The sequence below is a fragment of the Gossypium arboreum genome, chromosome 5 (genome assembly GCF_025698485.1).
Source record: "Gossypium arboreum isolate Shixiya-1 chromosome 5, ASM2569848v2, whole genome shotgun sequence".
Lineage (NCBI taxonomy): Eukaryota > Viridiplantae > Streptophyta > Magnoliopsida > Malvales > Malvaceae > Gossypium > Gossypium arboreum.
The window spans coordinates 8,773,880-8,842,516 of NC_069074.1; the positions used below are offsets into that span (position 1 = coordinate 8,773,880).

At 32.0% G+C, this 68,637-nt stretch overlaps 7 protein-coding genes and 1 pseudogene across 11 annotated transcripts; 4 read left to right on the plus strand and 4 right to left on the minus strand.

Moving 5' to 3' along the window:
- Positions 1 to 8,532: 8,532 nt before the first annotated feature.
- LOC108452606 (gamma-soluble NSF attachment protein-like) lies at positions 8,533 to 11,678 on the minus strand. Its single transcript, XM_017750405.2, has 7 exons — positions 11,534 to 11,678; positions 11,276 to 11,343; positions 11,065 to 11,149; positions 10,710 to 10,868; positions 9,873 to 10,010; positions 9,276 to 9,354; positions 8,533 to 8,853 (listed from the first exon to the last, which is right to left on the minus strand). Exons 1-7 carry the CDS (start codon positions 11,578 to 11,580, stop codon positions 8,770 to 8,772), a joined length of 660 nt encoding a protein of 219 aa, XP_017605894.2. The 5' UTR covers positions 11,581 to 11,678; the 3' UTR covers positions 8,533 to 8,769.
- Positions 11,679 to 12,474: 796 nt separating this feature from the next.
- LOC108453015 (uncharacterized) lies at positions 12,475 to 18,279 on the plus strand. The gene is made up of 7 exons (XM_017750884.2): positions 12,475 to 13,086; positions 13,174 to 13,391; positions 13,736 to 14,393; positions 14,901 to 15,243; positions 16,035 to 16,126; positions 16,401 to 16,595; positions 17,486 to 18,279. The coding sequence occupies exons 1-7, from the start codon at positions 12,913 to 12,915 to the stop codon at positions 18,038 to 18,040; spliced, it is 2,235 nt and encodes a 744-aa protein (XP_017606373.1). The 5' UTR covers positions 12,475 to 12,912; the 3' UTR covers positions 18,041 to 18,279.
- Positions 18,280 to 18,472: 193 nt separating this feature from the next.
- Positions 18,473 to 25,416, minus strand: LOC108453014 (subtilisin-like protease SBT2.2). The gene is made up of 10 exons (XM_017750883.2): positions 24,707 to 25,416; positions 23,941 to 24,094; positions 23,259 to 23,656; positions 22,260 to 22,355; positions 21,861 to 21,933; positions 21,139 to 21,421; positions 19,994 to 20,325; positions 19,530 to 19,800; positions 19,163 to 19,444; positions 18,473 to 19,064 (listed from the first exon to the last, which is right to left on the minus strand). The coding sequence occupies exons 1-10, from the start codon at positions 24,949 to 24,951 to the stop codon at positions 18,655 to 18,657; spliced, it is 2,544 nt and encodes an 847-aa protein (XP_017606372.1). The 5' UTR covers positions 24,952 to 25,416; the 3' UTR covers positions 18,473 to 18,654.
- Positions 25,417 to 32,666: 7,250 nt separating this feature from the next.
- LOC108453857 (coatomer subunit epsilon-1) lies at positions 32,667 to 37,476 on the plus strand. Of its 2 annotated transcripts, none has more exons than XR_001866650.2 (7): positions 32,667 to 32,965; positions 33,039 to 33,128; positions 33,239 to 33,390; positions 34,987 to 35,122; positions 35,198 to 35,353; positions 35,683 to 35,769; positions 37,113 to 37,476. XR_001866650.2 is itself a non-coding variant. In XM_017752206.2 (7 exons), the coding sequence occupies exons 1-7, from the start codon at positions 32,801 to 32,803 to the stop codon at positions 37,204 to 37,206; spliced, it is 873 nt and encodes a 290-aa protein (XP_017607695.1). In that variant the 5' UTR covers positions 32,667 to 32,800; the 3' UTR covers positions 37,207 to 37,476. The 2 variants fall into 2 exon arrangements, 1 of the variants encoding a protein (XP_017607695.1); XM_017752206.2 differs by having other exon boundaries at positions 35,690 to 35,769.
- A 3,934-nt stretch (positions 37,477 to 41,410) lies between these two features.
- LOC108449988 (protein LIGHT-DEPENDENT SHORT HYPOCOTYLS 4-like) lies at positions 41,411 to 42,406 on the plus strand. The gene has a single exon (XM_017747398.2). It carries the CDS (start codon positions 41,658 to 41,660, stop codon positions 42,192 to 42,194), a length of 537 nt encoding a protein of 178 aa, XP_017602887.1. The 5' UTR covers positions 41,411 to 41,657; the 3' UTR covers positions 42,195 to 42,406.
- A 5,417-nt stretch (positions 42,407 to 47,823) lies between these two features.
- On the minus strand, positions 47,824 to 51,626 carry LOC108449987 (probable WRKY transcription factor 35). Of its 4 annotated transcripts, none has more exons than XR_008283092.1 (4): positions 50,669 to 51,626; positions 49,809 to 49,949; positions 48,597 to 49,275; positions 47,824 to 48,510 (listed from the first exon to the last, which is right to left on the minus strand). XR_008283092.1 is itself a non-coding variant. In XM_017747397.2 (3 exons), exons 1-3 carry the CDS (start codon positions 51,301 to 51,303, stop codon positions 48,672 to 48,674), a joined length of 1,380 nt encoding a protein of 459 aa, XP_017602886.1. In that variant the 5' UTR covers positions 51,304 to 51,626; the 3' UTR covers positions 47,824 to 48,671. The 4 variants fall into 4 exon arrangements, 2 of the variants coding, with proteins under 2 accessions (XP_017602886.1, XP_017602885.1); XR_008283091.1 differs by having other exon boundaries at positions 50,663 to 51,626; XM_017747397.2 differs by having other exon boundaries at positions 47,824 to 49,275.
- Positions 51,627 to 60,238: 8,612 nt separating this feature from the next.
- Positions 60,239 to 60,980, minus strand: LOC108452437 (non-specific lipid-transfer protein C, cotyledon-specific isoform-like). Its single transcript, XM_017750227.2, has 2 exons — positions 60,563 to 60,980; positions 60,239 to 60,419 (listed from the first exon to the last, which is right to left on the minus strand). The coding sequence occupies exons 1-2, from the start codon at positions 60,901 to 60,903 to the stop codon at positions 60,410 to 60,412; spliced, it is 351 nt and encodes a 116-aa protein (XP_017605716.1). The 5' UTR covers positions 60,904 to 60,980; the 3' UTR covers positions 60,239 to 60,409.
- Positions 60,981 to 61,902: 922 nt separating this feature from the next.
- On the plus strand, positions 61,903 to 62,529 carry LOC108452391 (non-specific lipid-transfer protein C, cotyledon-specific isoform-like; annotated as a pseudogene).
- The last annotated feature ends 6,108 nt before the right edge of the window (positions 62,530 to 68,637 follow it).

The following is a 68,637-nucleotide window of genomic DNA, read 5'->3' on the forward strand; positions in this document are numbered from 1 at the left end:
AGTGTGCCCGTTTAAGACCATAGCTGGGCTATGGCATCGGTGCAATGTGATAATGTGACTCCGTATAAGACCATAGCTGGGCTATGGCATCGGTATAATGTGATAATGTGATTCCGTATAAGACCATGTCTGGATATGGCTTCGGTATGATATGTGAACCGTGTAAGACCATGGCAAGGCTATGGCTTCGGTGTGTGATGCGTATCAATGTGAAAGTCCATAGTTTACTATGGCAATGTGATAATGAAGCACTCAATTTCCTTATTGTTCCCTAATTTGACAATGAAGTAAATGAGAAATGGGCCTAAGGGAGTTAAATTGTGAGTTGCCATATGGAAATTATTCCAATGAGTTATTAATGAAATTGTGATTTGGAGGATGAAATAGTTAAACTAATAGATATATGATTGTGTACGATATTTGATATGATTTGTGTTTATATGCCTATGAGCTTACTAAGCTTCAATAAGCTTACTTGTGTGTGTTTAATATTTTTATGTAGATTGACTTGAAGTGAAGTGGGTAGATCGGATCAACACAACAGGCACACTATTCAGATCAATTCGGTAGTTTTTGTTTTATGTTTAAAGATTTATATGGCATGTATAGAGTTTGAATGAATTGAAGTAAAGATGTTATAAACTAGTTAACAATATTTGTACTAAAACAGTTTTCGGTAAGTAGCAGTAGTTTGACTTTGAAAAATCACTAAAAATAGTATAAATGGAATTAAATAATTAATAAATTATGGAATCGAATCTTGATGAGTCTATTTTCATATGGAAGAAGCAAAACAGGTATATGAGCTATATTTTATGAGATGTTTAAATTTTTGTGAAACAGGGCCAGAGCGATTTTTGGATCCCCTGTTCTGACTTTGGAAATTCACCATAAATTTTACAAAGATAATTAGAAGTCATACTTTATACGTACAGATTCCTTATTGAGTCTAGTTTTATTAGAGACAAACGGCATAGTCATTGAAGCTCTGTACAGAGAAATATCTGATTCGTAATACACAAAGGTCAGAGTAGTCAAACCCTGAAACAGGGAGATTTTAAATAATAAACTGTACTAATTGGCTTGACCAAAATTCTAGAAAAAATTGGTAAGTAGATATATGAGTATAAATTCAGAAAAATTTACAGATTTGGATTTCGAGTTTTATAACTCGAGATATGAATTATTTAGCAACTATGACACAGTTGGACAGCTTGTCTGAAAAGTATTATATAAATTATCTAAATTTGGTTAAGTGCTCAAATAAGTTTAGTAGTGCCTTGTGCTCGACTCCAGCAACGGTCTCGGTAAGGGCGTTACATTTATTGGTATCGAGCTTGGTTTAGCGATTCTCGGAATATGTATGATGTGAAAAGTGTCTAGAATTACATGCCATATAAATCTGTGATAGTGTCTTGTGTATGATCCGATCTAATCCTTGTTTTTATTATAGATTATCTTCGATTTGAAAAGATGTCGATAGACCAGAACAAACCGAGCAAGAAGAAGTTAATAGCAGTACAAATCTACGAACAAGGAACAAGTAGTGAAGCTCGATTTCATTGATACGAGAACAAGAACTCAAAAATATGATTTATGGATTCATAAATCGGTGGTATAATGAGAATGTGCGAGAAAGAAATCGACTCATAACCTCCTCCCCTATCTCAACATCTGTAGTACCCCGGTTGCTCCTCCACCTCCTCCGACAACCGAATCGCAAACGTTCTCCATTTGAAAAGCTCGAAAACATGGGGTGAAGAATTTCGGGAAGAACAGACGATGACCCGTTAAAGTTGAATATTGGTTACAAAGTATAATGAGGGTTTTAAGCAAATGGCGTGCTCACCGGATGATTACTTAATATGTGCCGTGTCATTATTGAAAGAAGAAGCTTATAACGGTGGAAAACAATAGAAGGCATTATCTAAATTTGAGAAGATCACTTGGGAATTTTTCAAAATGAATTTAAGAAGAAATATGTCGGTAGAAGATATCCGGATAAGAAGAAAAGAGAATTTCTCGACTTGCGACGGAAATAAGTCAGTGGCTGAATATGAAAGAGAATTTGTTTATCTGAGCAAATATGCTCGAGATATAGTACTCATTGAAGAAGTAATGTATCGATTTGAAGAAGGGCTTAATGATGAGATTAAAATGATGATAGGGGCATTGAGATACGAGAATTTGTTGTTCTATCGGATCGTGCTCGAAGCTTGAAGAAGTATATAATAAAAAGATGCAACGAGATAGAAGAAGTAAAGAATCTTTCAAAAGAAGTGCATCTAAGTCATTTTCGGCTTTACCGGTGAAGAAATCTAAAGAGGAATTCAATCGAGCCACTTGATTACCGAAAAGATCGGAAAAAAGTAGGCCAAGACAATCGATTACAAAGCATCCGACAGACCTACTTTGTTAGTGTGGGTAGTGTACAAAATACCCAAAGGCCCAAGTGTCAACATTGTGGAAGAAGTCACCCGGTGAATGTAGAAGTAAATTAGGGCTTGTTATAAATGTGGGGCCACCGATCACTTTATTCGTGATTGTCCCCAATTACAAGTAGAAGAAGTGGAACAGGAGAAACCGAAAATTCTTCCTCAAAAAGAAGACGCCCGTCGGAGCGATTACTACGAGGGCTACTCGTTCGGGTATGAAAGATACTGCTAGCCGATCAGAAGTTAGGGCTCTGCTCCGTACTTATGCCATTCGAGCGAGAGAAGAAGCAACACTCCGGATGTAATTGCTGGTACTTTCTATCTTTATGATGTTCCTGTATGCTTTAATAGACCACGGTCTACTCATTCATATATTTGCACTATGTTAGCATCCGAAAAGAACTTATTTGTTGAGCCTCATGATTATGATGTACAAGTTACAAATCCGTTAGGTCAAAGTGTGGTAGTTAATTTAATATGTCATAACTGCTCACCGAAAGTTAAGGGTGTGATTTCCCATGATTTGATCTTGCTACCCTTTCGGAATTTGATGTTATCTTGGGCATGGATGGTTAATGAAACATGACGCAATAGTGAATTGTCGAGAAAAAGCGAATTAGTTTGAAATGTCAAGCAGAGACATTATTTTGGTTGAGTCTGAAATTTGGATGACATGGTTAGAATGATTTCCTTTATGTCCGCTTTCGAAATTGTTGCGTAAAGGAAATGAGGCTTATTTAGCCTATATTCTTGATACTCAAGTTCGAATCAAAGTTAGAGCAACTATCTATTGTAAATGAATTCATGGATGTATTTCTGAAGAATTACCAGGTTACCACCGATAGAGAAGTTGAGTTCGTGATAGATGTGCTTCCGGAACAGCTCCCATATCGGTGACACCGTATAGAATGGCTCCAGCAAATTAAGAGAGTTAAAACGCAGCTTGCAAGAGTTGTTAGACAAAGGGTTTATCGAATCGAGTATGTCGCCGTGGGTGCACTGTCTTATTTGTGAAAAGAATGATGGTTCATTGAGGTCGTGCATAGATTACGAAAAAATGAATAAGGTAACAATTAAAATAAATATCCTTTGCCTCGTATTGATGATTTATTCGATCACTTAAGGATCCTACAATGTTTTCAAAAATAGATCTCGATCCGGTATTATCGATTAAAGGTAAAGGAATGTGATGTACCGAAATGACTTTTAGAACTCGGTATGGTCATTATGAGTTCTTAGTTATGCCATTCGGTTTGACAAATGCTCCTGCTGCTTTTATGGATTTAATGAATCGAATTTTCCGATCTTACCTAGATAGATTTGTGGTTGTGTTTATTGATGATATCTTGATCTATTCAAAGACGTAATCCGAGCATGCTCAAGACTTGAGAATTGTACTACGATATTAAGGAAAAACAGTTATATGCAAAATTTAGTAAATGTGAATTTTGGCTTCATGAAATGGGATTCTTGGGTCACATTGTGTCAGTTGATGGTATACTGGTAGATCCGAGTAAGGTGTCACGGTGATTAATTGGAAAACTCCAAAGAATGTTACTAAGTGCGAAGTTTCCTTGGATTAGCTGGTTACTATCGTCGATTTGTGAAAGATTTTTCACCGATTGCTTCACCGATAACTAAATTATTACGAGAAGAATGTTGAGTTTGTATGGTCCGATGAGTGCCAACAAAGTTTTGATCAATTAAAGAAAATGTTGACAGAGGCTCGGTGTTAACTCACTTGAATCGGTGTGCCATATGTAGTATATAGTGATGCGTCTCGAATGGTTTAGGTTGTGTATTGATGCGTCAGAAAAGTTGTAGCATATGCTTCTCGACAGTTGAAACCACATGAGAGGAACTACCCTACACATGATCTTGAGTTAGCTGCCATAGTATTTGCTTTAAAATTTGGAGACACTACCTATATGGAGAGAAATGTTATGTGTATACACCATAAAAGTTTGAAATATTTAATGTCTCGAAAAGAGCTGAATTTGAGACAGGCGATGGTTAGAGTCATTGAAAGATTACGATCTTATCATTGATTATCATCCGGTAAGGCAAATGTAGTGGCGATGCACTTAGTGAAATCATCATTATTTGCGCTTCGGGCGTTAAATGCTCATTTGTCTGTTAATGAAAATGGTTCTATATTAGTTGAATTAAAGACAAAACCAATATTCTTTCAACGAATTCGGGAATTGCAAGATGAAGATCCGAAGTTGGTGTTGAAACGACAAATGGTTCGGGATAATTTGAACTTAGATTACTCTATTGATAATAGTGGTATGTTATACCATCGTAATAGAATTTGTGTCCCGAATAATCTAGAATTGAAGAAGGATATCTTATCAGAGGCTCATAGTAGTATGTACTCGATTCATCCGGGTAGTACGAAGATGTATTGTGATTTGAAAAAAATGTATTGGTGGCCTGGTATGAAACGGGAAATTTGTGAATTTGTGGCAAAATGTTTAATCATCAACGGTAAAAGTGAACATCAAGTGCCTACAGTTTGTTACAACCCGTAATGATTCCGAATGGAAGTGGGAACATGTGACGATGGATTTTGTATCCGGATTGCCGGTGACTCAAGAAAAAGATTCGATTTGGGTGATAGTAGACAAATTAACTAAATCGGCGCATTTTATTCCGGTCGTAATGATTTTTCACTTGATAAGTTAGCGGAATTATATGTGTCGAAATTGTGAGATTACATGGGTGCCGACATCAATTATATCGATCGAGATCCGAGGTTTACTTGAGATTTTGGAATAAACTACGAGAAGCTTTAGGTACTAAGTTAAAATTTAGTACTGACTTTTCACCCTCGCATGATGGACAATCGAGCGAGTGATTGATTTTGGAAGATATGTTAAGGTGTTGTATACTGAGTTCAATGGCGGTACCGGAAAGGTACTTACCTTTAATTGAATTTGTTTATAATAACAGTTATCAAGCTAGTATCAAAATGGCACCGCTTGAAGCTCAGTATGGAAGGAAGTGCGAACCCGTTGTATTGGTCGAATTAAGTGAATCGAAATTAGTCGGAGTGGATTTAATTCGGAAACTAAAGAGAAAGTTCGATTATTCGGGAAAGTTTGAAAGTCGCTTCGATCGTCAAAAGTCGTATGCAGATTTGAAAAGAAGAGATATAGAGTTCAATGTGGGTGATCGTGTGTTCTTGAAAGTTTCTCCGTGGAAGAAAGTTTTACGGTTTGGTAGAAAAGGAAAGCTTAGTCCACGATTTATCGGACCATCTGAAATCATTGAGAGGATCGGTCCAGTAGCTTATAGATTGGCCTTGCCTCCGTAACTTGAGAAGATCCATAATGTATTTCATGTATCTATGTTGAGACGATATAGATCAGACCCTTCACATGTGATTCCTCATACCGAGATAGAGCTACAATCGATATGACTTATTCGGAGGAACCAAAGAAAGTATTAGCTCTGGAAGTTAAAGAACTACGGAATAAACGAGTACCGTTAGTAAAAGTGTTATGGCATCGACATGGATTGGAGGAGGCAACCTGGGAAACAGAGGAGTCAATGAGATCACAATATCCAAATCATTTTGTGTAACAAATTTCGAGGACGAAATTTTTAAAGGGGAGAGTTATAACTACTAATTTTCAAGGGTGTCGAAATGGTGATTTGAGATCACTAAATTCGACAAATAAGATTGAACAAGATAGTAATTTAATATTTATGAGTCAAGTAAGAATTTAGAAGAATTTTTGAAATGGTGAAATTAGTGAATTAAAAGAATTTATTAGGTCAAGCGGGTCAAAAATGAGGTATCGAGACCTCAAAGTTGAAAATCGAGCTATAAATATTTTTATAAATATTTATGGAGTGTCATTGAGTTAGTATTAAAGTTTCGTTAGAAAATTTTAACGTTTGGATGGCTAATTAATTAAAAGGACTAAATTGAAAATAGCGCAAAATTTGTTAAATTGTGAGTAAATAGCTTAAGTATTTAAAATATGGATTTAAAGAGCAATTAGACCCAAAGGTTAATGGCTGGACGGTTTGGGTATGAAATAAGTAAGAAAACAATGTGAACAAGGGGCAAAATTGGAAATAGCATAAAAGTTAATAGTTAAATAATGATGTAATTGAAAAATCTAGACATTTCTTCATATTTTCTCAGCTAAAACGCCATAGAAGGTCTGGAGAAAGCTGTTTTTCATATTTTACATCATGTGAGTTTAATTCTTACTTTTCTTGATAATTTTATGTTTTTATGACTTTTACAATTAGGTCCACTTGTAGAATTCATTAGTTTTGATTTTATGGGTGAAATTGGAAGTTACCCTGGATGGATAAGGGAATTTTATGATGAATTATTATGAAATTTAAGTTCTAATTTTATATTAAGGTGGTTTTATTAAGTGATTTTGATAGGAAATGATATTTAGGACCTAATTGTGAAAAAGTTGTGAATTGAAGGTTTCTGTTGAAATTAAGAATATAAAAGGTTTTGAAATAGTTTATAATGATAAAATAAAGTGTTAATTGAGAAAAATTAGTTCAATTGATGGGTGAATTGAGAAGGGACTAAATTGTGAAAATTGTAAATTTTGGGGTAAAAGTGCAATTTCGAAATTTGAACAGCATAAATTGTGAAGTGAAATAGAATTGAAATGGATGCTAATGAAGGAATGATTTTATAATTATAGATCAAGAAAACGAATCGAATCGTGGAAAGGAGAAAATTCAAGAATAGTCCCCAATTTCTACGACTTTTACAAATTAGTCCAGGTAAGTTCATATGGCAAAGTTCAATGTTTTGATATGAAAATATTATGATTGTTAAAGTATTTTATTGTTGATGAATACTATCAATTTGCATTAACTAATGAATAATGTGTAACTAAAAGTACAAATTAGTAGGAACAATGGATTTGAGTGCTTCTATTCTCGTGACCTCGATGAGTTGATTGAAACATATGTGACAAGTGTGCCCGTTTAAGACCATAGCTGGGCTATGGCATCGGTGCAATGTGATAATGTGACTCAGTATAAGACCATAGTCAAGGTTATGGCATCGGTATAATGTGATAATGTGATTCCGTATAAGACCATGTCCGGGATATGACTTCGGTATGATATGTGAACCGTGTAAGACCATGGAAAGGCTATGGCTTCGGTGTGTGATGCGTATCAATGTGAAAGTCCATAGTTTACTATGGCAATGTGAAAATGAAGCACTCAATTCCCTTATTGTTCCCTAATTTGACAATGAAGTAAATGAGAAATGGGCCTAAGGGAGTTAAATTGTGAGTTGCCACATGGAAATTATTCCAATGAGTTATTAATGAAATTGTGATTTGGAGGATGAAATAGTTAAACTAATAGATATATGATTGTGTACGATATTTGATATGATTTGTGTTTATATGCCTATGAGCTTACTAAGCTTCAATAAGCTTACTTGTGTGTGTTTAATATTTTTATGTAGATTGACTTGAAGTGAAGTGGGTAGATCGGATCAACACAATAGGGCACACTATTCAGATCAATTCCGGTAGTTTTTGTTTTATGTTTAAAGATTTATATGGCATGTATAGAGTTTGAATGAATTGAAGTAAAGATGTTATAAACTAGTTAACAATATTTGTACTAAAACAGTTTTCGTAAGTAGCAATAGTTTGACTTTGAAAATCACTAAAAATAGTAGAAATGGAATTAAATAATGAATAAATTATGGAATCGAATCTTGATGAGTCTATTTTCATATGGAAGAAGCAAAACAGGTATATGAGCTATATTTTATGAGATGTTTAAATTTTTGTGAAACAGGGCCAGAGCGATTTTGGATCCCCTGTTCTGACTTTGAAATTCACCATAAATTTTACAAAGATAATTAGAAGTCATACTTTATATGTACAGATTCCTTATTGAGTCTAGTTTTATTAGAGACAAACGGCATAGTCATTGAAGCTCTGTACAGAGAAATATCTGATTCGTAATACACAAAGGTCAGAGTAGTCAAACCCTGAAACAGGGAGATTTTAAATAATAAACTGTACTAATTGGCTTGACCAAAATTCTAGAAAAAATTGGTAAGTAGATATATGAGTATAAATTCAGAGAAAATTTACGGATTTGGATTTCGAGTTTTATAACTCGAGATATGAATTATTTAGAAACTATGACACAGTTGGACAGCTTGTCTGAAAAGTATTATATAAATTATCTAAATTTGGTTAAGTGCTCAAATAAGTTTAGTAGTGCCTTGTGCTCGACTCCGGCAACGGTCTCGGGTAAGGGGCGTTACACACCAATGCTTAGCGGTTCAAAAGAAGTTGAGAAAGAACTGTGCTTACTGAGAACAGTCATTGTAGCACTTCTCTGCTTGCTTTAAGTCATGAGCATAAAGATACACGATCACTGCACTAAGATACGCCTGAAATTAAAGAAGCCAGTAATGTTATTGATAAAGCAGCCCTTCAATACTAATAAGAAAGCCAGTGCAAAACATGTAAATGGAAAAGTAGTCACTTGTGCAGCAGACAATAGCAAATGAGATTTACACCTATAATGCTTCATCGGATTAACTTAGTATCACACCTGTATAAGGATATGCTTTTCTCGATCCAAAAGAAAAATAAAATATAAAATAAACTTAAGTAGAACTGTGTTGCATTCCGCATAATTTAAGTACGAAGCATTCTATTAGGTTATGATTGTTCTCCGGCGTGGAAGCTTCACAGTACTTAAAAAATCTGATTAACAAGTCAGTTTGTTGGTGAAACAAGTATCTGACATATAATATACAAATTGGACATTTAATGCGAAATTATTTGGATGCGAAATATGATGTCACACCTTGCATTGACTATTTGTAGCATTGCACTTATCAGCTGCTAAGCCCAATTTCAAAAGGAAAGCTACAGCATCTGTGTACCTGAGGATATCAAAACCATAAGTGACTCCTATCCCTACAAGGTTTGCTTATATGCCTATGAAAAGATTTCCCAAATTTACAGGCATTCCAACACATGAATCCAGCGCAAGCTGCCAGTGGTAAACATGGACTAGTAGCATAACTAAACTCTACAATTAAAGGCCAACAATTGCTTGAAAAATAGTAGCAACAAAATGCCCTAGCTTCAGTCTACTCAACTTGAACTCCCTAGTTCTAGAGTGGGGTCAATGCAACATAAATGCATTTAAAAATCCTCTAGCGAAATACGAAAACAAAAAGAGTTTCTAGTTCCCTATTTTAACTATGACTTAATGTTCATATGCTTGCAAAAATAAAATTCATGGTCCAGTTTTTGTTCCTGCTGCTCTTTCATTTTAAGAAATAGCAGTATTAATGTTACGAATAAATTGGACCATAAGATGTAAAATGGTGTTACTTTCATTTTCTCAATCACAAATATCAGTATCTCAATATATTAAGAAGATGCAAAAGCTTACTTCTCAAGTTTTACATAAATATTAGTGACAGCATGATATAGATCAAGGGCCATCTGTTCCTTTCGATCATCTTCAAGAAGAACACAGGCATCACCATACAGTTTAATGGCACCATTAGGCAAAGCATCTTCCACAGCACTACGTAAGACCAAATAATTAAGAAAGAAAACCACATAAGTAATGTTCATTTCGATTCATTTGAAAATAATTCAAAGTAACAAATACACACATAACGAAGACAAAAAAATATTGACAACCCTCCTCGAATATTCATTTGAATGCATATTGGCATCTTCATTCCCTCTTCGCATCTTAACAATAAAGACCAGGTTTTACATACTTCAAAGAAGAGAAAAATTTTCAAGTGAAGCTCAACCCTTTGCTGGAATCTTTGAATTTGAAATTTCAAAAAATGCTTCACATCTTCAAAACCAAGCACTTTGAAGGGGCAATTAAATGATTGAATGCGGCAACTTTTTTAAAATTCATTAATATTTAATTGAGACCCACACTGAGATTCTAATATTTCCTCTTTGTTTTCTCTTCCTCGACTCTTTACCATCCAATTATTGGATTTCATGTTTTTCAATGGTGAGACTAAAAATGAATGCTACTGTTTCTGTTTATTTCCATTTTCATGGCTAGTCAGGCTTTTAATTTTGTAATTTGTAGCCTTCAAGGAACATTGTTCTAGCTTAGCTTGTAATTTTCATGGTATGTACCCTAGTGCCTGTCCTATAAAGCGGTAAAGGGGAAGGTTGAGTTATGTTATTTAAAATAACCAAGAAAATATCATGAAATAATCCGGAAAAAATAGTGTAAAAGCAATGTCCATACCGGGCAGCCTTGGCGAGTGAATCCGATGCATATTGTGGTCTGTCACACTGCATGTATAACTCGGATGCCTTTCTATAAAAGTCAATAACTTCAGTCCAGTTGCGTAGTTCCTTTGCTATTGCAGCAGCAGACTCCATGCTTTTAGCTGCATCCCAGGGACTGATTTTCTTATAAAGGATGTCAAAAGTGATAAATATTTACTCCTTTAGTACATTTGCAGATCCATTAACAAACCCTCTTTTATCTGGATTCGGACTTAAAGACCTATCGAAGTCTTTCAAGTTATAATCGTTTGAGCTGGGCGAAGTACATATATGGTGAATTGCAAAACATGGATTATAGTAATAAAGGATACGAGGATAGCATCTCTCGTCCTTTGGAAGCTTTCTCGAATGCCGATTTAGCATTCTCATAATCTTTCGAAACTCGAAATCCATTGGCTACAAGGAACATGAACATCAATGAACAATGACATTTGCAGATTGGATTTTGATATAAAAACAACTAATGCTATTTTTAATGACAAAAATCTTAGATGTTGAATAATAGTAAAAAGATAGCATTACCAGCTTGTTCATACAAACGGGTAGCACTTTCCCAATCAGCACTCCACCTTGTAAGGCTTAGCGTTGTTCTACAACACACACTCACGCATATATAAGAGTAATACGTTAATTACGTTTTTTTGAATTCAAGTTGGAGGATAGTGATTAATTGATTTTTCCATTTTTTTTGCTTTTCCCCTCCAATTGATTTGATAAAATTAACACTACAAAGGATACGATTGGATTAAAATGTAAGAATTATGAGGAAAGGAGGCTTACAAATTGTCGGCTTTGTAGATGAGCTTGCCGGGATCGGAACCGGACATTGCGTCGGAGTTTCTCTAAATGGAATTTGATTGGATTTCCTTTTATGAAATTACACCTACACATTTAAGCATTAGAAGTTCATAACAAAAATCAATAGGTAGTTAAAAACATGTGTAATTAATTATTTTTTTTTTAGTGGAGGACTTAATCATATATTTCTAATTATGTTCCAATTTAAATCATAAATTTAACATAATAATTTATTTAGCGCTCCAATTTTAACCTTCTATTTAGTTTTTTCTTTTTAGTCATTGAACTTACATTTTTTTCAATTACACTAAAATAAATCGAAAAATTAACCTAATATGCATGTGGATTGCCACGTAGATGATATGTTAGCATTTACTTAAGTTTTTAAAATTTTAAAAATATTTTTTATATTTTTTAATACTTTCAAAAAATATTGATGTGTTATCCACATGACAGTTATGTGTTTATCAAGAAACAAAGTTAAAAATAGTTAATTTTTCTTTCATTTTAAGGTAATTTGATGAAAAATATAAATTTAAGAGTTAAAAAATGAAAAATTAAATAAAATATTATATAATTTTTATAAAATTTGAGGGCCAAATAAATGATTATGTCTTTAAATTAAAATAAATTTAAAAATATCAAATCAAAATAAATCCAGATAAACTCAGGCCCTATCTACATTTTCATTTATATTTGTTATTTCAAGCTATAAATTATAATAAAATTAAGGGTTCTTTTTTTCAGAGACAAATGATGGAATGAAGAAAAGGCAAAATTTAATACGATATCAAATGCTGAAAAGGAAATTTTAATAAAAAAAATGCAAATGAAGTGAGACACCTGAATGCAGATACTCTTCACTAAAAATAAGAGAGACATTTAAAATAAGAAAGACATTTTTTTGAGAATAAAATAAGAAAGGCATTTAAATGTTCAACGCAAAGTATTTGAGTTTATATCCGTTAATGAGAGTCAAGTATCTATTTTTCTTTGGAAAGAATAATTTGAAAGCTTTAATACCATCATCGAGAAGCATTGAACGGTTGGAATCCTAACCTTGGACAAAAAAATGATTGGTCAAATTATTGTTTTGATAATAGAATAAAATTAATTTAATATTGTAAAATTTTGGAAATAATATAGAATTGGATAAGAAACTTATTAAAATGTTGGATCCATGGAGCAGGGAATATGAAAAAAGTTATTAATCAAATAAATAAGTTACCGCGTAAGAAAGAAAGGGAAGGAAAAGAAAAGAAAAAGAAAAGAAAACAGGATACACCACACAAGACCCTCTGTGAGTCCGTTTGTTTGTTCGTTCGGTTTTTTGCAAGAATCGAATCGAATCGAATCAAAAGATGGTGAGCGTGTTCTTGGTTGGGTTGGTTGTTGGGGTGTTAGCAATTGTGAGCTTGGAAGTGGTGGTATTCTTTTTCGTATTAAATCGATTGAATCGAAGGATCAAACAAGAATCTCTTGCTGCCCTGAATCCTCCTTCCCAACCTTCTCTCGATTTCGCTTACAACAAGCAGGTATCTCCCCCTCCACATCCATGGCGTCCTTTGTCTTTTTCTTTTTGCTAAGATTTTGAACTTGCTTCCATCTTGTGTTTGTGTTAGGGGACTGTTTGGGTTCTTGAATCAGAAAAAATTCCAGTACCCAGAGAGCAGAAGCGGAAAAAGGACGTGCCTTTGGAGGTTTCCCCTGCTCGAAAACATGCCAAAATCCAGGAAAAGTGCTTAGTTTTCACACATTCTGATGCTTCCCGCACTTCTGTTCCCCTTAAGGGCTGCGTCATTGAGGCTGTTTCCGCTACCAATTTACCCTCAAGAAAATGGTATTCTGCCCCTTTCTTTCACTGTCTTACTTAAATCTTCAATGTCCATGTATTTACTACAATGATTTTTTTTACTTCAGTCTCAACTCTCAAGCCTATCCGTCCCATCCTTTTGTTTTAGATTGTAAGTTCAAGTTTTGGGTTTTCAATCAAGCTTTTGCCAGCATAACAGTGTTCTCATTCTTAAGAGTTAAGAATATAGATGCCAGACTTGGTTTCTCTCCTTTCACATTCGTACACTATCATTCTGATATCATATAGCTTAATCAGTTGTTCTAAGTTATATGCTTTCAATATATTTTCCTTTGCTTCATTCGTTTGCCCTTGTATGAATGGTTTGACAGGGCCAAGAGATTTCCAATAAAGGTGGAAAGCAAAACTTCGGCCATCTACAATGGAAGTAAAATCATTTACCTTTATCTGGAGACTTCTTGGGAGAAGGAGTCATGGTGCAAAGCTCTTCGTCTTGCTTCATGCGAGGATAAAGAAAAGCTGAGCTGGTTCGCTAAGTTGAATGAAGACTTCCATGCTTACTTGTTATCTTTAAATGTTGGATATCCATCATTTATGAAACCCTCTTCAGGTTTCATTGCTGAGCCAATGGATAAGGGAAATAGAAGTGATGGATCTTCATCAAAAGTTAGGTTATTTTGGAGAAAGCTTTCCAAGAAGGCTAAGCCTGGAATGGAAAATAAAGGAACTTGGACATCTCAAACTGCCCGTGAAGATAGAAAGACTTATGAGAAACAGCAGCCATTCCAAGATTCAATCACAAACAAGGTACCAAACAGTTTGACTGAAGAAAATATGTCATGTCCATTTCCACAAGGTTTTTCTCGTTCAGTAAGTCAAAGTACTTCTGTTGCTTCTGATGCTGATCTGGAACAAGACAAGTTTAGTGTCGATGAAGGGACACTCTGCTGGAACTTGTTAATTTCTCGAATCTTTTTTGATATCAAAGGAAACGCAGGATTGAAAAGTTCTATTCAAGCACGGATTCAGGTTGGATGGTCACCAAAATTAATCTTTTTTTTTTTTTAAATTTGTGCTCGGTATTGCCTCTTCATGTTGCTTGGTGGTTCATGTATTGCATTCTGGGATTCAGTCCAATCTATTCTTTTGACTCCCTGAAGGATAAAATAAACATATTTTCTGCTACTAGGTATAGCTCTGTTTACATCTTTTATGATTTAAAAAAAATGTTTCTTGACTGCTCGATATGTTTTCCAGCCATAACAGGGGAAAAAGGAAACCTATTTTGTTTGCTTCAAGGGATTTGTTTTGAGTTTCTTGATTCGACCTCTCCTTTATTAGTACAATTACCTGCGAAATTTGGTTTTTTCCCAATATTTTGGTGTCAATGTAGGCTACATTTTTCTTGAGTGTACTGTTATGCATCACTGTGTTTATTTATATGTTCAATGACTGTTTTGCCCTCTAGGTATTCATCTAATTAGTTGAATGCACATCGAAAATGGTTCTGATTATTTTTATGGTTTGATATAATAGAGAACATTGTCCAATATGAGGACCCCCAGTTACATAGGTGAAGTCATTTGTACTGATTTAGACATTGGAAGTCTCCCACCTTATATCCATGCAATGAGGCTTCTTGCTACAGACATGAATGAGGTATGGGCATTCGAAGTTGATGCTGAATATTCTGGTGGAATCCTGTTAGACGTTGAGACAAGACTTGAAGTTAGTGACCAAGATTTTCAAAAAGGCTTAGTGGACTCAAATTCAGAACCAAATTCTGTTGAGAATGTCTCTTCAGACCTTCTTGAAGGCTTTGAACGTTTTGGAAAGCATTTGAATCTTCCTGAAGAGGATGAGGTCGACCCTAAAGTTGGTTAGTATAACAATGATTGCTAATTTATGACGTGATTATGAGAAATGTGGATTTCCATTTATGTTAAAAGCACTTGGACACACAGTGGTGAAGATCAAAGTTAGCACCTTCTGTAGGAACTGTAAATCACAACTTGAAAATTTTCCTAGTCAAAGGTCACCAACATAAGCCTAGTGGTCAGCTTTGTTGTTTGAGATCCAGTAAACCATGGAATAGTTATGCAAAGGAGAATTGGCCATAGTTAATTGATATGAGAGGTTTTCCCTTAAAAGGATTTATACCTTTCAAGTCAAAGCTAAGGTGAGACTATTGTAGGGCAGCTTTGAGGGAAGGGTTTGAGAGTATGTAGTTAGCGTTTATAGCTGAACTATACTCTCAAATTATTGCAAAAAACAGGAGAAATAGAATATGAAGGGGTAAAATAACAGAAATAAAATACCCTATGCTTCACACTAGTGCTCTTTGGTTGCATCATTTGAACAATATCAAAGAAAACCTAAGCATTACATGTAGGGTTTGTTGGGAGTCACCTAAGGTTGATTGTATAACAAAGAGAGTAATACAAACATAGGCTCCTGTCCATCCTGATGCTAAAAGAACTAGAACTGGCATTCGTAGTGTGGCTTTAAAGAAAATATTCTCTTTCAAATGCGCCTCTTCTATAGGTTCACCTGATTCATCTAAGTATAATTCTGATTTGATCCTCTGCTTGTCTGTTTCTTCTTTTTATTAATCTGGCCAGGGTAAATTCTTGCTATTTTTATCATTTGATTTCACTCTTCGGATTTCAGATGGTGTAAAAGGCTCTAAAGCTACACCAACAACAAGTTGTGTTTCTCGATGGAAAGCTGTTGTAAATTCCGTAGCCAAACAGGTTTCACAGGTTTGTGTATAATCTCTTCATACAGATAGGTGTTTTTGCTTAGAAAATCTCATAAAAATGGCTTTCAAGGGTTATGAAGGTATATATGTAATCAAGGAACAAATTCTGAATGTTAATGCAATCTTAGTTCCGTCGTCCCCATTTATAATTTCTCTAAAAATAGATAGTTTAAGATCCTGCAAACTGAAAAAAATGGAATATTATTAAAGCTGCCATTGAAATACTGTCAACTTGGTATTTTAGGATCAAACATAACCTGTATTTGAAATTGCAGGTGCCTTTGTCTTTGTCGATAAGGATTTCATCCCTTAGAGGAACACTACGGTTGTATATAAAGCCACCCCCTTCTGATCAGTTATGGTTTGGCTTCACGTCCATGCCTGATATAGAGTTTGACCTTGAGTCTTCTGTTGGGGAACACAAGATAACTAGTGGACATATTGCTTTATTCTTGATCGGTCGGTTTAAGGTATGAATATCATTTGTTGGATAGAGACATATTACTTGGTGAAAAACATTTTTCTTACTATTTCATGTTATTCATTGGACAACTTATTTGAAATTTCTGCATGTTCGCTAGAATTTGGCACACCACCTACATGGAATAGTAAAAATGGGTATTTTTGAAAAGGAGAAAAAATCATGTTTTGAAAGAGAAGAGGAGTTATGTGATAAAACAAAGTGGATTATTTTCTCAATTTTATTTGGTTTTAAAGTAAATTTATCTACTGAGTTGACATTATTTAACTTGTAATGAGGAGCTAAGCAGTTGACAGTGACATCCATATAAATAAAATTCCTTACACCAACAGCCTTGACTAACACACCTTATGTTCCCAATTAAGGAGAGGTGTTTAACTTTTCACTGAATTTTATGAGCTCTTTTTTCCCTGATATACACTTTTTTGACAAATAGAAAATTTCACGGTGAGTTTTGCTTTACCTCCTTTTAATTTGTCAGGGTGTTTTCTCCACATTTATAATCCCTTGGAACCATCAGTCTCTTTCTACTATGTTATTAGACTTTTTGGAATCTTAAGATTGAAGATGATATGATTCTTGATTCTGCATATTATTAATTGTGTTGGCTAAAATTGCCTCTTCAATTATTTGAATAATATTATTTCATCTAATTACCTGCATCTTCTTACAAGTCCAATCATGCCTATCTCAAATATGTTCCCTTGAGATATGATCTGATCCTTAACTAGACCTACCTTTCAATCTCTGGGCATTGCTTCAGCCATCAAAAACATAGAATGAGCTATTTGCCACAATATTCTTGCTGAACTTTGGCATTAATACAATGAAAGAAAACTGCCAAGTGAACTTCAGCTGATGCTTCCTTCATTTGTGCAGGCAGCTATACGGGAAACAATGGTGCTCCCCAACTGTGAAAGTGCATACATTCCTTGGATGTTAGCAGAAAAAGATGATTGGGTCCCAAGGAAAGTTGCCCCATTTATATGGCTTAATCAAGACGCAGTTATGGATAATAACATTGCGCGTGCAGCTCAATGTCCTCAACCTACTGAAGCAAAGGAAAATAGTAGGAAAACCTCGAGTTCTCCTGCGGTCATTGAGTCTGAAGCCTCGTCGAGCTCTGCAGCTTCTTCTTCTGCAAAGATTAGGTCCTCACAAGATCTAAGAACTCCCCTACTTGCAACCGATGAACCACATGAAACATACCAGCAGAATAGACCAACTCCTGATACTCAGTCATCATCTAGGTTTTTGAGTGAGTTTGAAAGGCAGAGTGATGTGGGTGATGAGAATGATTCAAGGCCAAAGAAGATGGGGAGGAAGGCAAGAATGATCGATTTGACCAAGAAAATGGGAGAGAAATTTGAAGAGAAGAAGCGTCACATTGAAGAAAGGGGTAGGCACATTGTTGAGAAAATGAGAGGACCTTGAGACCAACTGAAACAAATAACTGATGGCATTCATTCTTTGAAGCTCAAAATGACTGTAAATGTGAACAGGAGGAAGTCAGGGAAGAACCATATCAATGGAATAGTTTTATTGTTATTATAGGAGGGATGAGCTTTATGCGGGTTATTCCTTAGCTAATTCAATTACTTTTGTTCATCAAATACAAATATATATGTTGGGACTTGTTATACATTGTTTATTAAATGTGCTTCATTTTCTTACATTTTTAGTTCCATAATACCAGTACCTTCCCACCAACTTTTTTCAAACATAAATAACTTTAGTAGTAATTACTCACTTGAGAATTATCACTGATTTTATTCCCCTGCCTTGAAAAACTTCTGTTCGTGATTCTCATGCATGCCTTACGTGGAACATGTGCCAGACGCAAAAGGATGGATAAAGTGGGCTAAATGAACCGTTACAAATTATTTGATCTTTATATTTATAGATTACAAAGTAATTTTATGCATTTACAGGATAAATTGAATGAAAAAATTGGTTAAATCCATAGAAGCTGAAGGAGGCGAAGAAAAACCAACACAAAAGAACACCCTATCCCACACCAAAATCACAATTTTCTTATTCGTCAGCCATTAAGAAAATTTTAAAATCACCGATAACGGAATGTTGAGTTTATGGCCTTGGTCTCCAAAAAGTCCAATCCTCCCAAAGCTGGCGACAGAGTTGTTCATTGTTGCATTAAACATTATGGTCAAGATCTGCTTCTCTCCCGTGCCAATAAAGAATCGAGTTGGAGTGACCTTCACCGACACCCCATACGGAGCACTCCAGCCCACTTTGTACGTTTCATTGCCAGCAATGTTGGTCACTGTTCTTTCAACCGTTTTCGATTGCTGCAGTCTAGAAATGGTGATTGATGGCAGGTTGAGGTCAGCACTACCAATCGTCGAATTATAGACCCAACAGTTTTGACCAGTGTAATTCAAGACCACTGGACCAGAACCATTGATGCCACAAAGAAAAGACATATAATCTTCATAAGCTGCAACAAGCAAGTATAGAAGATAAGATTGAGGTGCACATACAGCTAGTGCAGAATGTCTCACAGAAAAGTTATTTTAGAAAAGCAGAATGGCTTACTTGAATCCAAGATCAGACCCGGATCGAGAGCTGCCGTAGCATTCACAAAACCACTGCCCATGTCAAATGGTGTTGCTGGAGACTGGTTTACATCAGGATTAGCATAAGCACGCTGGGCCATTATGGGGCCGCCACTCTTGTCATAAAGAGAAGCTGTTGTCGAAAGTGCAGAGGCGATGGCTGCAGGACTGAAATGAGGAAACTTTTGCTTTATCAGTGCAGCAAGCCCAGCAATATGAGGAGCTGCCATGCTTGTTCCAGACATCATTGCAAAGCTTTCACCTAAAAAGTCAAGTTAATTGTTTAAGAATAATGCAGCTTATATAGAATTTTAACTGAAGTATCCATTACTTGTCTATTTTAATACCTTGGAATTCAACTGAATCTGTCCCAAGAGAACTCCAGGCAGCCCATATCAAATTTCCAGGGGCAACCAAGTTCGGTTTCATTACGTCTGCATCATCTAGAGAACTGTCTTCTGGATCTGGTCCTCTGGCCGAATAATACATAACCTTTGGAGCAGTAATGCTGTAGTTTGCCTTCAGTCCACCTGAAATGCTTGCAACTGCCCCAAATCTAACAATTTTCCTTGAAAGCCCATCTCTTTCCAAAGATGAATTGTAATATTGGAGTAAAATCTGGTCACCACGATCATAATATATTAGTAAATTCTCTGGTTGCATTTGAGAGAGGAAGAGAGAGTAGACCAAATTCTAACACTGGTAACAATTTATCAGATATTTTAGAAAGAATTTCAAATATCTCCCCCCCCCCCCAATATTCAATTAAAAACAAAGAATCAAGACATTGAAACATATGTAGAACATGCACCTTTGAATCATCTGGGGATGGAATTATGATGCCAGGTATTTCCAATGGTGTGGGATTAAGCTGAAAACCAATTACGTAAGGATCCATGTAGAACACAACTCCAGCTGCACTGAGGTTTTTTGCAGTTTCTAAGGCCTGCTTGATTGTAGAAAGTCCAAGCACAAATCGGATTGAATAGCTACAGATTAACAGGTTTCCTTGGATAAGTTCCTCATTGAAGTTACTCGAGTCTTGGCATTCGCCAACATACATATCATTGGCAAGTATTGTTTCATTGCATAGAGCATGAACTGCAGAAATCAGTGTATACATTTGATCTGTATCTGTCCCCGCTGCCAAAAAGAAGAGGAAGAATGTAAGCATTATGTAAGCTACTAATAATGGGACTCTGAATGGAATTTATATTAACAGCAATTGCATGTGTCAATCAATGCGTCAATCAATCATAAATTTCAGGAATGAAACAATCATTCAATGAAGGGGAAGAGAGAAATTTACAACAAAAGTCCTGCACAGAAAAAGAATATGCATGAAAAAAAAGCTAAAATAATAAAACAGTATAAGAAAAAATACTGAGTTTGGTATAGCCATAACTAGGCAATACCCTTGTGATGGGGTGCTCGTACAAGTATTAGTATTAACTGTCCCATAACTATTTGCATAATTGAACCAACTCCAGAATTCAACAATTTATTCTACCGATTGCACATGTTCATTTAAGCTGATCTGACGTCTATATCACACCAGCATGTATAGGATCAACACTACAATGCACCATTCAAATGAAGACCATTCAAATGAAGAGAGTACAAAATATTTTACTTGTATCAACAAATACAATTTGTAGAAAAGGTATAGATGAACAGTCGATTTCAACATCTCTAAAACATGGCCCTACTTTTGCCTCCTCTGTTTCAATTTTGTAGCAAACACTTCAAAAATGCTTAACTTCATAATATTTCAACATGGACCTCAAATTTCCTACTCTCAAATAGCAGACCAAGCTCATTCAAACTAAAATTTGTCTGAAAATCCAATGCTTCTTTTTTCTTTCTTTGCTAATTTGTTAAAGCATGCATGACAAATAAAGAGCATATAATCCATCAGATAAGTAAAGGAGCTAACAGATTTAAAGGTAAACTTACGTGCAAGTCCAACTCCAGGAATAGTTACATTGTTTCCAAGGATGATGGAGTTAGCATATGCTCTGTCATGAGAGGCAGCACCAACAGTGAAGATCCATGGACTGAAAGAAGACATGCTCTTAGGTGATGGTCCAGTATTGCCAGCAGCTTGCACAACAAACATGCCAGCCTTCACAGCTGATAGCAATGCCATATCAATGGGATTGAAAAATGTTGCAATACCAGGTGGACGCCTGTTGGGAGTTATGGATAAGCTTATTATGTCAACGCCATCTTGAGCTGCCTGCATTTGTATCATGATAATGCGATTATGGACATCAAAATGGTTGCAAAGGAAGAAAGGATTCCTTATTTTCTCTTTAGCTAAAAGAAAATCTTGCCCAAGAAGACCCCTTATTTCCAATTGAAATCTTGCCAAAGGACCTAAGAAAATATTCCTAGTTGCCTTAGGATGCTGCACTATGCCTTTCATTTCCTTTATTCAAACAGATTTAACAAAAGGGCTTCTTCCAAAACAAAGAAGCCATGTCAATTTGGTGCAAATGTAAAAAATGAGGCTTCTTGTAACAAAGGATATACTATGTGTATAGAAAGAAATTTTTGCAATATTTTAGGGGAAAAAAATCAGATAATGTGGTTCAAGGGTTTTAGCGAATCAAGTCCCTCTAAATTTTCATAACCCAAATACTACTCGGCACTTCCATTTTCAAACTATGACGCACCTGGTCTATGCCAGCAACTACATCTGCAGCAAATCCTCCAAAGCTCTTATACAAAGCCTTGTAAACAGCAATACTGGAAAATATGACCATATAATTAGTATATTTAAATAGAAATAACAGAAAAGGGTCCAATGCATCTTTATAGTAAACCTTGCTCAGAAAATTCTGCTGGAATCATGTCCAAGACTCAGCAGCCAAACTTCATCAGAATGAAATGACTCAGGAATTTGTTCAATTTGTTAAATAATAGTTCTATGACAATTGCAAATGACTCATGCTCAAAGTGTGAAGCATTAATTTGCTCCGAATGGGAGGTCTTTTTCTAAAAAGTGGGGTTGGGTATGTAGTGAGGTAGTTTTGGTAAATAATTGAAAACTGAGATTCAGTTTATAAACTTACTGTGAACGAGGAGCCATCCCACTAGCATTTCCAAAGTGGTGCCCAGCTACCACCACAGGAATCCCATGGTTTCCTGCAGCAACAGAAGCTGTGTGCCTGCGTTAATATTATATTCATTGCCAGCATTAGAATATTGAGTCAAAGCAAATAATCACCCATAAGCAGGTAATCAGAATTTATTGCATATCATTCAGCATTGACAATATTGTGGTGTTTTCCAACTACATAAGCCTGTTGTTCATACATTAAGTGACAAGAAGGTTGTCTATAGTATTTAACAATTATTCAAGAAAAACAACCATCTTTCAGATTTCAACATCAAGCAATTTGATTCACGTTATCATATTGTGTAAACAACACAGACATTATTGCATAGAAAGACAATATGATATTTGTTAAAACAAATGGCACTAAAGTGGACAAAAGGTGTGCAAAGTACTACAATTAAAATTCTAGAGAAAAGTATGTCACTCTCATGTAATTATCCATAAGCGAGTAAGGAGGGAAGAATAACACAATATATTCAATGACAGTTCTTCCACCAGAAAAGAGAAGGATGATCAAACAAGTTTATTCGTGGCATATAGAGTTTACAAGGTTCTCGAGGAATTTGAGAAATGCATGGGAATCATGACCACAAGATTTACAACCATGATAAGCAGAATCATATAAATTCTCATAATAGCATCTTTGGTCTGGCAATATAGAGAACTTGCAAGTTTTTTGTAGCATAAGGAGCTCACAAAGTTTCTATTATTTTTCTAGTAAATTCTCATAATAGCATGTTTTGTCTAGCTGAAAGCAGAATAATTAAATTTAGTCAGATCTACAGTTATGATATAAATTTTTTAATGTTAAGTTTCTGTCTAAGATCCAGTAGTTGAAGTTGTTCCTTCTCTCCCATGCAACTTAGCAATTTGATAATCAAACTCACAAAAGAACAAAAAAAATATTACTAACTCAACAATGATCCACAAAAATGAAAAAAGATTCACTCACGTGCCATGACCATCACCGTCAAATGGTGATGCATAGTCCTGAGAAGAATTGAATATTCCTCTTGTTATAGCAGATGCTGCAAAATGGCGTGCTCCAACAAGCTTCCTATTGCATGATCCAGAAGGAAATTCCCGGGTCACCTCACAAACACCAGAAAAATGGGCTGGAACTGGGTATGAATGCTCAGATATGTCATCAGCAAAGCTGGGATGAGTTGGATCAATACCAGTATCAATGAACCCAATTACAATTCCCTCTCCAGCAGTTTCATATCCCCCTTGCTGGGACCATGCCCCCTTTGGCAGACCTAAGAACTGTGGAGTATGAGTGGTTGCAGTTCTAACAGAGAAATCCAACACAACATTTGCAACTTCTCTTCTCTTTGAAAGCTTGTTCGCCTTAGAAATAGAAGAAAACAACTAAGATCATTCTGCCTAAATTATAAGAAATTTTTCAAAAGTTAAATTAAAAGCTTATATGCATCTGGGACACCAAGAGTCTAACTGATATGCAAAACTACACCAAGAATAAAAGTCAAACATATTTTTATGTACTTAAAATGTATAAATAAATATTATACTGAAATACAATAATATTTAAAAAAAAAACACTCAAAAGCATGGTGATGATAGCATATGACAAAATGATGGCTAATTATGAGGAATGTTGATTGATACTATACCTGTTCAGGGGTGACAAGCACAGCAAAGCCATTAATCAAGTAGTGGTAACTATACAACTTCAGATATTTCTCCCCCCTCAAGGCTCTCCTTAATAAAGAATCATGAACTCGAGAAATATACGAACCAGAACTTGGATGATATCTTGAATTATTCCTAAATATAAAAGAATACGATTAAAACAAAGAGTCAGTCAATTGTTTACATCTCCAAACAACCTATAATAATTCAAGAAAAACACAGAGATATATGCAGCTTGAGAGAAGTGAAAAAAAGGAGAACAACAAAAACAATAATCAGCATTCACCAAATTATAGACAAATTATTGGGTATTTAAGAATGTCAAATGTCAACATGGTGAAGCTGAGGACTTCCCCTTTTTTTCACAGAGTGTGTATCTGAAAAAGTATTTTGCAAGTACAAATAATAGTTTCCGTCTAAACAAAAAGGATGGAACTTTTTCTTTTGGGTAGTAATTAGTAATACTAATAATTTGACTAGAAAATAATTTGACCAGAAAAGGGAAAACATTTGCTAGCTTTGACAATTACCCAAGTCCCACAGAAAGAAACAGAAGGACCCATTCTTGTTTAAAGAATAATTAACACTCAAAACCCCCCCCCAAAAAAAGAACACTATTAGAACACAGATTTACACTTCAAAAATACCAACCAAGTATTTTAAATTGTTAAAACAAGAAGGACAAAAAGAGCAGTTAATTTCAGGGGGGAACCCCGTTAAAGAAAAAAGAAGAGTCAAATTCTATGCCTTGGTTTGTGAAGCCTGTTTAATCTCCCTGAAGAAGAAGAAGAATTATGGTGGAAGCCATGACCATGATGATTATGCCTTCTTAGCTGCTCCTCAAAGTAATGAGCGGCAGGAGCTTGCTTGAGAGACACAATATAAACAGCCGTAATTGCATCTGAACCCGAATCCGCCTGACTCAGAGTGTTCGCAAAAAACCCAAAACAAAATAGCAACAGCACCAAATACAGGCAATAAAAGTTGCCCATTTTGAGTGAAAACAAAATCCCAGATTTTAAACCAAGCAAACCGTCTCACTGAAAGATGAAACAAGAAGCAGAAAGATCAGTAAGCAAAGAGGGACCTTGGTAATGTATGGGGTTTAGGGCTGTGTGTTAAAGAAGGCAAAACTAGCGGTGAAGAGGATAAAGAAAGAAATCCTATCCTTCCTTTATGAGGGAGGAATGTGAGAACAGCTGTAGTTGAAGAAAGAAAGTGCAAAAAAGAGTAAAAGGAAAAAAGAGCCGTTAATTAAGAAATACTGGTAGTTCGATGGAAAGAGTTGAGAGGGGGCTCTGACACCACCACTTGTTTTTCATAAATTTAATTATATGAAAGAAGGGAAGGGTTAGGAAATAGGATTATAACTATGAGGGGATGGATGGAGACTGGAGAGAATCTATAACTTTTCTTGGATGCTGTGCTTTGTTTTTCTTAACGTTCTTTTTATTAGTATTATTATTTCAACTAATGTAAACGTTGGTTTTCTTTTTGTTTTTCTCCATTTCCAATTCTTGGTGGTGCATATAACTATGCCCTGCCAACATCACTCTAAACAAAAACCTTATTGTAACCTGCTTTCCCTTTTCATTTTACTTCATTTATGCATCTGATTTGGTTTAAAAGTTTAAAATAAAAATCATTTTTATTTATTTTATAATTCATTTTAGTTTTTTACTATCAAAAATGTTTTGTATTAAAATTTATTTAATAGTTTAAAAATACCATTTTGAATTAATCAGTCTTCATGAATTTCTATTCTGTTCAAAAGTTGTTTTTTTATTCGTAAATTATCAAATGAAATAGTTGGCTGTGTGATTAAAATATTAAATATTATTATATTTATAAATTTTGTATTGATTAACTAATAATTCAAGTAGAAATTTGCGGACTGAATTCTAAAATATTTTATATCAAAATGAACCTTTGGAAAATCTACTTACCATTTGATATAAATGATTAATATTAAGATATACCATATTATGATTAATGTAATAATTTTTCTAATACTGACATATATCATAATATCATTTGTTTAAGTTGTTTGAGAGACATTGGTGTTGAGATGTAGGCCACAAAATAAAAATTTATATATTACGGTTTTTTAATTTTTATTTAAAATAATTATTCAATAGATAAACATAGAAATTTTAACTTCACAAAAAATTAAAATTTATAATATAATCTTAAAACATTTTAAAAATTTAAAATAAATAAATAAAACATGTGATAAAATTTTAATTTTACTTGTTGAATTAAAAATTTTCTACCATTCCTCATGCAACCGTCGGATGGTATTATTAGCCTTCTTCACAACACCAAGATTGGTGTCACTTGTCCATGGCTAGGCTAAGTTGATTAGGTGCTTCTATTTTATACAAAAATAATTTATTATTAATATATCAAATAATCATCTCTTATTAAAATTTAACAATAGTTTTCATCAAATTTAATTATTATATATAAACCTGGAATAATTAAATTCAAAATTTATGGTAACTCAAATTAACTTGTGCATGTATAGCTCAAATATGGATGTTTAAAATCTTTGAAATTTCAATTTTACTTTTATCAATATATGAGTAAATTCCAATGTGTTAAATGATGATGGTGTTGTTTTCGAATTTCAATAACATATAAAATACGTGGACAGTTTCATTTGGCAACACTGACGGTTTCTTATAATAATAATAAAAGGGTTGTAGTGGTAAGTAATCTAGAGAAGACATAGGTAGACAGGTCAATAAAATACTTTTTTGTTATTTTATTGAATCACTGAAATTGACAAAGGTAAGGGAGCAATCATTCACGCATTTCGCATGCCGACCCTTAAAATTAGGGATTTTTGCCCATGGAAATAGGGAGCTTAATCAAAGTTTAAAGGCTTATTATGTAAAAGAAATTCCTTAATGTAAAACTATTAACAATATTACATTATATATTATTATCATAAAAATATATTAAAATGATAAACACATAGTTTAACCGACTTAATTTTGAAAGAATTGTGGGTTTAGTAGGGATCATAACACCTTAGGGCGGTGGTACTTTCTCGCTCACTCCAATTCCATTCCATTCATACTCTCTCTTAAAATTGGTCTCAAACCTCATTTTATTTAAATCTTTTCCCAGCATCTAAACTGGGAAAAGGTTGGAGATGGCACCAACAAGCAAATAATAATATAATAAAAAGGAAAAGGACAAAAAGGAAAGAGAAATAATAATATAATAAGGAAAAAGATAAAAATTTAAAGAGAAAAAAGTGGAAGGATAGTGGGATCATGGCATCAACAAGATAATGATGGTGGGCTGGCCTGCCCATCCTATGGTGGTCATTGCTCATCCACTTTCTCTTTTATTTTTATTCTACGTGCTTCCTCTATTTGTTTCATCTATTATTCTTAATCTATACTAGCCTAAAAGGTCCTAAACCCTTCTTACTTCAATCTTGTTTATTTTTTTTTAATTCCAATTTTAATCTCTTTATTTTTTGAGATTATATAAAAATAGTTAAAGGTGAATTTAGTTAGACAGTATATTTACCTACAGTTAGTATAAAAATAATAGTCGTAGTGAGATTAAATACTGTAGTGTAAGACAAAAAATAAACTAAACGCATCGAACTCCACCGCCCATCCAAACCGACCCTAATTTTCAATTATGATCTCTATACTTCGCTTAAATTTGTGATTTAATTTTTATACTTCAATTTTGAAATAATTTGGTACCTCAACTCTTATAATATCATTAGTTAATCTAACTACTTTATTCGATTAAGATGTTTATGTGAATTTTAAGTATTATTAACACTATTAAATTAAAGTCCATTACAATACTATTTTATTGCACAAATATCAAGTGAGTAATTTTTTAATTTCAAATTGTAGCACCAATAAATTTAACAAATAAAATTTAACAATGTTAATAACTATACCTACATTTTTAAACTTAAAAATAAAGTCACTAAATTTTTAAAATAAAAATATAAAAATAAACAAATATACAATAGTACCAAAAATCAGAATATATTGCAATCATTAAATTTTTATCTATAATTAGCAAAATTAAATAAATATTTAACCCAATGGAAATCATGAGGAAAATCATATGGAATACATGAAGATACTATAGATCTGTTGCCTTCGAATTATGTCAGTTGTTTTTCTTTTTTTTGTCTTCCATTGTGGATGTTGAGTTTTGGCCTATGGAAATGGGAACGAATATAAGCACAAGAAAGAGAAACAAAAAAGAAAAAAAAAAAAGCTTTGAAAGAAAAATAGAATATTCTGCTTTTGTATTTTTATACTATTTTCCATATGTTTAAAGCATTATTATAAATTTAGACATTGTATTTTTAGAAGGAATTTATTTGTATTTTATTCTTTTTTTGTGTAATCATTCTGATAAGTATTGTATCAATTCATGTAATGTTTCACAAGTAGGGCGAAAGCTAGAAAAAATTTTTAGGGCGATAAAATTTTAATTTTTATAGTTTATATTTTTATAATTTCTAAAGGATTAAATTAAATTTTTATAATTTTAAGAGGGCCAAAGTACAATTTTATCTTTACTAATTTAAATTTTTTAAAAAATTTTAAAGGCCTAAAATAAAATTTTCCATTTTAGGGGGCGAGCCTATGTTAACCCCGGCTACGCCTGCTCACAAGGTTTTTTTTAATAATATTTTTAAGGTTAGAAAAAAAAGTCTATATTTGTGGTTTATAATTATAATGCTACGATGTTAAAATATTTAAATAATTTTTCATTGTAATTAAACTTGAATTAATTTTTTTAATTTTAATTTAATATATAATTATAGCCTCTAGATAGAGTATTTAGAAAGGCTAGTTCATTCACTGATTGATTTAGAATCCAAGTTGGACTAGCTGGAAAAAAATCTAAAATATATAATTATTAAAAATAATTTAGTTCAATTTTAAATGATTTATTTAAATCATTTAGCTTTAATTTTCAAAATTCGTACTTGGTCTTCTTTATTTTTAAAATTTTTAAATGATATATTTAAGCAAGTTAGGTGTTGAGAATTTATTTACATCCTCCTAATATATTTATTTATTGAGATTCAACCCTATCTTTTGAAATAATCTTACTAATCATATATTCCTCGATTTCTTTGTCCTGTATATTCTAATTATTTAATAAAATAAAATAAAATATTTATAAATTTTAGGATAAACTATTTAGATAATCACTAAAGTTTTAGTACGATATTATTTTAATCATCAATTTTTTATTAATTCAGTCACTCTTATTAGATTAATTGCAACTTTTAATTACTTTATTGTTAATGACTTTAGTCACGAGATAAATACTAATATAGCTATGTATAATAATAAATTTAATATTAATTCTAAAAGAATTAATAAATTTAACTTATAATATTTATACATTATATCCATGCAAACTTATAAGTAACCAATCAATTTAAACTAGCATTTGAATTGCAGGTAACGACGGTAGCAAAACAAATAATTTACCATAACTCTTAATAGCAGCATTGCTTTTCTCTAGGGTTGCTGATGAAAATAAGAAGCTTTTATTTTAGTGTATATTTTATAGTATTTTAGTTAATGAATTTTAAAAGGAAAATTTAATGTCATTTTTATTCTAAAGTTACATGTTTTAATATTATTTTTATTTTCTAAAATCAACATTGAATTGATATAATGTGTAAACATTGTGAATTAAATTTGTTAAAATTTTAGAATTAAGACTAAATTAATAAAATATTAAGTGTTAAATTTATTATTATACCCAACTACATCAGCAGTCAATGTAATATAATTGGAAAATTTATCAATTAATGTAATATGAAAATGATATGATATGATAAAATATGAAAATTAAATTAAATAAAAGCTTTGTATTCATTAACTAAAATACTGTAAAAAATATTGGAGAATTCTTTTATTTAAATTTGAAAATAATTTAATAAAAAATGCAAAATAGCTTCATTTATATATATCGTTCAACCAATAATTAAATAAATTAATATAAATTTTGGAAAACATTGCACCTTTAATGATTTTAGGTTGTCAATAATTATTATAAAACAATCACATCATGTTTCTTCGTTCATTTCTCCCTTAATTACCTTTTTTTGTTGAGATTATTTTTATGACTAATTTTGTTATGACTTCTTCAATGATTAAATTAGATCTACTTAATAGATTAAACAAAATAGTCAAAAATATTTACAAAACATTTTAATTTTATTAACAGTAACAGTGATTATCAAGTTGAGTTTTAAGATTAAATAATATTATCAATGTACAACAAATTAAAGTGATTTTTGTGTATATTTAATGATATATATGCATATATATTTCATAAAAATACCAAACAATTAAATCACATTAATAATCATAGGTTGGATGTTAGCTTTTCCCCACTAAAGAATTGCGTACATTTCAATAAATTTTAATTTTGAATTAATGATGTATTCGTTAATTAAAATTATACATTTATATATATATATATATATATATATTCATTAATTAAAGTTATATATTTATAAAAAAATTAAAAATGTAATACTATATAAAATTTTTATAAAGTTCCTTTATTTTACATATATTATTAATTAAATTTATAAAAATAAATTAATATATTTTAATTATTATATACAATCAATTTGTACATCATACAAGTAAGAATACTATTTTATTGTTGAATGTACTAATATAAATAACTATATTTTAATAAAATAAAAAAATTATTTTTAAAAATAAATTGTTTAAAACAAAGTTAAAATTAAATTATATTTCTAAACTAATTACATAAATAAATAGCATATTTATAATTTAATAAATTTAATAACTACATAAAAACTTAAATTATAATTTTAGAAAGTAAAGAAAATATTTTTTTTATAATTTATGAGACATTATAACTCTCTGTGTATATATATAAATAGAGATAAGCCTTAAAAAATAACAAACTTTAATATAAAAGACATTATTAAAATAATATAAAATTATTATTAGTTTGTTAATATTTGACCTAAAATTTAACATCTAAGTTAAATTGTTTTTACTTTCTCAATCCTATTATTTCTAAAATGTTGCAAATTTGGTAACAAATTTTAAAAATTAAACATAATATATTTTAGTTGATATATACAATTAAACTTATGCATAAAGTGAGATAAATAAATTAGTTAGTCTTTATAGTTAACACCATTTTTTTAAACAATTAAGTGATGTGGTTAAAATAGGATGTGACATGTAGGTAATTAAGGAATAACACGTGCTTTTTCTCTAACAAATTTTAAAACTAAAAATAATTATAATAATTAAAAAGTTTTTTAAAAATTTTAAAATTATTTTAAAATTAAAAAATAAAGCTAACAAATTAGAAAATTACAAAAGGTGAAAAATATTAAAAAAAAATTTAAAATAGTTTAAATTAAAAAAGTAAAATTATGAAATTTAAAAATTGATTCGTGTTAACTAATGCTAAAAACACATTTTATTTTTTATTTGCTCACACGTCACACCCTAATTTAGTCACACCACCCAATTATTCAGAAAACTAACAATGTTAATCATGAGGAGCAATTTATGTAACGAATGCTAATCTTAATGACCAATTTGATCCAAAAAAAGGTGTAGTGTCCAATTTATATATTAAGCCTAATCATATATTTTATTTAAGGGTTATTAAATTATGGGTAAACTTTTGTTTAGTTCACTTAATTAAAAAGTTATTAATTGAACTATTTGAAAGTTTTCGTTTAAGTTCTTGAATTATTTAAAAGTTTTTTTTAAACACGGATTATTAAGTTTTTTTAAAGTTCTTGCCACTAGGGGTGAAATTAGGAAATTTTTTAGGGTCTGAAATTAAGTTGTAATTGTTACAATAGTAAAAATATAATTTTACAATTTTAATATTTTATATCTTTATAATTATTAAAAATTAAATCAAAATTTTATATTTTTAGGGAGAAAAATGTAATTTTACATTTACTAATTTAAAATATTAAAATTTTAAAGGCCTAAAATAAAATTTTCCATTTTAGGGGGCCTGGGCCATGCCAACCCCAGCCTCGCCTATTCACAAGGTTTTTTAATAATATTTTTAAGGTTAGAAAAAAAAGTCCATATTTGTGGTTTATAATTATAATGCTATGATCTTAAAATATTTAAATAATTTTTCATTGTAATTAAACTTGAATTAATTATTTTATTATTTTAATTTTAATTTATTTTTTTTCATTTTAGGAGGGTCAAGGGTTACGCTAGCCTCCTAGTTTCGCTCCTGCTACCAGCAAGATCCAAATGACAATTACAAATTGTATGGTGGATTAGTATCAATTAACGAGTAGAAGAACATACCTCAAATACAATTTGATTTGACAGTCAATGTTAGAGATCAGAGGAAAAAGCTATTTAAATTTTAATTTGTAAATTTGTGACGTCTAAAGCTATTTCATAAAAAAAACTGTAAAAAAGAAGGAGAAAGAGAGTTTTCGATTGGTGCAAACAGTAAGAATAAAGAAAACCATATATCATTAATTTTAACTACTCAATAATTTAAATGAAAATTTTTAAATAGTTTAGTGATCAAATTATAACTTTTTTAGTCAAGTGACTAAAACAAAAACTTACCAATCCTTTAGTGACTAACTGCGAAATTTACCCTTTATTTAAATTGTAAATGTTAAACGGTGACGTTTAAGTATGAAAATTGGAAACAATAGAAATTGGACTCGGGGGTGAAACAAATCTGATTTGTATTGTTTGGTGTTAGTGAATAGAGATAATTGTTTCAGATCTATCGGTCGATAGAATATCTTAGCAGAGGAGACGGAAGAAAATGGCTGGAAGCCCAGATCACTTGTTCAATTTGAGGAACAATGTCTATTTGGGTTCGTACCAGGCTGCCATCAACAACAGCGATCTGCCCAATCTCTCCCCCGACGACGCCGTCGAGCGCGACTGTCTTGTTTATCGCTCTTACATCGCCTTCGGCAGCTACCAAGTATTCCCCCCCCCTTTTTTAATTTCAATTTCATTTATTCTTTCTAAACAGTTTATAAACTCTGAAATTGCAGCTGGTGATCAATGAGATCGATTCCTCTGCTGCCACTCCTCTACAAGCCGTTAAATTGCTCGCTCTCTATCTCTCCAACCCTCATGATAAGGTGAAAGTTCCTATTAGACCTGCCTCATTATCTTTTTGTTATATGGAAGATCTGTTATGAGAATATCCGGGGACTAACATGTTTGATTGATTTTGGGTCTTACGATTTAGGAATCGACGATTTCTAGCTTGAAGGAATGGTTGGCAGATCCAGCTATTGGGAACAATCCCATCTTAAGGTTGATTGCTGGAATCATTTTCACGCACGAAGAAGATTATAACGAGGCTCTTAAACACACCAATGCTGGTGGCACCATGGAACTGTGCGTTTTCCCTTTCGTCTTCATTTTTTTACCTGTTTCATCCTTGTCTATATTTCTTCTTTATTCGTAATTTCTGATTTTACTTGATCTATTTGTTCTTTATATTTTCAAATTTGTGGAAATTTGTTGTATACTGTTACTTTATCAAGCCTGCTTAACCACCGGTCTATCCATTTGATCTTTAGGCTTTTGGTCTCAGTGTCCTAGGTATAGAACTAAGTATTGGTTTTCTTAGATAGGGTAAAGATTACCTTCCATTGTCTAACTAGTAAGGGGAAATAAAAACAAAATGGAAAAGGAAATATGGGGGGGGGGGGGGGAGGGGGGTTGAAATTAACTGACAGGATTCCATGTTAATCGGATAAATTAACCATTTTACAGCCTTGCTGATATTTAAATTTGGTGCTATTTCTTGTTGGTCCAAAATTGCCAGTTGCCTAATTCAATTCAATCATTCTACATCCAGGCCAAAGATAATAGGGCATGCCATTGTTCTTTTTTCATCAAAGAGAAAACCCCTTGAAGTTGTTGCATATATTAACATTAAAATGATTGACAGTAAAGCACTTTACTAACCTATTCTCTTGGGGGAAAATCTCTTTAAACTGGTGTAAGTTTAGGGATTAGGCTTTACATTGTAACAAAAAGGTGATCTGTAACTGGTTTATTACACAAATATCGGCTGCTCCTGTTTCCAGTTCACTGAAGATAGCAGAACATTCTAAGTGATGAGCTTTACTTCTCTATGCAAAGAGAAAAATGAGTGACCCACCTTGATCTAATGGATCAAAATAGATGCAGTTGGCACAAATTTGAGTTATACCAGTTTATTTTATTCCAGCTAGACGTTGAAAGTTTTATTTTAAATGCAAAACACATATTAGAAAAGACTTTAGGTCCAGACAAACAGATGGTGTTTGTGAAAAAGTGTCAGCTGGTATGTCTTTTCAAGGTCCAAACTACAAGATACCACAGGAATGGGTTAGCAAAAACTACTATAAATTAATTTGTGCTCTTATATGTTGTTGCTGGCCTCTACAGGCTTAATGTATATATTTAGAAATTGAAGGAACTATAGCAGTATGATTATTCTTTTCTCATTTGTGTTTGGTGGGCCGAAGTAATGGGGTCTTGTAGTTTCAGGCTTGTGACACCCTGATGTTGACTTGTAAATAAGGTTAGTTATAACAAAAAGCCAATATTGACCATAAATTCCCTCTAATAGTGGTTCTATTGTTGATATTGAGTTATTCTAGAACATCTTTTTTCCAAATATACTTATTCCCCATAATCCCCTCTATTAGTGGTTCTGCAGTTGATATCAAGTTATTGTAGAACATCTTTTTGCCAAATATACTTATTCCCCATAATCCCCTCTATTAGTGGTTCTGTCGTTGATATCAAGTTATTGTAGAACATCTTTTTGGCAAATTTACTTTCAGATATAAATTAGGAGTTGATCCAATTTTTCTAGAAAGTATGTTCCTTCTAATGACCACCTTTAACTGCTAAAGCAAAAAATTGAGTAATTGATGTATGTATTAAGCAAATTGGAAGCTCTACGCCTGATGAAGTCGTTGTGCTCTCTGTTTTCAGGCATGCACTGAATGTGCAAATATTCATTAAGATGCATCGGTCGGACTATGCAGAGAGACAGCTGAGGGTCATGCAGCAGATTGATGAGGATCATACACTGACACAACTAGCAAATGCATGGCTGAACCTGGCAGTGGTATGGCATATTTTTCACTTTAATAACATTATTAGAAACCATGGATGATTTAATGACTTTCTTCTTCCCAATCAGGGTGGTTCCAAGATACAGGAAGCCTACCTGATCTTCCAAGATTTCTCTGAGAAATATCCTATGACTGGACTAATCCTCAATGGGAAGGCTGTCTGCTGTATGCATATGGGGAACTTTGATGAAGCTGAAACACTTTTGCTTGAAGCACTTAATAAGGCAAGTAGTAGCAACTTTTGCTTTCTCATATTTAAACATATGATTTTGCAATTCTTTTGGTGGTTGTTTATAACTCCAGGAACAGGATTGGCTACGGCTATTGTGTTTCATGATCATAAATTATTTCCTTAGATTTTATATTCATCAAATTTCAGTTGGTGTAAATATAACCTCTGAATGGCATCAAATGATAATGAGTTTGAGTCTTAGACTTTTCTCCAGACCCTTGCATTGTTGATTCATCATGAGACTGAATATTTTTCTCCCAAGTTTTATCGCTTCAAAGCAATTAGTTGATTCTCAAGTGATAAGGGTTTGTTTTGTAAAAGGATACAGGATGCAAAGGATCCTGAAACTCTCGCCAACTTGGTTGTATGCAGTCTTCACCTTGGTAAATCATCTTCACGTTACCTAAGGTAAACTAGCTATTCATTTCCTCCAAAATTTTTTTCCCCTTTTAATAACATGGCTCTGTAAAAGAAGTACAAAATGGCTAGTTTGGTTGATCAAAAAGTTTCCAACATGTTACAATATTTTTTTTTTCCCCCTTTTAATAACATGGCTCTGTAAAAGAGTACAAAATGGCTAGTTTGGTTGATCAAAAAGATTCCAACATTTTCAATAGTTTATACTTTGTAACTAGATTAATGGGATATAACACACTAAGAGGAGATTCCATTTATTATTCATGTTAGCATACTTCATTTCTATCAGATAATGTAGAGCACTACAAAAATAGCTTGTCTCTGGACCTGCTAGCCAAACTGCTACGTTTCTAATGTGGTCTGCCTAGTTGGCTACATTGGTTAGCCATGTCTTTGTAAACTGAGATTTGACTATCCTTTTCAATCGTCACAGTCCTTATTTTCATTGAATTTTTTTCCGAAGATATATTTGTTGTCATGCATTTTGACTTTTGAAGCCAAGGTATGGCTTGGAAATTAGCAATTTTATGGGTTTAGTGCAAATGGTGTTTGCTGGTGCTGAGCAGGATTTTGCTTATCAATTTATTTTAAAATCAGCCTTTTTTTGTTTGCTCGTTGCTCTGTTTGCTTTTCTCGGCTTCTAATAATGGGTGATGTCTGTTGCGGGAGAGGTATGGTTCCCATCATAGCAGTATCTCATCCACCAGTTAGTGGACTTCTAAGCCTTCAATGCGCATAGAACACTTTAATTTGCATTGATTTACCCTTTTGCTTTGAAGAGTATGTTGAGTCAACATGCAAATTACTCATAGTGCAGTATGCACCCAGCTGAGTTGTGAGTGCTACACAATCAGCTTCACCAGATAGAGTCAAAAAAGATCATGTAGTTTTCCTTGGGAAAAATATTAGGGAATTTTGGTGTCCCTGTATTGAGTGGATTGAAGTAATTTGCATGCATTGTTCAGATAAGGATTCATGTATCCTTAGTGTGCAAAGCTACTTATTAAAGTTGAGGTGGCATTTTTTGGGCGAGGTGGACAAAATGTTGGATGTTCTCTTGATCTGAATGTAGTTTGAATGGTATCTTTGCTCCTTAAGTGCTTCTGAATTTGATTGTTGACCATATTCTTCTGCCTTTGAGGCTTGATATTTCAAGTCATATAAAGAAATTACGAACAGCACGTATTCAGTTACAAAGTAGACTAATTGAGTGTGTAGTAGATATATCTTATTTTTCTGCATTTGCTGTTTAACTGAGGTGGTGCGTTCATGGTTGATTATTTTCGCTAATACTCCAATCTGTACCTAGTAATGATTAAATTTGCATACTGCAGCCAATTGAAACTCACACATCCAGAGCACATTCTTGTGAAGCGTGCATCATCAGCAGAAGACAGCTTTGAAAGAGCAGTGCAATCAGTTGCTTGAAGATGTGGAGTCTGTTGCGTGGACGCAGTTATACTTATGATTGTCTTCTGGGTTTTGTAACTTACCAGAATGATTACATACATAGATATGATCCCTCTGTTGAAGAAAGGTTTAGACTAGATTGGTATTGTTTGGTTTATTATTGGTTGGCTGGATAAGGCAAAAAAGTACATGCTAAATAAATGTTTCTATTTCCTTTCCTCCGTTTACTGTTATTATTATTTTATATTAAGTAATAGGACAATTATTTAGTATACTTGGGATTGAGAATGATTACCAAATAATTATCCATCTATGGGGAAGAAAGATTGGCTAGCCTTAGGCTTCATTTTATTAAGCTAATATCATAATAATCGTTCTTCAAAGTTGAAAGACACGCCATTTAACTAATTGGTTTCCCTACATATTGTTAATGATTGATTTAAATACCAAAAATTAAAATTTTATTTCAAAGTTTCCGCCCCTCTTCTCCTGCTGGAACTCGGTTCAAAACTCTCGAATTTGATTTCTTAAATTCATGTTCTGTGAGTTTTGATTGTTATGCTGACCAACGGTCAGATATCCAGATACAATAAAACAGAGAAATAGAGCAAAGAAGAGTTGAGAGAGAGAATTTTAGCATAGTTGGGTACAGATTGAGTTGTTCGATTTCTGAAGCTTAATATATAATTTTAGTTCCTAAAAATTAAGCTTCAATAATAAATTTGAAATCTAATTTTGATTTTGTGTATCTAAATATTTTAATTTTTATTCAATTTTATAAACCATTAACAGACATCATATTATTTTTTATGTACAGCTTATATTTATCTAAGAAAAACGTAATCAATTTATATAATTTAATCTAAATCAAATATCACTTGTCAGTCAAAATAATTTTTTATTTACACTAGGTTTAAATTTAAGCATTAGATTTACCCATTAAATTAAAATTTTATGGAAAAAATAGAAGCAGCAGCAAATTAAGATGCAAATGGGTGGGAGAAGTTATTTTGGTTATCTTCCCTCCCTCATCTTGTAATATAGTGGGAGTGAATGAGTGAGAAGAGTGATAAAATCTGAGCCACAGATATTTTAACAACAACAAAAGAAAAAAAAACCTAATTTATAAGTCGAGTCGACAACATTGCTTTGCTCCCATCCCTTTCTATGTTTCTTATCCTTTCCACCCATCATCACTGCTTTACCTCCCAATTATTGCTTTCTTTTCCTTTTCTTCCCCTTGGATTCTTAATTTATTGTTCTCCCTTTTTTTTCATTAATCCACCTAGCCTTAAATATTCTCTTCTCCTATATATATTTTCCTAATACTCAATCTTAAATTATTGTAAAATTGTTTTCTGATACCAAGAAGATAATGCTCTATTATTATTATGTAGTTTTCTTGCTAGATTTGTGATATATTCTATAAAGATAAACACCTGTATTTTTTAAGTTTTAAAGTCACGCTTGCTGTTTTTTTTTTTCAAACTATATAGTATAAATTTAAAATTAAATATGCTCCAAGTAGCTATATATTTCGCACATATGAAATTTTATTTTTATTTTTTGATTTTATCAATTTAAATCCAATTTAGAATTTTATTTATATTTTTAAGTTAGTGTAATATTTTAAAATTAAAAACAGAACTCATTTGTTAACAATATAACAGAAAATATGACCTTACAATTATAAGGGAAGCCAAAATTTTGTTTAAGAGAGTTGAGATAAAATTATAAAATTTGAGGAGACCAAAATTAAAAATCTTATATTAAAAATTCTTAAATTTAATCATCAAATTTTCAGGAGGACTAAAATTATAATTTTTCATTTAATCAAAAGTTTAAAAGACCCAGATTCATTTTATTTTATTTTAATCTTATTTTGATAGGGTCTAAAAAGTAATTAAGTCATTTAATTAAGGAGAGTCAAGCTTCTATCAGACTTTTAGCTATGCCATTAGTTACAATGAAACTAAATTTAACAAAGAATTTTAATGAAAAATTATTTTATTATTTTTAAATCTAAACATTTAACAACATATAAAATTTGATAAAACTTAGAGTATATTTAACTAAATTTCAAATAAAAGTTGTCGAATTAACTCTATTTCAAAACAAAACAGTTAAATTATATAAAAAAAAAAAGAAGAGGAAAAATAACAAGATGAACACTCATTGAAATAACATTTCAGGTTAAATTTGCTCATATTGATGTAACAATATAGTTGAAATGAGTACTAAAATTGCGTGAGCTTTACTTCTCTATTTTGATCAAAATAAACTTTATTAATTTGCCAGTCCTTCATCTTGTTTCTTATTTTATATTTAAAAGTTAAATAATTTGATAACATAAAATAATGAATTATTTGGTCACTAATTATTACAGTTAGTCTTCTCTTTTCCTGTCTTTAACATGAACTTTATCCTTGCTTAGTTTTATACCGTATGCTTTATAATCAATAAAAAGTGCAATACCATCTAATATTATATAATTATTAATTCTTTTTAATTAGTCTCATTATTATTTTATTTTGTAAATTTTATTCTTAATTAAAAATATTTTAGTGTTGTGTTTTTACATAATCGTACAAAATTAAAAAAAAATTCAAAATAGAAGTATGTGAATACCAGTTGAAGGGCTCAAGCTAAATTCAGGTGAAGCCACATTTTAGAATTATAATCTCTACGAAGTTCCTTTTTTTATATATAGAATGTATTGATTTCAATTTCGAGTATAATCAAAATCGAGCCTTTTAATTCATATTAGTTTAAATTTTAAGTGTTAATTTTAAAATAATTCTTCAAGGAAAATGTTGGAATTTTTTTTTTGTAAACTTTTGTCTTATTTTTACATTTAGTTTTTATATAAGTGATTTTAAGAATGAATTGTTGCCGTCTTTTTAAATTAATAAATTGAATTCTTTTATTTAAAGTAATAACCAAACCGCCTTGATGTAAACATTCCAACCAGTCGAGACCACACCTTCATCACTAACCCCTTCAACATCTCACCACTAAGCCCTCTGCCTCTTCAACCATTCCCCACACCAAAGCAAACCATGATCCCTACCATCCACAACATAGCCCATACCAGAAAAGGAAAAAGGAGATAAATAAAAAAGCATGGACAAATCGAAGAAATTAGAAAGCAAGGGAGCAATAAAAAGCTTAGGTTTTATTGATTGGAATTACAATAATACAAAAGTTTACATGGGGGAATTTTGACACTGTTGATCTCTCTAAACTAAAATTAGGAAATTGATGTAGGATATTAGTCAACTCATACCCCCAATATATTAATATTAACCTTACGCAATAACTTCATTTTACAAATAAAGCTTCAATTATTAGATTTGGGAAAATAATTGTCATTTAATTTAATATCGATTGAGATTGAGAAGACGTTTTGGAACGGTGTACAGTGCTGATCTGACCACACAAGACCTGGTCTGCCCTCGCCTCCTTTTCTTTTGATAGGGCCCTCCACTTATCACCACCACCTAATCCCTCCCAACCTTTACCCTTTAGGTCTTTACCCTAATCATCTTTTTCCTTCATTCATTAATCATTACTCACCACCCTTAACTTTCTTTCTTTTTTTTTTTTTTTTTTTTTAGAATCGACTTAGATATATTCGTAATTATATTTAATATTTTAATTTAATAAATTTATGTTTTTAAATTTTAAGATAATACGTTTTTATTAATTAATTTTAAATTATACATTTTATTATTTATTATATATTTTAAATATGTAATTTTTACGAGCATATATATATTTTATATATTTTGTGTTGTATTTTACTTATCATATAAATTGTGTTCTAAAATATCAATATAATTGCATTTCTTGTTTTTTTCCTTATACAACTTTTCGTAACCATTTTAAATTTTTTATAAAATTTGAACTATTCATTTCATATATATGAAAAAGTAATGAAAAGTCAAAATATAAAATTTCCGTGGAACCTAAGTAACTTACAGACAGCTATAACGTATTTACGCGGTACTTAGCCAGTTGCCACGTCTTACCTTGGCGTCTTCGCTTTCACTTCATTTCTTTTCCAATTTGAAGTAACTAAAATATTAATCAGACTTAGCTCAGCTCCTTTATTGTGTCAGCCTTCGCTATAACTTTTTCGATAGAGTTAATATAAAACTAATTATGGACACGTGTCGAGTTATTATTGGAGCATCAGCAATGGTTTTGTTTTATATTCTCTTTAAATAACAATAAAATCGATGCTCCGACACACCTCCAGCTATTAACAAATTCACTCCTGTCTTTCCCCCTGTGTCTGTCTCTATATATCTCCATAAACATTCCAACATTCCAAACGCCTTGTTTTTGTGAACATCATAATTATAATTATATGCAGAAAAACAAGAAAAACGTAAAGAAACCATCATCCTTAATCCGACTACTGTTTCTGTATCTTCACAACCCTAGCTAGGCCCAATTTAATCAATATGTCAGCAGCTGTTGCCGCCGCCGCCGCCGCCGCCAGCGTCTCATCTAAAACCACTTCTTCTTCTCATCATCCAAGTAACCAGGCGCCGAACCATGGCTGGATACCCTTTTTCCAAGCACCGGCACAACGTGCACCGCTCCCAGCTTTGAGCCGCTACGAATCTCAGAAGCGACGTGACTGGAAGGCGTTTGTGGAGTACCTGAAGAAGCATCGCCCCCAGTTGGGTCTCTCCCGCTGCACCGGAGTGCATGTGCTTGAATTCTTGGACTATCAGTTCGGGAATACTAAACTCCACACACGGAACTGTCCTTTTTGGGGCAACCCTCCTGACCCACCATCGCCATGCTCATGCTCTTGCCCTCTCGACCAAGCATGGAGCAGCTTGGATGGTGTGGTAGGGCGCCTCCGTGTAGCTTTTGAGGAGAACGGAGGCCAACCAGAGACCAACCCTTTCAGTGCCCATGTTGTGAGGCTGTACCTAAGGGACCTCAGGGATGCTCAAGCCAAGGCTAGAGGAATTGCTTATACCTTTTGAAGAATAAGATGATAAATGACGATAATGATGAAAGCATTTGGATTGGACGTTGTTGTAGGAAACAATTTGGGTGGTCCTGCTGCGGAATCCCTGTATGCATTGTCTGTGATGAACTAGATTTATGTTGTTGGTCACTGCCACTGGCATTGGAGTAATGTACATTTAATTTACATCTTGTTTCTGTCTTAACGAATCAGAGTACTGGAAGAAAATTTGAAGGCTGTTCTATTTACTTTCTTGAAATCTTATTTCATCTTAAAGTTATTATGATTTATGATAAAAGGGGTTGGACCACAAAATGTGGTGAGGGAAAATCCTCACACGTAATTAGCTGTTGCTCAAAAGTTTTGTGCCAAAATATAATTATTATCTTTGAATTTAAATATTTACCCCTTAGAAGACTTTGATTACATGAAAATTAGTTGGGAGACAATACGTTTTGTTTTTTTAATTTTACCACACATCTATGGGTTGGAAAGAAAGTTAATATCAACATGTATCCTCACTGGGAGAAGAGATTATATGAAACTGTAATTTTACGTTATCTTTATCTATTTTCAATAGAAGAATGATAAATTAAATTTTTTCTTCTAACTTTTAGCCATTTTCTCTTGAAAATTTTAAATCTAACTAAAAATACTAAAAATTATACAAAAAAAATATGATTTGTCATTCTCTTATTAGAAAGGGATAAGAATGACGTGGAATTATATTATATACAATCATTTCGCTCCTTATTAGATCTCATTATTTTACCAACACACTAGAAAAAAAAAATGTTCTACACCAAAATTTAATATTTAGTCACTAAATTATAGGTAAGTTATAATTTTAGTCATTTAATTAAAAAACATTACAATTTGATCATTGAATTATTTAAAAGTTTTCATTTAGGTCACTAGGTTGTTAAGTTTTTTTCTTCTTAAAAAGTTCTACTAATAAGCTCCAAGCAATAATTCGATGACCAGTGCGGTGGATCAATACCCCTTGACGAGTAGAACATACCTTAGATCCAAGTTGATCTGACAGCCAGTGTTGAAGATCGGAGAAAAAAGCTGATTGAATTTTAGGTCGCAAATTTATGACATTTAAAGTTGTTTCATGAACAAAAAAAAAAAAGGACCGTAGAAGAGAAGGGAAAAAATAACTTTCAAATTGTGCAAGTAATGTGAACAGAGAAAGACATATAACATCGATTTTAACAACTTGGTTACTTAAATGAAAACTTTTGAATAGTTCAGTAACTAATTTATAATTTTTTTAATTAAGTGACCAAAACAAAAACTTATTCTTGATTTAGTGACTAATATGTAATTCACCCTATCTTATAACTTTATCAGCCGTTTATGTTCTCCATTCATTATGGCAGAAGTTGCTCTTCATTTGTGCTCGGAAAATAGTTCTAATCAAAAATCATTTTCAAATTTACCGATTGTTGGGGAACACGATAGTTTCAAGAGATTATTATTGAAAATCACTTAATAAAAAATAAAATAAAATAAATGTAAATTAGACTACAGTGTTAAAAATTATATATAACATCTTATGCACGATTATAATGTTTAAAAATAACAGGAATATATAAGAATTTAACAATTTCCATTTATTTGTTTTAAATTTTATTAGATTAAAATAGTTTTAATAAGACACACTTGTATAGTTATTTATTAATATTTAATATTTTACAATTAATAATTTGTGGTAAAATAAAATAAAATAAACCATTTTTTACTTATATCTTTGTCTAAAATAGCAACTAGTTTCCATGTAATTTGTTAATTTAAATTTTATATCTTAAAATGCCAATTAATCAAATTAAGAGCTTCTATAATCCTGCTTTAAAGATGAAGGGTTATCTAGGTATCAAAAATACAATTAATCAAAATTAGAATATATTATAGTTTTTTTATACAAATTGTCTAAAATTACTTATAATTCCTCTCTAACCCTTTAATAGAAGAATAAATGTGCTTCAGCTCATTCGAACTTACATGCTATTGAGTAGGCAATAAAGCCGATGCCAATTAAGTTAAAACTCAATCACTATATATGAATATTAAATCAAATGGATAGTTGCTAAAATTATGAACGTATATTACCTAAAACTTTAAAGAAAGATGCCAATTTTGCATAGCACATAGTCTTAAGTCTTATTAGGAATAAGATGCTAATTCATTTTTCATCTCAATAATGAGTACTAAAATATATATTCTTTTTATTATCAAATCAGATATACTTGGTTTATGTTTCAATTATGGAGTTGAATTCGTATAACTTTTGGGGTAATAATTGTGAATAAAATATTTTATATTCTAGCAAATCTTAGTAAACAAATAATTTAATGTATTAAGATTATGTTAATATATTATAAATTGGTTGCATCGCATTCATATATGAGGTATAATTAAAGGTTGGAAGGAGGAGACAGATAGACTTCAATTTGACAAATGACATTTCCAATTTTCTTTTTTTTATGGATTTTAATTAAAGGTGATAGTGATGGTGATGGTGGTAGTGGCAACTATTTGGATTAGGAATTTAGGTAATATCCTGCTTTGATTTTGCTTCCACAACTAGTAGTGATGTATCTTTACAGTTTCATTCACTCGTTCATTTCTCAAATTTTTTAATTTAACCCTTTGTGTATCTCTTTTACAATATACTTTATTTTTTATATTATTATATTAACGGTTAAAATTTTTATATAGTTGTGAATTGGATCTTAATTTAATTGTATTGATATTATTGTCAGTGTAGGAGGACGTGAGTTTAAATGCGCTAAGCGCATTATCCACCTATATAAAAAAATAAAGACCATTCCTTTTATCGAGCATAATGACGCAAATCGGACTTTAATAAGTTCTAATATGCAATGTCAAGCAATTCCGCTTTCTCGTTTCGAAAAGTACATTGTTGAAACTAGGTTGGAATGTTAAGTGGCTCTAAAATCAGGAGTTCACAAGAGAATTATTTCTACAAATACTAAAAAAATTATTTTATCGGACAATAAAAATGCTCTACACATTTTATTAATTATGTATCAACGTTCTAACAAAAATACTTGTATGCGTTAAACTACGTGAATTTAGCAGGATAAATACATTAAAAAAGGACAAGTTTTAGCGGATGATGCCGCTATGGTTGGGGGCATACTCACCTTGGGCAAAAGCCTGTGATTCGTTTTATTTTTAAAATTACATTTTCATAAGTATGTATATAATATGAGAGTAAGGAAAAAAAAATTCTGCATTACCATAGTTTAATTTATTCAACTCCCATCACAGTGTTAATTAATTGAAATAAGTAGTGGGGAAGATTTGGTTGAAGAATGGTTGATGGTAGATGCACCTCTAGTCCTCGCAGGCTATACGAACTACAAAAGGGCCCAATCTCCATTAACGATGGGTGGAGGCCAGATGTAGTTCATGGCAGGTTCTGGTGGCCCAAATCAGGCCTATCACCCACCTGGAGAAGGTGAGTGAAAGTAAATCAAATTTTGCCTAGCCATTACTGACTAATTTCACTCTCAAAGCTTTGTTTCTTCGGCTGCTTAATTGATGGGATTGTATTCCTTTGGTGAACCAAATGCTTTTCTGATTGAAATTAGGGTAGGGCTGTAAGCTGGAAGAAGCATAACTTAGAGGTGCAAAATGGTGAATATATGATGAGAATTCAACTAGTGTGATAATCAAATCTTTGATCAAACTTTTTCCATCAACTTATAATGTACGTCTAGATATTTGCATCAAAATTTAATTTAATTACTACATTTAAAAAATATTTTTAGTTAAATTGTTGAAACTATCAATATTCTTTAGTAAAATTTACTCATTTAATCATACTAACTTCAGCAGTAAAACATTATGAACTCAATAACCATACTTGATAGGAAATTTTAACCCAAAAAAATGCATAATAAAAAATTTAATTATTAATATTTTAAAAAATAGTCAAATAACTTTTTAACAGAAATGCTAATTAAAACATTAATTTTTTTAGATATGGCACCTGCATGACAGTCCACGTGTGCATCAAGTTAGCATGACACTATTTGTTTTGTATGCCACACCATCAATAATGTAATAATGATAAAAATATTCAATAAAATAACTTAAGATTCAAAACATTAACATGAAATACATATGGATTGTCACAAAGGGTTGTCATGTTTAAAATTTAACATTTTAATCAAATTTTTCATGAAAAATAACAACTCACCTTCTTTTGGAAGGTTGATAGTCAAATTCAACTTATATTAAAAATTAAAGACTAAATTTAACTCAAAAATATATGAAAAAAAACCATAAAAATAGTGTGAATTTGAGTTTTAAATTAATTTTCTAACTTTTAAATACAAACATTAAACCCCACATTTTATTAACTGTAAAAGTCGACAACATATTTTTTACTTTATTTTATATCAAATTATATTATTAGTCTATGTGCAATGCGTAAGTCGCAATTTTAAACCATGTAATATATTTGGTTAATTTTAGTTTTTATGCTTTTAGATTTTGAAAAGTAAGGCTAAATTATAATAGTTTAATTTATTAAGTCAACCTAAATAAATTTAAAATTTTTAGGTAATCGTAATTAAATTATAAAATTTTGAGATGTTAAAATATAAATTTATCATGTATTAATTTTTATTTCATCATTTTTAAAAAGAATAAAAAGATATTTTTCAATTTTTAGGTTACAGTGCAATTTTACCACATATTAGTTTATAATTTTATCATTTATGAATGGAATATGAAATACAATTTTCCTTGATTGCACCCATCAATTTCATGCACATAGGTCCAATTTTACTATTAATATTGTATCGGGTTGTGAATTAGTTCATATTCTTCAATTTTATCATTTTAATCCTAATTCAAACTTCAATTGTTAAATCCAATAAGAAAAATGTGTAAAAATAATAACCTAATATGGCATTGCACATGTGACATATGTTTGTGATATAAAATTTTACTAGTAGTAGAATTTAACTTAAACGAAATTAATGATTACTATCTGGATTGATATTAAAATTTCAAATTAAGGTTACTTAAATTTCACGACTTAAAAGATAATTATAAAAATAAACAATAATAATAATAAATATGCAATATAGATATCATTGTATTTATAAGAATTTGTAAAATACTTAATAATATAAATACAATATATTAAAATTTACAAATAGAGATGAAGAAGTCAAAATCCTACTCAATTTTTTTTATAAAATTTAAAATTAACCTATATTTTTACTCACATAAGTAATTTCATTTTGGAATTTTAACTAAGTTTATGGGTTTAAAGGTAGATCCTAGAATATGATAAAAGTAAATAAAATATTAATTGAAGGTGGATTTGAATCGAAAATCACCTATGCAGCTGGGTTCCTAACCTATCTTATTAAATATATATAACCCATAAAAAATAATTATTATTAAATGTTTAAAAGAAATGGATACATTAATTACATCAGTGCTATTAATGCCGTAGATTAGAACACAAAGTCTTTGACTCTTACCTCCAAACACTTGTTATTCTCATGCCATCCTCCTTATTCTACATATCTCATTAAATGCACATCACATGATTCGATTTTTATTTCTAAATAAATGGCAAAAAACAGAGAATCTTTTAAATTAAAAATACTGCTACTATTAATATAGATGGTTTTGAAAACTGTCCATACAATGCATTGAACAGAATATGATTATATGAACTATAACAAAAATAATGTACCCAAAAATACAAAAAGAAAAAAAAAGTGACAAATTTCTGAATTACTCTCCCATGCCAAGCTTCAAATAGTAATACTAAAGAAATGGAATTACACAGTAAGTTAGGTGGTTGGATGGATATATAATAAAAGAAACAGAAAGCTGAGGAACCCAAGGCCAAGCCCGAAGCTTGTTTAAAAAAAAAAAAATTACTTCTCTCTCACCATTGCACATATCCCTAGACAATCAGATTTGACAAGAAAAGTCAAGCTTTTCAAATGATTTTTTTACCACTTATTTCCTCACCATCAAAGCATTTTAATCATGGGGTGTTTTTTTTTTTTTCATAAGAAGAATAGTAATTAATTTCCACTCAAAAAAAAAAAAGAAAAAGAAAAAAGAAGAAAGGGCAAGTCCCATCCTAAATCAAACTGCTGCCTGCCCCTGAGTTTTCCAGTCATGTCTGATGGGCACGTACTTGTTACCACTATTCAAACCTTCTGTTCCTCAGCTTTCTGTCCCATCCTAAAGGAATGTGGGACTCCACTCCCAATCCCAGCGCCTCCGTCGTTTCCCCCCCCCCCCCCAATCTCCGTACTATTCTGGTAAATAACAATAACATTAGGACTCCCCAAAAGAAATTTTTCAAGTTATAATAGTATTCCACTAATAAGGTTTATAGGAGGACCTTGAATTATTGTTTAGTGTGGAGATTTGTTGCTGCTAAAACAAGGTCTTGCTATAAACCCTTTTTTGGTGTCTTTCAGAAAGAAGCATCGTTGTTCCCTGGTGGCCAATCAAACAGACCAAAAGGATCCATTGTTTTCTTTTCTTTCTGCTCATCTTGATCACCACCACCGAATCCTTGTGGGAACAATAGATTCAGAGGGTCTGTCTCTATCTCATCCAATTCAGCAAAGAAATCCTCGGGTTGCTGCGAGTCTCCAGCCATTAATGCAGGTCTGTAGGTTTCGGGGATTCCTTCACCAAATTCAGCATCGTCTATTTCCAGCTGCTTCTCCATATCTTCACTCTCTCCTTTAGCTGATGCGCTTGCGGTTGAGTTAACAGCTGCAACGGTGGGAGATAAAGCGTCATTGCTGCTCTCTTTAAGGTCTTCTTCCTTTGGGGATACTGCGTTTTGGGTCTGGGAACGTGGTGAGGTAATCTTGGAAGCAGCAGCAGCATTATTATTGTTTTTGGATGGTTGAGACCTTGTTGATCCCGCAAGAGCGTTTCTTTGGGTCGGCCATGGATGGTTGTGCTCGGATGTATAGGTGATTACAAGCATATTAGGATCAGTACGGCTTCGCTCCACTTGCTTCCTTGCAGAGCAGCCTTTGGAACTGCTGCACCTGTAGTAGCCCCTAGAATGCAGTTTACAAGGATTATTTATTGCAAGTAATTCACCCAAATTATAATACTATTATATATCAGTCAAAGCCGGTGGCATGCATATTAATCTGATTTACAGCATCATTAACTTATGAACACATAAACAGGAGTAGAACCACAAATGTAGCACTAGGTAACAAAGATGAAAACATCGGTTATTTATGTTTTGCATATATTAGCAAAAGCATTGGCGAAATAGGGACGAGCACGTACGTATGATGATGAAATGTGCAATTTTTGCTTGCTTGGCTGTATCATATAGTGAATCGTTTTCTATTAAGAAACAGAAGAAACATGATTTCTGCAGCTTGTCAGCTCAGAAGACAGATGCAGAATAGCTACTGCAACTGCAGCTTTAGTTTCTCAAACTTATTAGTAGCTTTTGGCTCATCTTGCGAATCATAACTTAACATAACTAACTACCCAATAATATAATGTTTCTCCAGTAAAATATTATATTATAGTGTATAGATATCTATATGTATGTATGTATGTATGTATATACCTTGGATAAGGGGAACCTTTGATTGGTTTCTGTCCGTACTTTCTCCATGCCCACAGATCAGAAGGAACTACTTCTCCACTAGACCTGCTGTTTGCAGCTGCCGGTGCTGGAATACAAACCACCTTCTTAACCTGGCTCTTTCTATATATATATATATATAACAGTTTACATCAGTGAAAGAAAAGATAAACCTTTATTTGAAAGAAATAGCTTTCATATTTATAGCTAATAATTATCTCCTGGGAGAGAAAGAGTATATGTTCATTACTTCAGCTCTTCATTTTTTTTTTATTTTTTTTTGTGGTGGCATATGATCAGATTTACATTTTTGGTCATAATTTTCCCTAAAGAAGGTGAAAGTGATTGTAGCAATGAATATCATCCGTATTACTGCAGGTGGGTTAAGGAAGAAAAGTAAGTACTTCATGTAACTACATAAAAGCTAGGTTAGTTTCCCAATTAAGTTATCGACTACCTTTTTCAGGTTTGATTAAATGGCTGTCAGGATTTTAACGTTTTAGCATTTATGTAAACTTCAGATGCCTGCAAATCATACACCTCCACCTCTTCCTTTCTCCAACATATGAGATTCAGACATATGTAATGTTATAATTTGATTTAATTAGTACCAATAAACCCTAATTTCTTACCTTATGATTTTATGAAAGGAAATGACAAATCCCAAAGTTAATACAAAAGTTTTCATTAGTTTCCTAAATGCTATTAGTTCATGCATCATGACTGTCAATTAATGAGACAAAAAGAAGAGCAATAAAAAAATATAGTACTAGTTGAAGGGGGGGGGGGGTTCAGTTGAATAACGAAGATGAGGTTAGAGAATTAAATATTATTACCCTAACCTTCTCTTGATGCCCAGATTCCGCGGAGATGAGATCTGCAATGGGCCAGTGCTATCAATCAAGCAACTTTTTGAGGTGTTAGCATTAATCATGTCGCTCGGAAGCACAGCAGGAGCCTTAATTCCTCTCGGGGAAACGCAAGCAGCAATCATCGGCGAATCACAGGGCGACACAGGTAGCTTGCTCGAGCTTGCCGAGATCTGAATCCGAGAAAATATGTTGCAAGGACTTGGCATGTCTTCTTCAAACAGCTTACCTTGCCCAACCATTGTACTCGAACCGGAAAAGTTGCAAGTATCAGCTTCAACGGTGGCGGAGCTGGTAGTATTGATGATATGATCAGTTGAATTAGGGCTGCTAAAGTAAGCTGAACAACCAGCTGCTACGTCAAGCTCGTGAAGAAGTGGATCTCTCATGGCGGAGAAAGGGTCACCAAAAGCGTTTAAACCATGATCTTCCATGGCTGAAGAAGGGAAATTCAATGGATCGGAGGGGAATTGCTGCCAGCTTGAAGCAGGAACAGTGTTAGAACCGTGACCAGTGGCACAGCTCAACGGACCACCGCCACTTGCCCGAACTATGTCGTTTAAATCACCTTCACCTTGGTAGTTATCCATGTGTAAAGAAACAAACATGTAAGAAAACGAAGAGCTGATTCTGTCATACAAATCTACTACATCTATATTCAATCTCGGCTCCTCTCTCAGCTTTAATTTGCACCAAACTGATTCCAGACGTCAAAGACATGCAAATGTTTTGATTTTCAAGGGAAGAAGGGAATATGAAAGAAACCAAGTATTTCTCTTCAAGGTTTTAGAACAAAACCGATCGATCGATGTATTCTTTCTTCTCGTCAAAAGCAATTTAAGACTGGTTTTTCTTTTCTTTTTCTTTTCAAGAGAGAGAAGGAGTCGCTGACTTTTCATACAAAACTGCTCTTTTTTATATGCAACTAGATAACAATAACAATACAAATAAATAAAGAGGATTTTTTAAACTACAAAACCATAAGTGGTATAGTAATTAACAATCTTACGTTAGTTAATGCCAAATGGGTAAATTTTTATGCAACTTCACCGGGGCCAACATGTGAAGCATTTTTATTAAGACTCACAACTTCAGTTAAAAATACATTTTGTCCATTTATGAGACCAAGGCCATGCCCCTTTTACATTCACCTTCACTTCATTCTTTATATACATATATAAGCTATTGTACATTTAACTTAAGATCAAAAATGTAAATGAACTTTGTACTTGAAATTACTACTCATCGGAATTCAGCTAAATAAAACTGTGGTAAGGAATATACATTTGGGGGAGAAGCGTTTGGGGATAGCGATTGGTTTGGTGAAGGGACAGGGCAGTGCGTTTAGTTTCATACTTTGATCACAACCTCTCATAGTGATTCTTCACTTTTCAACCAGCATCCAATAATGTCCTACTCTACACCTTTTACCAATCAAATACAAAATGATATAATATTTGTTTATGATTAATAGAAAATTAGTATGATAATAAATTTAACCATTAACATTTTTGCATTGTATAATTATTCAGCTAAAAAATTTAAAAAATTAATTTATGATCCAAATTTGATAAAAAGATATGCCAAAAATGGAACCACCCGTAAGCTCAAGATCATAAGCTTTTAATTTTCTCTTTTTTTCTCTTGATGCTCTCATTCACTTTGTAGGATCGAAAACTAACAACTTAGATTTCTTGGTCTACCTTGGCTAACCCTTGACCCATTTCACAAGATCAATGCTTGAATTGTTGAATGTCAATTTAGGGGATCATTGTTGCTACCCTCTTCGGCAAACATAGACAACCTCATTGCTCATTCGATTCGCTCACTATTTAAAGGAAAATTGAATCCTCCTTTGAAATCATCAACATTTGGAGCCGAAAACGTTATAGGCTTAGTTGAGTCTAATGAATAAATAATTAAGCTAAACAACTTGGGGAGACGAGAGTTCAAACAAAGTTGCAAATAAACTCAATTATTGGTCGTCCAGTCGATACCAAACAATGCATTTCATTGTTGAAAATAAACAATAAACAAAACAACCCAAATTTTGAAAAATACCCTATTCAATTGACATAATATGTAATTATTGATGGTTAAATTTATTATTATGCAAATTTAAAAGATGTCATGTTAAATTTTTGTTAGTCATTGAATAACGGAGACCAAAAAGAAAATTCTGAATAGTAAGATGAAAAAATATTATTAATAATTTATTTATTTTATTTTATTGCAAACTTTTTATTGTGAAAGAAAACTAGTCTATGAAAAACGAATAACATTTGATGTACTTGGTGAATAATAACATAACACATTATCATTAAATAAAACTAACAAATTGTGAAAAATTTATAAATAAATACTAATAAATTTATTTAAATATAAGTAAATATTACTTAATTAGAACTATCATAAATAAATATAAGTAACTAACGGGTTTAGTTTTTAAAGTATTTGATTTACATTTGAATTTTTTAATAATTTCATTATGAATTTTGATTATATATATCTGTTCTTTTTTATACAATGTTTAGAATTACACATAACTCTTCCCAAGTCATAAATAAAAGGATGATGAGCTTTTACGCACTTGAACCCACATTCTCCTACATTGAAAATAATATCTATATCATTTAAGCTAAAACTCAATCGTTGTACATTTGAAGATTTAGATACAATATAAATGTATGGCATGAGTAGAGTGTTTCGAAAAAATAGTTAAAACCACCATAATACAATTCAAACATGACTTGATTAACAAATACGATACAACTTGTAAATTACAAATAACAACGTTTGACATAAGGTTGCAAAGAATCAAAATTGGATTTAAAGTCAGATGGGGTTGACTTTGAAAATTTAGCATCGCCCATCTTATGTTGTGGTTGTAATGAGCTTATTTCCCACTTGGTTTCCACCATCCTATTATTGCTCCCACTTTCCACGGTGTACAAAATTAAGGAGCCCTATTATTATTGTTATTATTATTATTATTACATACACTCGAAATTATATTGATGTGAACTTAATTAATTTTATATTTTAAAATTATGATAAATTATTGTTTGGATTTAGTTCAATAATCTATTTCATTTTGCATGTAAAATTTTAAATTAATCTGATATTTTTATTATATCTATCATGAATGAATAGATATTTTGTGTCAAATATTTTGATTAAAATCATAATTAAATATTTTTAATTTATTCAAATTTTATTCTTTAAAAATAAAACATGACATGCAACAATTAACTTAAATAAATCATATAGAAACATGTAAAACCAAATTAACTCTACAAAAATATAAATGCTCCTTCATTTGTTTCTAAGTTCTAGAAGCTTTCACCTCATTGCTTTGAGGAATAGAAACAGTTTTTGCATAATCATGTATTAAGATCTATTGGAAGATCTTTTTAAGGTAAAAAGCGATGTCTTTATATTATTATAAAACCATTTTGTTTTTTATTATTATATATTTTATAAATATCACATATTATAATATTTAAATTCAAGATATTATAAATTTTCGATTTTCAATTTTATATAAACTTTTAATAATTTATATTTATCATATAAAATACTTTCATCTACTTCGTAAGTCTAATACAAAACAAAAAATACCAGTATCCAATGGACTCAAACCTAATAATAATATAATGAGCCTTAAGCCGGGATAATAAAGGACAAATGGTGCTCTAATTAAAGTTTTTATCCAATTATTATTCGATAGGTTGGGGGTTGGAAACCAAATGGTGCTCAATTATGAAGCATTAGAGTCAATCATGTTTGATTAGACATTTTGATGTCTTTAAGAATTTGTGTGTGTTTTTATCTTTAATTTCTGTGTGATTTTTTATATTTGTTTGTTTGGTATTGTAATGGATGGAGTGAATGATAGAGCACCGACCCCTTAAGTTTGATGAGACATTTTCAGAATCTAGCGTCTTTACTCAAATTTTTGGCTTTTCCTACAACTCTAATCCCTATGTGAACCATTTGTCCTATTCTGCTTCTGCTTTCTCTTAATTCCATGTTATGTTATCATTTTATTAATTAAACAAAACCCATCCAACTTTATCTCTAAATATTTCATACCATTTAAAACGATACAAACATGGATTATTATTTCATTTTATAAATTGAAATTTTCTTTTCAAGTTAAATCCACTTCTTTTAATATAAACCATAAGAATTGAATCCTAGCAACCTCAGACACTGTCTTCGCATTTGCTTCAAATTCTGCTTCCGTGAACATCTTATAATTGTTTTATTTTTGAAGTTATTAAATTGGAATTAGAATTTAATTTGATTGTTTGATAAATAAGGAAAACTTTTTCATAGCCAACTCGTAAGAATCGTTTCCTCTTACAACACCTTATCATTTAATGTATTTTTATTATTATTTAAACACTTAATTAAATTGGTACTACAAATTAAATGAATATCAATTTAGATAAAAAATTATTAAATTATTCTTAAATATTTGAAATAAATTATACTCCCTTTTGTTTCAGGAAACATAAATTGTTTTCATTTTTTTAAGAAATAAAAAATATTGAAGAAAACATGCTTGGTTGTAATTTTTTAAAAATATTTTCATAAAACAAAATAAAAATATGTGAAAATAGAAAATAATTGTTTTCACAAAATGTTTTATAAAAGTGAAAATGATAAATAAATAAAAAAAACAAATGCTTTTAACCTTATATGAATCGAAATAAGTTCAAACCTATATAAACGTATAACTTAATTCCATTGAAAAATAAAAATATTTTTAGAAACCAAACAAAGTCTTATATTTTGAATAAAACCAATAAAAAGTAAAAATTGTGAGATTTTATTCACGCCACCAATATGCATAAAACCTTAATTTTATTACTGCAATCAATGTTTTATTTTTAAAATTTTTACATTTCAATATTATCACACAAAATTTTCATCCGTATATATTACAAATTTTATTTCAACACATTGTGCATGTATTGTTATAAATACACATTTTTTTTATTATATATTATTTTTAGACATGTGATGAATTTTCTAATATATACAAATATACAACAAGCATGGACTTTATCTTTGAATTGCGCCTTAAAATTGGTATCTCGACGCCTTTTAGAGTTAGTTTAGTATTCTATTATCATTAAAAAGTTTTTAGAATGTTTGATTTAAAAAAGTATGTGGTTTGTATTTTTAGGTATTTAGCATTTTATCATAATTGCTAGTGAACGTTTAGAAACTAAAAATTTAATATAAATGATATTTTAATAATTTAAAATAATGATAGATTAAATATTCAAGTACATTTATATAATAATACATGAGGCATAAATTAATAGAAAAAAAAAGGAGAGATTTTAATAAATTGAGTTTAAAGTAAATCCAAACTTTTAAATTTGATTAGTGTTAGAAATTGATAAATAGATTGAGGCGCAAAAGCAGTAGCAAACAGCCTCATTCATTGTTGATGAGTGTTTGACTAGTATGATATACACCAGCTCGAGGCTCGAAACCATTCTCCAATTGAACCGCGCCGGTGTATTTCAATATTCTCAAATGGTAATCTTATACCAAAGTTTTAATGTTTTTGTCAGTTTCCCGGAGGAGCTAGCTGTTATTATTATTTTATTACACATATTATATGAGTAAGATATTCTTGGCAGTAAGAAAACCCTAGCAATATGTTATATAGTTTAGTTAGTTGTATTTGAATGATTGAAAAATGGAATTCAGACAACAGTTGCCCCACGTTCCTGCATGACAACCCCCCAATAAGAGAACAAATTAAACTGGGATTCTCTGACCATTACAATGCAGTTCTTTTGTCTTTCCATGTGAAGAGCTACCCCATAATTTAAGCACTCGTTTTAAAAAAAAAAATAATAATTAAGATATAAAACAATAGTTCTTAATTAATTTCGGGCGAAACCCTTGTTGGACGCTGACGCATTTAAAAAATGATGAACCAGAGAAGTTAGGTGCAGGCAAGACACTTGCCTAACCCTCTTGCACCGCTTGACGTCATCGCCTACCGCCATTCTCACCAATTGCATCCATCACATCACAGCTATCTACAACTATTTAGTATTTACTACCATCTTAAATAAAATGTTTTTCCTTTTTAATTTTATTCCAATCTCAATAGCATCTATTTTTATAATATGATATTTTTATAATTTTAATCTCAGTTTCTTTAAACCAAAATGAAATAATAATAAGTTAATATTTAAATTTTCTACTCCTTTGATATTAACCTCAAAATTATACGTGATTGTGCATTAAGAAATTGGCCTCCCGTAGAATGGCAAGTATTTTCTTTTTGGTCAATGGAATGGCACGTAACTATTATGATTGAGTCTGAAAGAAACTTTAGATTTAAGGAAGGGGTTATTTAGGGTGGATACACTGTTTGAGAATGGTAGTGAAGGAGAGCAGTCAAACTTAACATCATCATAAAAGGCTATATATTAATGGGCATTGACATGCCTTTCCACTGACTTTACCACACATTACCGGAATTTTGGAAGGCTACTCCACTCGCCATGACTGGGGTTCCTGTTTCTCTCCGCCAACCACACTGCACGCCTACCATCTTGTTTTCACTACCCTCTCACTTACCCTATGCAACTTAACCCTGCTAGACTGCTACCCAGTTAGACCAAATAACATTTTTAAATTTAAGATTAAGAAGATAGTGTTAAAAGTTTGCAAAATATATTATTATTTTTGTGGGAAGTCCAAATATGTTTTTTATTTAATTGAAGGGTGAAAAAAACATAATTGAATTATTATTTTTGAGAGATTAAAAATGAAAAATCTAAAACTAGATAAAAAGAGCAATTTCTTCTCATTTAACTCTTGAGCAAGCACCTTGTTTGCCTTTTGACTATGTGTACTACATTTAGGGAGTTGATTGAGTTTATTACCCCATCAATTGGAGTCCAATTTAATTAAACAATTATTGAAAATCATTTTTCATAAAAGAATAAAATTATTATGAGTGTGTTTTTGTACTTTAAGAAAGAAATGATGTTATTGCCAAGGCAATATCACATCCTCGTGTATTGTTGTAGCGAATAAATAATTTTTATATAATATATTTAATTTAAATTTTGAATGAAAGAAATAAGTGGGAGCTTTCCTCTGACGAAGCTAAACTTAGAAGTAAAATAAATATATGAAAGAAGAAAGAAAGTCCTGAAAGGTAGATTTCTCATCACTTTGGAGATTGACGAGACTCTGTTAAACATGAGATGGATGGATAGACATAAAGTTAAAAGCGTATCGGAACCGCAAAATCTCTACTTTTTTTTTTTTTGAATATCTTGTTTTGGGATTAAATTAATGTTTTGGATAATTAAGCTCTTGGAATGTGCGTCATTTCCCATGTGACATAAATGACTTTGCTTCCAATGACAAGAAGTAATTGAAAATAATATTATTATTTTGTGTGCATTACACCCTTTAAGTGCTTTCCAAGTTGAAATAAATAAATAAAATCGACCCATCACCCATTCATATCTCATCTTTTATGAGATCATTCTACTTTTCTTTTTCAACAAAGTTTATATAATCTCATTAAAAATGGATTTTGTCCTCTCCTTCTTTTCTTTTAAATTTTAATTTGGAGGGAGGGTATTCATTTTTAGCTGACTTTGATCTATTATTCCAGCTTTCAAAAACATTTTACCATACGTACGTTAATTTGATGTATTAACACCAAGTTATGTACTAATGTGTTAAAAACTAATATTTCTAACTAATATAGTATTAGTGTTTTTTATGGAATCAAGATTTTTCTATATTTATTTGATGATCTACAAAATTTAATATTTTTAAAATTTTTAATTATTTCTCTTAACAGTATATTATTTTAAGATTCAATATTGAATCCTCCTTAAATATATAATATACTTTGTAATTACACGTAAATAGATAGCATTAGAGTTTTAAATCAACAAATAGTTTTGACATATTTTTGGTGTTATTTATAGTGAAAAAGTGAATGGTAAATAGGAAAGTGGAGACAAACAAAATTATAGATGTTGGGCCAAAGGAACACTACTCGTAATATTTGGATATAGCTAGCACAGCAGTCCCACTATTTGGTAATAGTTTCCAAATGCTAATAGACACGCCTACCTGGCGACCTCACTTTGGTGGTGTCTCACCTAGGGAGGGTCATAATAGGTTTAATTCTCTTTATTATTTTAAAATTCAATCCAAATTTGTACATATATCATTGAAGGTTTTTTTTAAATAAGCTATATATCATACAAAATCAAATGGACTAAACCATTCATTAGTTTCGTTAGATTTTTAGAAATAATGTTTTTATATAATATTTATCAATAAATATTGAGTATAATGTAATATTTAATTTTATATTGACTTTGTCCACTATTTGACCCCTAAATTATATATACTTATTTTCTATCCTAAATTTTTCATTACCCATTTTGGTACCTTAAAGTTTGATCAACCTATCACGTTATCAAAGAATGTGTCATGTCAACGATGATGTCGCACATTCTCATTAGCCAACTTTTTTAATGTTATTAGCTTTTAAGTACTAAAATAGATAAAGAAAAAGGTTCAAGTACTAAAATATGATAAAAAATAATTTAAGTACTCAATTGAAAACATAGGTGTAGTTGAAGAATCAAATAATAAACAAAGCATTTTATACTATAAAAAAGAAAAAAAAATTAACCGCGCTCAAGCCTAACATTTTCAAACTGAGCTTGAAAAAGGGAAGGTGGGGCTAAACTTACTCCAACAATTGACCTTTGAATTTTTGTGAGCCCTCGCCTATTGTTTGTCTACATGAATCTCCTACATTATTCTTTCTCTTGTAACCTTTAATTCAGAAGTAAACAAATTAAAAGAGGTTGGATTTTAGTAAAGATAAAAAAAATGTTGCATGCCCAATTTTTCCTTTATACAAATCAATCGAGAAGAATGATCCAAAAACGACCAATGGTTCCCTTCCTTTCCCTTTGTTACAAAATGGTTGGATTTGTTTTAATAATTTCTTTTTTGGACTAAAAGTTGAAATTGATCGCCGGCATTAATATATTTCAGCTTTTCCCAGCTATGTCAGCAATATGTATATATGCATGCATGCATGTATGTATAATCAGATGCTTTCCCACTGTTCTTCCATTCCTTTTTTCAATTTTCCTTGATGCATTGTTTTATTAACCTCTATCATAATAATGGTAGGGGTAATGAATAATATCCAGTTTCAATGTGGTGTTCATACATGGTTTTCAGATATGGACCTTGTATCGTTAGGGTACTTTTTCAAAGAGGTGAGTCGGTAAAGGTTAAATATTATTCCTTTTTCATTTTTATTACTTGTTTACTATTAGGCTTGTCGTTTATGGTTGAGTTGAACGTGCATCGTTTTGGATGAATTATCATCTCTGTGCTCCTCTGTTTCCCGTGCAACTTGAGAATTCTCTCTTACTAAAATTTATGACTCGGTAAAACAGAAAATAATAAAAATAACCAATGAGTGTTTTTGCAAAGTGCAAAGAATTAAGATTGCAAAACATGCAAGAAGTGAACCGATATGATTCCACTAAAAATTATTTGTGACTGCAGCGTAAGATCAAAGTGTAGGTCCATAAAAGACCAATAGTAACATTTTAAACTGTTTTATTTGGACTACTGCTGTGTGAAGGAGCATTGTCTCCACTCGGTCGTAATTTAGTGAATCCTGCGTATATGTGTCAATAATCAAAATATATAAGAATGTAAAAGACTGTTAATATTAAGTCATTTTGATGTTAGGTTTCTGCTGTATACAATGATTCAGATTATGTGTTCATATCAAAATTAACCATCTATGGAAACACTCACATCTCGCAATTGGTGTTGACGAAGACAGGGAAGCCAACTTTGATGTTACAGGCTCGAGGAATCCTGGACAAGAACCTGTCTTGAATTCCAAGTGACTTAGCGCCGACCTTCAAGCATCGGCAAATGGCCTTTTTATCCTCCACGGATTTGACGGTCTGAGCAAGCTGCTGAAGCCCATCGCAGAATGCAGAAGAGGGCTTGGCAGCCTTGCCTGTAGCAAATCCGAGGCATGCAGCTGCGTTGGCATCCACGGTGGTACATGGAATAGCTGCCTCACCACTGTGGGCAAGGAAGAAGAGGAAGGAGAGAAGAAAAAGCATGGAAAACAATAGGGACTTCATTGTTACCGGGTTGTCTGATGTTGAACGCAGCTGATGCAACTCAAAAGCACCTAAATAGCTGGCCTAGAACGATGGAATTGGCTTGGGCCTCGGGGTGATCATGGCATTTAAATAGGGAACAGGGAATAGCTGTCATTTTCATGCATTGGGGGAGGTTTTTTTTTTGTTTTTCCAACATCTGATATTGTCTTAACTGAATTTATGAAAAATTGTTTTGTAGGTGGTTACTTATTTAACCGTTAACTAATTAATTAATTAATATTTTTGATGCAAGTCAAGTCTTGATGAAGTATCTGATTTCTCTTTTTCTTGTGTGTGTGTAATTTAATGGTAATGGGCACAGCACAGGAACCCTTTGGAACCTATGTACCAATAACATCAGACATTAGAAATCAAAGGCATGACACTTCTGTCGTCGGCTTTCTTTCTTTAGAGTATTGGGTTGCTTCGTTGAAATGGGCTCCTGAAGTTTAGTAGTAAACTTAAAAAGGCCCTGGGTAATAACATTATACATATATAATACTATTAAAAAACTACCTTATATTTTAAAGTTGAATAAAAATAATACATTAAATGCGAAACCTAACAATTCTCAAATTAGTAATTAGATAAATATTGACTGATAAAACTATGTTTTATTCATTAATCAAACATCATTACAGAATAAATGAAGATAAGAAAATTGGACAACAACATATCAACCCAACACCTGAACCCTATACGCTGCTTTGTTTCCTTATAGGACTGTATGATGATGAAGCTGCTTTTAGAAATCGACAGACCCATTACACAAATCAATTATAAAATTCATAGTATACTCCGTTATGTACGCGATTAGGATGATATATTGAGGCATTGTGTTGGTATTCATTTATTTGTGAAAGTAAATGCATTGCATTGCATCAACAAAAGACTGTTTCAAAGAAATTAATCTGATGGATCAATCACATCGGGAAACACAAACCTCCCAGACCCCGAAGCTCTATAATGGCATTGCCATATATAGCCTTATCTCTTCCCCTTGCTTTGATTATGAATGCTCTTGATTCCCTATTTAAATCCATCATCCCCATTCCAATTTCATCAACCTATCCCTTCCTAAGAGTTTCACCCACCAGCTACAATGAAGTCCCTATTCCTTTCCATGCTTTTTCTTCTCTCATTCCTCTTCTTTCTTGCCAACAATGGTGAGGCAGCTGTTCCATGTACCACCGTGGATGCCAATGCAGCTGCATGCCTGGGATTTGCGACAGGCATGGCTGCCAAACCCTCTGATGCATGCTGCAATGGACTTCGGCAGCTTGCTCAGACCGTCAAGTCCGTGAACGATAAAAAGGCCATTTGCGATGCTTGAAGGTCGGCGCTAAGTCTCTTGGAATTCAGGACCGGTTCTTGTCCATGATCCCTCAAGCCTGCAACATCAAAGTTGACTTCGCTGTCTCCGTCAACACCAATTGCGAGACGTGAGTGTTTCCATATATATACGTTTCTCAATAATCATATATCGCATAGCATGTAAGACTTATTGTTACTCAAAATTTCACTATTTTTATTGAATATGTATGCAGGATTCACTAAAATATGGTGGAGTTGGAACATGCAATGATCGTTGAAGAAGCCCAGTAGGTAGAAATAGAGTTGTGTTGCCTGAAATAAAACTGGTTAAGAGTGTTGGTCCTTTTGTAGACCGGAGCTTTGGCTTAACCAAATATCGATAATGTTGGATTGATGTATTCACAAGTAGTTTAATCAGTGGAATTGCGTTGAGTTGTTCTAATCAAGTGTTCGTGCTTTTTCACCCTACCAACTTCGCTAATTAGTAGCAAAGATAAATTAATTCAATATCTGGATTGTATGAAACTGTGATTACATGTTATTTTATCCCTCTTTTGACAAATCAAATTTTATATAATTCTTTCTCATCCGACAACTATTCATAACTTACAATAATATTTATATCAGAATATGCTCAATTTGGTTACTAATTAAAACTAAAATCTAAATACATTATAAAGTATGTATATTTTAATGCATTATACATAACCAATTTCAATTGGTTGTAATTGATCGTCGTACGAAACAAAGTAAATGCATAAATGCACCCAAAAAAAAAAAAGAGTCTAAATACAAAATTAAATTCATATAATTCTCCGTTGATTTGAATAGCAGGCAGACATGCGTTTTAATATTCCGTGTCTTAAGTGCTTAATTGAGTTATTATGTTTCAAATCAATAGAATTTACATTATGTTTTATGAATTGGATTAATCTTAATTGATTAAGTGAGTCCTTAAATTATTATTTAAGGATTGCTCACGGGCTTATATACACGACTTGTGACAAATGCCCATGTCTACCCCTTTATTTTACATTTTACTCGTAATGTTAATTTTGTACTAGTTGTATCCTTATTTTTAACTAATTTAATAAAAATATCCACAAACATTAATAAAATAACATGTTTTACATATAAAAAGTTTTCTTATTTTATTAAATGATCTACCAAGCACACACATAAATGGGAGCATGTCTAGGGTGAATTCCAAAAAATAAGCATTTGATAAGTTCAAATTATACAAAACATTACTCAATTATAGATATTACTACGATTTTTGTATTATTTTGTTTAATTACACGCAACCTTACCGAATTACATAAATTATTATAACGTTTGTCCAATTACATAAATTATTATTGTTGAGGGATTAATTTTTTTGGAAGAAGTTTTTGATACATTATCCGCTAGAAAGTTGGTGTCATCTTCAATAGTTTAAGGTATTGTTCTTATGCCAGGGTTTTGTCCTCAACCTCTACGAAAACTCGTTGTATGGTTCACTAAGGGAAAACTCGTTGTATGGTTCACTAAGGAAAAACATCGGTTGGTGGAGATAAGACCTGCAAGAACTTGAGGGAGAACTGTTAGTATCGTGCATTATAGCAATCATGGAAAATGTGTGTGAATTCACTTCACCAACCGAGGCATATGTAGCCTTTACCTTGCAACCATGGTACCACTTGGGCTAAATGTTCACGACTTTCTGTGAAGATTGGGGACAAAATCCCAACACGGAGACAATACCTTTCGCTGAAGGGTTTGTCGACTCTCAAGCGGATGATAATTCAAAGACTTTTCCTAAGAAAGAGTTCAACCTCCCCTCAACACGTTCTCATGACCGAGGGAAAGTAACTCCTAAATGAATGTTACATTATTAGGAATGTTAATATATTTTAGCATACTTGATGTGAGAATAGTTCTCTAACCAATTAAATTCTTAGGAAAGTGACTACTTCCATCAATTTTAACTTTACAAATTTACTTATTTTAATTAAATAAAATAACTTGATCTAATTTTTTGTAAGGAAAACAATTTGATGTAATAAATTAATTAAATTCAAATTAATTAGTTGTATTTTCACTAACGCTCAAAATCGTTGATATCTCAATCAAAGTTACAATAAATAATTTCTAGTATAAGTATTGTCGAATAGATAAAGTAAAAAGGTCTCTCGATCTCTCGATAACATTTTTGTCAAAAAATATTATGTGGCACAAGAAAAAGACAAAAACTTATTTCTACATGTCGAGTTGATATATGTCTATATAATTTAAATTTAAAATTTTACCCCATAAAAATAGAAAAAAACATATAATATTAAATTCTTAAGTTATTAACTTATTACCCACCACCAAAAATGAAATTCATTTAATCAAACCTCAAAAAAATTAATTAACTAATAAATAAATAAATATATTGGAGTTAAAAAACTAGTAAATGCATTAGACCAACATGTGTGGACACTTGCGCAATGTTTGATTAGGAGGAATAGAATAACCATTTCCTATTATTCTTGGATGAACAGTGAAACTTGAGTTTGATGCATCGAATGATCTCCTCAACAAAATCCTTTTACTTTCATAATTTTCAGATTTATCAAATTATCATTCAATGGAGGGGATTAGGAGCAGTCTATTCAAGTTTGAGCAATAGAAGTAATAACAAGGTTTTTCTCTACACAATTTCACCCTATATCTTGTTAATCTTACTCATCATTATTTTTCATTCGTTGCATCAATTTTTTGAGTTTGAAGAAAAAAACTAGAACCTAGTTCTGTTTAAACCTGATCATGGATCAAATCAAATAGGCTTAACAAAAAATTGAGAGGATTTGTGTAAAAATATATACCTGAAAAATAGTGTAACACCCCTAACCCGTATCCGCTACCAAAACAGGGTTTCGGAGCATTACTACCATTTGCAGATCATTTAAAAAATTAAAATACTTACCGATTCAATGCATCATATAAAATAAATATATTACCATTCAATCAACAGTTTAGCACTTGTATAAGCATCAAACAACAACATTGTTAGTATACTTGCACATATCTCATATAAATTCAACATTGATATATCTATTTTCTCGACATGTCGCACTTGAGTTTAATAATAGTCTCAATTACATAATTTCATTGTATCAACATATCAAAGATAATCATATATGTACATGTCATGAAACATATCATGCTCTTACCGTTTCTTCACAAGCATATATATCATTCATTTCATTATATCAATATTTTATGCTTCATCATTTCCATATATTTTATGTATATTTATTCTGGTAATAGCTTATATCAAACTTAACATAAATTATATTCCATATACTTATACTGTAACACCCCAAACCCGGCCCAGACGTTATGGTCGGATCCGACATGCCACATCGAAGCGTTCAAAACATTTTAGATTGTTGATCCAGAAAAACCTACTTAGTATTTTAAAAGATAATTTCATTATAGGTTAAAGTGAATGGAAGCTGTACACCAGGTAGGAAACCGGAAAAGAGGAGGTGAGTCTATCGGACTATTTAAGTACCAAGCTCCCTTCGGATCCAATCCTAGACATGCACACCGCCATTGCCACATCTTAACGTCATGTATATTTCTAGGAACCCGATTTGATTAAGTCATTTTTAGGAAAAGTGATTAATTTTGGAAAATACTTTCATTGCGGAAGCTTTGCTTGTTGTCGTGTTATTTTGAAATCAATTGTTGTTTTTTTTTTTTGAAAACGTGCCCTAAAGCTATCCAATTTCAACAGTTAAAATAAGTAATACCTATCTTAGTAATACATATTAAAACCATCAAAAATAATTAAGCGGCCTTATTACATTTAAAAACCCAAACCTCAACGTAAATAATGGGATGTCCAGTTCACCAAAAGAAAACCAAACATTCAGAATAGGTGGCCACTCCGAATTCCCTCACAGCTCCAAGCCCACTATGGTTGGGGATTTCCTGCGTGGATGAAAATAAAAGGGGTGAGTTTGGGGAAACTCGATGTGTAAGGAAAACCCATTCAAAGCCCAAGTCACTCAAGTCTATTGGGCCTAAGCCCATTCAGTAACAAGGGTCTGGACCGAGCCCTTTTCAGATTACAATAAACGGGCCTTAGCCCTTATTCAGATAATGAGATGGCCCATAGGCCCATTTCAAAATACATGCAACATCAATAACATATGCAAGCCCATTTGGGAGACTACTCAACCCACCAACCACTACACTCCACCAGTAGCACCCTACACTCTATGTGGGAATAGCTCAACCCACCCAAATTTAACACTCCACATTTGCGACCTTGCTTTGCTCGATTAACGATAAATTGAGGCAAAGCCTCCAATACGTGGACAAGCCACTTTCATACTTCCTCCGTCAATATCCCAATCCATACATCGATAATAACAACATGGCATGCAGTAAATAACAACATCAAACATGCATTTAGGTCAATTTAACCCTAGGGTATTTGGTAATTTATCTACTAGGGTAAACGTAAATTTTCCATTTTAAAGGTATTTCAGTAATTTATCTATTTTAAGGTTTTTCATGCATATTCTTACTTTTCACATACTAACGAATCACGTCGAGGGTTCTTACCGAATTGGGCAGATTGGCCCATCATTCCAATTTTGGCCCATTAAGCCCAAAAATATCGAGGCACGTAAATCATGCACTTTGTAGTCCAAATTTTGCAGCTTACAAAAACATTAATCGATTTACCTCACGAGCATTCGCTTTTCGCAAATCTACAAAATACCGGTTTTAAGCATTTCGCTTTTCGACTTTTGTCGATCCGGACTAAGAAAGAGGGTGTTAGTTACACACATTTGCGACGATGTCTTGACGAGATCCACACACAAACTGCCTACAATTGGATTACTAACACATTAATCTAACTATTCAAATACGAACTACGTATTAACCCCTTACAATATTCGGCCAACCACACCTACAGATCATAGTAAGCTTATAAGAAATCAATAAGCAACTCATTAACAAATTTTTGTCAATGTTTACTACATAATCATAATTTCACCGCAAGTTTGTCTTCCGAGCAACAATCACTAAATTATTTATAACTGGAGCTACGAAACTCCAAATCAAGTGCCGTTAATTTTCCTAAAAATAGACTCATATATCTTATATCCATAAAATTTTCAGAATTTTTGGTATGGCCAATCAATACCAGATTTTTCTTAAAGTTTCCCATGTTTCACTGTTTGACTAATCTGACCACTCTTCATTTCAAATCAAATTTCTCATTGTACAGAATTCAAAATATGTTCTCGTTTATTTCATTTGAAACTAGACTCAACAAGCTTTAATTGCATAATTTATGCAGCTTCTAACTCATCTCCCACAATTTATGGTGATTTTCCAAAGTCACGTTCTTCTTCTTGTCCCAAGCGATTTATTACCAAATCACTCTTTCACACCTAACTTGCATGCTTGTTATTTAAACATGTATATCACCAATCAATCATCACTATCTATGATTTTACTTAAGTATAATCTCCATTTCATCATTTTAAAGCATAACATGTTAGCCGATTTTTCCCATTAGCATCTAAGGCACATGCATGCTCATTTGTTTGGCTCAACTTCACCTATCTTCCATTTTTCATCAAAAGAACATGAACAACAACCATTTCCTTCATTTTAATTCATGACTAAATGCTCACAACACAACTAAAAACCAAAATATACTTCAAGAGTTAAGGTAGAATCAAGAAAAACTCATGAACATCAAGATAGAAGCAAACTACCATGAACTTACCTTCAATTTTCTTCCCCAAGTGACCGAACATTCAAGAGCTTTCTCCTCTCCTTTCTTTTCTCAAACTTTAGGCTATGATGAACAAAGATGGACAAAACTTTGTTCTTTTCACCCCTTTTTCTTTTAATAAAATTTCATATTTCATCCATTTAATTCTTTGATACAAAAGACATGAAATTCCAATCATGGAACATTTACCTAACCCATTATCAATTTGTATCAATTTGTACCATAAATTATGGATATCAAGTGCACATTTTGTCTACAACAACATAATGGCTGGCCACTTCATGTAAAATGGGAGGTTTGTCATGCAAATCCTCCTATTTTGCACTCCTATTTATTTGGCCACTTTAATTTAGCCTATAGCATTTTCAAACATTTTCACATAGGCCCTATTTCATAATTTCACCCCTTTTTTTCTTATGGAACAAAAATTAACTAAAATTGCCGGGTTCTATCTTAAGCTTGGGCCTTCTAGAGGCCCACTAACATAATTAAACCTATGCCAACATTCACATAATTCCCGAAAGTTGGGGCGTTACATATACTTATTTCGTTTATCCATTTTCATAATTATTTCATACAACGCTTTTGTACATATATTTCCATATGAC

What these genes read in the sequence shown, in the direction of transcription:
- LOC108449988 (XM_017747398.2), top strand. Translation starts at nt 41,658, where the DNA reads ATGTCAGCAGCTGTTGCCGCCGCCGCCGCCGCCGCCAGCGTCTCATCT.
- LOC108452606 (XM_017750405.2), bottom strand. Translation starts at nt 11,580, where the DNA reads ATGTCCGGTTCCGATCCCGGCAAGCTCATCTACAAAGCCGACAATTT. An exon ending in CCGTTTGTATGAACAAGCTG is followed by an intron (nt 11,150 to 11,275) that starts GTAATGCTATCT and finishes TGTTCCTTGTAG; the next exon opens with CCAATGGATTTCGAGTTTCG. An exon ending in CTACAAATAGTCAATGCAAG is followed by an intron (nt 8,854 to 9,275) that starts GTGTGACATCAT and finishes CTTTAATTTCAG; the next exon opens with GCGTATCTTAGTGCAGTGAT.
- LOC108453857 (XM_017752206.2), top strand. Translation starts at nt 32,801, where the DNA reads ATGGCTGGAAGCCCAGATCACTTGTTCAATTTGAGGAACAATGTCTAT. An exon ending in TCTCCAACCCTCATGATAAG is followed by an intron (nt 33,129 to 33,238) that starts GTGAAAGTTCCT and finishes CTTACGATTTAG; the next exon opens with GAATCGACGATTTCTAGCTT. An exon ending in TGCTTGAAGCACTTAATAAG is followed by an intron (nt 35,354 to 35,689) that starts GCAAGTAGTAGC and finishes AAAAGGATACAG; the next exon opens with GATGCAAAGGATCCTGAAAC.
- LOC108453015 (XM_017750884.2), top strand. Translation starts at nt 12,913, where the DNA reads ATGGTGAGCGTGTTCTTGGTTGGGTTGGTTGTTGGGGTGTTAGCAATT. An exon ending in ATTTCGCTTACAACAAGCAG is followed by an intron (nt 13,087 to 13,173) that starts GTATCTCCCCCT and finishes TGTTTGTGTTAG; the next exon opens with GGGACTGTTTGGGTTCTTGA. An exon ending in TGAGGTCGACCCTAAAGTTG is followed by an intron (nt 15,244 to 16,034) that starts GTTAGTATAACA and finishes TTCGGATTTCAG; the next exon opens with ATGGTGTAAAAGGCTCTAAA.
- LOC108453014 (XM_017750883.2), bottom strand. Translation starts at nt 24,951, where the DNA reads ATGGGCAACTTTTATTGCCTGTATTTGGTGCTGTTGCTATTTTGTTTT. An exon ending in GACGGTGATGGTCATGGCAC is followed by an intron (nt 22,356 to 23,258) that starts GTGAGTGAATCT and finishes ATATTAACGCAG; the next exon opens with GCACACAGCTTCTGTTGCTG. An exon ending in TCCTGGAGTTGGACTTGCAC is followed by an intron (nt 20,326 to 21,138) that starts GTAAGTTTACCT and finishes TCTTTTTGGCAG; the next exon opens with CGGGGACAGATACAGATCAA.
- LOC108452437 (XM_017750227.2), bottom strand. Translation starts at nt 60,903, where the DNA reads ATGAAGTCCCTATTGTTTTCCATGCTTTTTCTTCTCTCCTTCCTCTTC.
- LOC108449987 (XM_017747396.2), bottom strand. Translation starts at nt 51,303, where the DNA reads ATGTTTGTTTCTTTACACATGGATAACTACCAAGGTGAAGGTGATTTA. An exon ending in GGCATCAAGAGAAGGTTAGG is followed by an intron (nt 49,950 to 50,662) that starts GTAATAATATTT and finishes ATATATATATAG; the next exon opens with AAAGAGCCAGGTTAAGAAGG. An exon ending in AAAGGTTCCCCTTATCCAAG is followed by an intron (nt 49,276 to 49,808) that starts GTATATACATAC and finishes ACTGCATTCTAG; the next exon opens with GGGCTACTACAGGTGCAGCA.